Source organism: Mugil cephalus, chromosome 9 (assembly GCF_022458985.1).
Source record: "Mugil cephalus isolate CIBA_MC_2020 chromosome 9, CIBA_Mcephalus_1.1, whole genome shotgun sequence".
Classification (NCBI taxonomy): Eukaryota; Metazoa; Chordata; class Actinopteri; order Mugiliformes; family Mugilidae; genus Mugil; species Mugil cephalus.
Genome location: NC_061778.1, coordinates 8,261,685 through 8,333,097, shown reverse-complemented (window position 1 = coordinate 8,333,097; position 71,413 = coordinate 8,261,685). Strand labels below are relative to the sequence as shown.

The 71,413-nt window shown below is 42.0% G+C and overlaps 3 protein-coding genes across 15 annotated transcripts in view; 2 read left to right on the top strand and 1 right to left on the bottom strand.

The window, feature by feature from the left end:
* Nucleotides 1-14,734, top strand: part of hnf1ba (HNF1 homeobox Ba) — a 15,496-nt gene extending 762 nt beyond the window's left edge. The window contains exons 1-10 of one of the 2 annotated variants that reach the window (XM_047595217.1): nucleotides 1-151; nucleotides 1,832-2,031; nucleotides 2,238-2,505; nucleotides 2,586-2,821; nucleotides 7,264-7,412; nucleotides 8,562-8,688; nucleotides 8,777-8,959; nucleotides 10,073-10,191; nucleotides 10,477-10,521; nucleotides 12,592-14,734. The exon at nucleotides 1-151 is cut by the window's left edge and continues 762 nt beyond it. In XM_047595217.1, the coding sequence (XP_047451173.1) occupies nucleotides 1-151; nucleotides 1,832-2,031; nucleotides 2,238-2,505; nucleotides 2,586-2,821; nucleotides 7,264-7,412; nucleotides 8,562-8,688; nucleotides 8,777-8,959; nucleotides 10,073-10,191; nucleotides 10,477-10,521; nucleotides 12,592-12,612 (1,499 nt within the window). In that variant the 3' untranslated portion in view covers nucleotides 12,613-14,734. The remainder of the gene's footprint in view (nucleotides 152-1,831; nucleotides 2,032-2,237; nucleotides 2,506-2,585; nucleotides 2,822-7,263; nucleotides 7,413-8,561; nucleotides 8,689-8,776; nucleotides 8,960-10,072; nucleotides 10,192-10,476; nucleotides 10,522-12,591) is intronic. The other variant, XM_047595218.1, reaches the window with a different exon arrangement.
* A 7,526-nt stretch (nucleotides 14,735-22,260) lies between these two features.
* synrg (synergin, gamma) lies at nucleotides 22,261-60,962 on the top strand. 11 transcript variants are annotated; one of them, XM_047593637.1, is made up of 23 exons: nucleotides 22,261-22,372; nucleotides 28,334-28,374; nucleotides 29,389-29,525; nucleotides 29,857-29,984; nucleotides 30,399-30,504; nucleotides 30,609-30,720; nucleotides 31,511-31,936; nucleotides 33,363-33,641; nucleotides 34,846-34,923; nucleotides 35,051-35,247; nucleotides 36,732-37,007; nucleotides 37,092-37,231; nucleotides 39,501-39,625; nucleotides 40,054-40,116; nucleotides 42,180-43,139; nucleotides 47,552-48,019; nucleotides 49,256-49,419; nucleotides 49,568-49,621; nucleotides 50,382-50,478; nucleotides 51,495-51,643; nucleotides 53,301-53,411; nucleotides 53,512-53,550; nucleotides 59,915-60,962. In XM_047593637.1, exons 1-23 carry the CDS (start codon nucleotides 22,338-22,340, stop codon nucleotides 60,044-60,046), a joined length of 4,317 nt encoding a protein of 1,438 aa, XP_047449593.1. In that variant the 5' UTR covers nucleotides 22,261-22,337; the 3' UTR covers nucleotides 60,047-60,962. The 11 variants fall into 11 exon arrangements, with proteins under 11 accessions (XP_047449593.1, XP_047449591.1, XP_047449590.1 ...); XM_047593635.1 differs by having other exon boundaries at nucleotides 34,843-34,923; XM_047593634.1 differs by having other exon boundaries at nucleotides 22,262-22,372; nucleotides 49,250-49,419.
* An 8,040-nt stretch (nucleotides 60,963-69,002) lies between these two features.
* Nucleotides 69,003-71,413, bottom strand: part of dusp14 (dual specificity phosphatase 14) — a 7,834-nt gene continuing 5,423 nt past the window's right edge. For both annotated transcript variants that reach the window (XM_047595189.1, XM_047595190.1), the window contains exon 2: nucleotides 69,003-70,534. In XM_047595189.1, coding sequence (XP_047451145.1) covers nucleotides 69,775-70,413 — 639 coding nt within the window. In that variant the 5' untranslated portion in view covers nucleotides 70,414-70,534 and the 3' untranslated portion in view covers nucleotides 69,003-69,774. The remainder of the gene's footprint in view (nucleotides 70,535-71,413) is intronic.

The following is a 71,413-nucleotide window of genomic DNA, read 5'->3' as shown; positions in this document are numbered from 1 at the left end:
TCACCAACGGCCACAGCAAGGGAAAGCTGTCCGGGGACGAGGGCTCCGAGGACGGGGACGACTACGACACCCCGCCGATACTCAAGGAGCTCCAGTCGCTCAACACGGAGGAGGCCGCCGAGCAAAGGGCGGAGGTGGAGCGCATGTTGGCGTGAGTTTCCCTGGCAGATTTTTTTTTTGACGCGTTAAAAGGTTTTCTTTTTAATTTTAGATTAAATTAATTCATGGCGACGTGACTAGAAACTGAAAACAAGCGCTCGCGTCATAAAAAAAAAAAAAAAAGAGAAGAGAAGAGAAGAGAAGAAGAAGTTAATAATATCACCCATATCTGCGCTTAGTCTATACTTTTTTTAAAAAAAATATCAGGCCTAAAATTATTTAAAATGACAATGACTTAAAAAAAAGAAAAAAAAATACTTTCTATATGTACAATTTTAAAATAACCCGCCACTTTCTCATTCTGGTTACTAATTATCTAAATTGATTATTATTTCTTTCTTTGTAAAATGTCAGCTGAACGTATATTTATTTGTTATTTTATTATTTTATCTCAACGATAAATTATTCCTGTTATTATTATCATTATTATTGTTATTGTTATAAATAGAAAAACGTATAGCTATAACCCCATTACCAGACCATTAATTTCCCATTATCTCCACTCAAACTTTTTTCTTTTTTTTTCTGTAAAACTAATATTTGAGTCTCTGTCGTCGCCCAACAGGACCGGAAGAATATCAAAACTAACCCACGTGTAGTTAAGTTATTATTAATTTTATTCTATAAATCATCAACTGAAAGATACACAGTGGCGTGTGATTAGAGTGAATGGAGATCTGGTTATTCATTGTCAAAAGTTATAAACTAACATCTCCCACTTAACCCGCAGACTTAGCTGTAGGCCTCCACATTCTCCAAAACAAACAGACGTGTGTAGATTTGCTATAATTACCGATGTCCGTGTGTCTGCTAATCTCTGATTGCAGGGTAAGTCTCCGTTTTTACCTCCGATTGTTTTTTATTTAACGCTGTTGCATGCTACTGCTGGGGGAAAAAAATGGTAGGCTATATTATAAATTACATGTTCAAGAATAATCAAGTGTCTATATATGGAGCCCGTACGGATACAAATAGATGCAATATCCTAAAATTAGATAAATTAGTTCAGAGTGATAATTACTAATTTAATATATGACCTATATTTACCAACTGTCAGAAAGAAAAAAAAACATTTTTAAAACAGTGAATATTGTTTTTTCCACATTTTAATTTTCTTATTTAGTTGTTTTGTAAGAGTTTTTTCTAATTTTAAAATGTGCCACATACATTTATACATATCTTTTATTTCTGCCAAGTTGCGTCAGCCTCTAGTGAATTTTTTTTTTTGTTGTTGTTTTTACACGTTTTAATTTTGGATTTTTACCTGTTTAAAATTTACACAAACCTAGTCTGACTCTTTCTCAGCATTAACACCGAGCCCTAGTTTCTCAACTCACCCCTGAATCCACTTGAACTAACCTTTGGAAATATTTACAGCCCATTGAAAGAGCTACAATGATAAACGGCTTGTCTGTGAAGGGGTTCATTATCAACCCTTTAAACTCCAGGTCTTATTGCAACTGTGTTTTTGATGATTTATAAATTTTATATAATAGAACAACTTTTAATATTGATGTCTGTGAATCTTCCACAAAGCGTTTCTTCGTGTATTTATATTAATTTAATTTATTCCAAACATAAAGTCTGATAATTTTCTTTTTGCTTCCTTCTGAAAGCTGCACGTAGTTGAGCGTTGAAATGAGCCGTGTTTTTTTGTTTTATCTGAACCCAGAGAGGACCCATGGCGTGCTGCCCGCATGATCAAAGGTTACATGCAGCAGCACAACATCCCCCAACGGGAGGTGGTGGACATCACAGGGCTGAACCAGTCTCACCTCTCCCAGCACCTCAACAAAGGCACGCCCATGAAAACGCAGAAGCGAGCGGCTCTGTACACCTGGTATGTCAGGAAACAGCGGGAAATTCTCCGACGTAAGTTAATATTTGAGTTTCTCACAGCTCGGCCCCGGCCTGTAATGTGTATAGTTGGCAGCAGCACGCTGCTTTATTTGGGTTTCAGCTCTGTACGGATATTTCCCATGCAATAACTAATGCGCAAAAAAATAAAAGCGTATCTACTTCGCAGTACGTGTATTTTGAAAATGCTTTTGCTGAATGTTTCTCTTCTTATTTTGCAGAGTTCAACCAGGCGTCGCATGGTCCCGGTGGCACCATGTCAGACAAAGGCAACCAGGATCCGGCCTTTTTCTTTCCGGAGTTCAACCCGTCCGCCCAGGGCATGGGTCAGCCCGGCGAGGAGGTCGGCAACGAGCCCACCTGTAAGAAAATGAGACGCAACCGCTTCAAATGGGGGCCTGCGTCCCAGCAGATCCTGTACCAGGCGTACGAGCGTCAGAAGAACCCCAGCAAGGAGGAGAGGGAAGCTTTGGTGGAGGAGTGCAACAGGTGGGTAAACGTGCCGTCTTCTCGTGCCTGGCTGTGACACTTCAGCCCGAACGATATTAACTCCCGAATGTTTCCTGCAGGGCTGAGTGTCTTCAGAGAGGCGTCTCCCCCTCCAAAGCTCAGGGCCTCGGCTCTAATCTGGTCACAGAAGTGCGAGTCTATAACTGGTTCGCCAACCGGCGCAAAGAGGAAGCCTTCAGGCAGAAGTTGGCCATGGACGCCATCACCGCGCCGACCCACGGCATCAACCCTCTGCTGTCGCACAGCTCCCCGCATCACCCCCAGACCAGCGCTTCGCCTCCCAGTAAGATGCCAGGTGGTGTTGCTTTGCATGCAGTTCGGCGTCACGGAAAAAATACGTGTTCGTTGTGTTGATTCTTATTTTTTTGCATTCGCGAGAGGGAAAGGGTGCATGATTTAGTTTCCTTTGGAGTGAAACTGATGCCAGGAAAGGTCAGAGGCACGGTTGATGTGATCAGAGAGGCAGAGAAAGAGAGGACAAGTGATCAATGAGCGTGAGTGAGTGAGCTGAGCAAATGCCATTGTTATTCTGATCTTTGAAAACACACTGAGAACAATCCGCATTGTACCTGCAATCTCCACTCCAAAGTCAGCATGGAGAGGCATGACACAAAGGGCAGCGGTCCTGTGACGGGCCAGGGTCAGGCCAGGGTCAGGGAAGGGGGACAGACACATCCCAGATCGCCTCGGCCGAAAACGCCGTCGTTTCCACATTTCCTCCTCCCATGCGGGTTGCTAATGACCGAGAGTTGCCAAAACACGGGGATGTGGCGTTATTGCTCTGACCATTTCACCCCGACCTGGTGTTTGCATTCGAAGTAATTAGCATTGTCTGAGTGTACCTGGCGTATACAACATAAAAACAAAGCCGATAGGCCTCACAGAGCATTATCCGCCGTGCCATCACTCACCCGCCATAAAACTGTGATTTGAGAGACTCGCTCATTGCCCATTGTTGTCCTCTCGTGTTCGAACACGAGGCCAGCCTTGAAGGGAAAACAAACTGTTTGCCTTGACTTGCTCTTTTACCTTTGGATAAACTGGTCCCACTTGTGGATTGTCTGTTTGCGTTGGTTTTTTTTTTTTTTTTTTTGTTGTTGTTGCTCAGAACACCTGACCAGGCACTGACCCCAGGTTGCACAGGTAGCGGGGTCGGGAGTAAGGTTGTGTAGCGGCAGAGAGGGTCGAACTGGTGCTCCTCCAAAAAGAAAAACCCTCAGCTGGCTGCTTACAAGGTGTCCTGCTGGCATCCTGCCGACGGCATCAGCTGTTTTTCAGTGTCAGCCCCTGACCTGACAATAATATCCCAGCGGGGCGTCTCATTGCGTTGCTAGGGCACGGCCTGTATTATGCATGCTTAATGGACAATTAAAATCCTTTGCTGCTACATCTCCCAGGCCTTTGATAAGGGGCTCCTCAGACCTCTACTCTCTATACTCTGCCTCAGCGGGAGGTCCCATTGTCCGTGGTGTATTAGAAGACTGCAGTGACTGTAACCTAGGTTCATTTATCTCTGCTGGGGCTGAAGGAGGACTGAGTTTAAAGTCCCCCCTCCTCCTCCTCCTCACCTTTATGGGCATTAGTATAGTTGCTGAGGCTGGGCTCAGACTCGGAGCAGCAGGAGCTGTCCACTCGGGTATTGGCTCTTTTCTGGCCAGACAGGACTGATGACCCCTTCTTCGCCCACAGAGAAAGCTAGTACCCCCCCCCTCCCCCTCCTCCACCTCCACCTCCTCCTCCTCCTCCTCCTCCTCAAGCCGCCGCCGCCACACCTTCAGTCATATGAAGGAGGTCACCACTGGGTCATTTCAAAGGAACTCCTCTTATTCTGGGAGTTTTTATTGATTCTGTTTTGGTTCGTTGATCAGTCACAGCTGGATAGACAGTCAAACAGTGCGACGTGCAGTTCTGGTGGCGGACATTCTTACTTTGAGGAAATTAAAACGATCTTATGGGCAGATAACGAATGCGTTTTGGTAGCTGTGATCTTCTCTGCAGTATTTACCTATGGTTCATCCACTGATCATATTAACCGAGCTAATCCAGGTTCACCAGTACATTTGTATATTTCCTAAATCAACGTTGGATTTCCTGAAAGACCAAACATGGTCGAGAATTGCATTTTAATTTTAGTCCACTCCATGTTTTTTCACTCTATAGTAACTTTAAATATATATATACATATATTATAGAAAAGTTTACATAAACCAGCTCTTTGATTTTGACAAGGAGGAGATTTATGTTATATTTCAGCTGTTTTTATAATTCAGTTCTACTAAAAATATGTTTGCCCTGTTAAGTTTTCACATTGTCATAGAGGACTAATACAAATTTGTCCATTTAAGGTTCATATAAAGTAGAAAGTAGCTTCACAATGAGTTATTGGAGCTGCACGTTTATATGCATGTCAGTTATAGGAAACTTTTCTACCCAATAGAATATATCTTTTTATACTTGTGTAGGACTTTGAATGCAGGGCTTTTACTCGAAATGGAGCTTCGTGGCTTCGCTGTTAATTTGGCAGCCGAAACCACCATAAAACTGAGTCACTGCTGCGTAAGCGATCGGCGTCGTTCTGCTCGTTACCAAACCAGCAGAGTCAGAAGTTCCAGATCAGATACAGTCGTGCGCGGGGGGGGGACTCTCCGTGGGCTGCGTCGCTTTCTGTCACCTCGGGCTAGCTTGAAACAGGGACGTGCTCACAGCGAGGATGCCCTCGCTCTGCACTTTCCAGCGCTGCGTCCTCCCAGAGAGCTACAAAGAGGACACTGGATACGTCCTGCAGAGACCCAGGAGGTCTGTCATATGCAGCGGCACTACAATGAGCACAGCCTGGGGTTGGGGAGGCTGGCTTTGATATTACATGGGTCACACAGGGAGCTAGAGCCTTTTAAACCTGCTGAAGATCCTTGCTACCACTCCCCTTCCGAAGTTCTCGCCCTCCCCCTGCCCTCAAAGAGCAGCTTCTTTCTGTGACTGTATCTTGTCAAAGACTAATTTTTGTTTTTTAACATAATCTTCAAGTCAAAATCCGCCCACGATCCTAAAGTCTGATGCAAGCGTCTTTCCAGAAACAAAGGCTCCTTAGATGGTGGAAGTCCTCCTCACTCAGACTGAGGTTCCCTGCAGCTAGAATTACTGCCGAACCCCGACGAAACAAAACTGGCCTGAATAGCATCCTTTTCTCCCTCCGACACTTAAAGAGGTTGCTCAGCTCCGAGATAACTGACTTTTTATGAGTCCTCTTCTATTGTGTGGCAATGGGGGTCATGAGTCCAATGGAGTGCTTTATTGTTCCACGGAGGTGTTTACAAGGCACGGCCGAGTGTTGTGGGGTTGATAGTATGTTGCGGTAGACAATATGAAGTCTGTTGGCTTTACAAAATGGAGGACGGGCACTTTAGAAGGTGAAATATGGCACTGTGGCTTTCTGGTATCTGCATTTTAAGTATCTGTGTTCGAAGCTCAACGTTTGTGCAGACTGCAGGAACATTAAGGTTTTATCTTAATAAAAGGAATTTATTACTGTAGTTTTAGAGACGTCAGAGACCTAATTTTGCCCATTTTCTCTGAGCAAACACGCCATTACTAAGATTATCGTGTTGATTTTCTCATACAGCCAAGCTAAAACATTTCGATGTGTACATCCTGTTTCATTTTCCAGCGGTGACAAGAAATCAATGCCCCTCCTCGTTGCTCACCTTCAGTGTCAGCGCCTCTCCCCGTTTTTTATCTCGGCGCTTCCTGTCCCGTCTGGCCGACTTGTGACTCGGGCCGTCACACCTGGGTCAGGGACACGGGATGGTCGGGGAAGATGTGAGATGTGAGCGCAAACAAACAGAGCCCGTGTCTTCGCTGTCACCGAGGGAGGGACGCTCCCCGCGTCCGTGTGAGGCTGAGGCCGCGGGATAAGAATGTGTTTGACATTGCTTGTAATTGTGTAATGTTTGCTCTGTTGGTATCAGAGGGGGCCTGCATCAGCAAACAGGCATTTTGATTGTCGGTTGTGGAGAGGGGTGACGCATTCCTCTGGGCCTCCAGGTGAGAGACAGCGAGTGGTCTAGACGTGGGATTAAGTGATGGCACTAAATTATTTTCATTGGCCTTTAAGTCGAACGTTGAGGTGCTTTCCACTTCGCAGCGTTTTATTTATGTAGGCATACGAGCTGGAGCTAGTTGTACATTTCTAGTACAAATCTGTGAAGCAGAACTTCCATCTCCCATTATTCATGTCACAGTACTTCAGCTGTAGCCACTGGTCCTGGGAAACACCAATCTCTACAAATATATGATTTAAAAATTTGTCACACGGTCCATTTTTTTGTGCCGGATGAGTCCTCTCAGCAGGACTTTTACTTACATTTTAGTTTTTTTATGATTATTTAAAAGGATCTGAAAGCTTCCTCCAACCCCTGGTGAAGTTTCCCACTGACGTAATTAGGAACAACATGGGTAGCATTTGTGTGCTGATCGCAGACTCTGATGGGAGTTTTTCTGCGGTGAGTGCGTGTACACAGTGAATGGCCTTGGCTGAGCTGCACAGATAGCAGCAGTGGACGGGTCAGTGTGTTTGTTTGCTCTGTCCTCCCCTGTCTGAGTCAAAGAGCAGGTGATCCTGGTTGGTTGGAGTGACAGAACGAGGCCTGCTCCTGTACCTCTGCTGCATGTTCCTGTGGTAGTTCGCAGCCAAGGTGGAGTCAAACTAACCCGCCGCCTCTCTCCGCTTCTCTTTTTCAGTGCGTTACAGCCAAGGTGAAGTCACCTCCTCCTCGGCCATCAGTCACCACAGTAGCAACGCGATGGCAACCAGCCAGTCGGTGCTTCAGCAGGTGTCTCCGGCAGGACTGGACCACAGCCACAGTCTGCTGTCACCTGACGCCAAGATGGTGAGTGAACACACCTGGGCCCCGGTGGCCTCAGATTAGATAAGGCCCGGCCTGCATAAACGTACAGAGCAGGTTTCCTGAACCTCCTCTCCCACCAAGCCGCTCGCAGGAGCCAACAATTAGCACATTGTGCTGCTCTGTTTGGAAGGTGGAGCCGGGGTGGCAGGGCCACGGCTCCTCTAGCAGGCAGCCTTCAACCAAAGAAGTGCGCCGGGCATGTTCGTCGCTCAGCCAATAAACCTGACAAAGAAACATTCTGTTCTTATTGATTAAATGCCTCGCGAAGGGGAGCCGCAGTCTGTCCTGCCAGAGAGATGACGCCAACATTTGATTATGCCCGATGCTTTTTTTCCTCTCTCTCTCTCTCTCTGTTCTCCCCTCTGCCCTAGGCCAATATTTGATCAGTGACCAGGAAACCTGTGCACGTTGCGATGCAAGAAAAGCACTTTTCTTGATGCGCGATGCGTAATATACCATCAAACATCCACATAATTTAGATTCTCATGGCGAACTGCATCCGAGTATGACCTGAAGTTGTACACCTCAACGTTCAAACTGCGCTCCAACTTCCCTGTTTGTTCACTTCTGTCTTTTGGCAGGAAGTGAAATGAGGGCAGGCAGTGTGCAGCAGGTCAGAGCCGTCAGTTTGCTCTATGCAGATGTGAGTCTGGCCAGTCTCTCCTCTGTGGGCAGCTGGCAGTATTCAAATAGACACAGCCCCAACAAGGGAGGAGGAGGAGTGGGGGGGGTGGCGGTCAAGAAGGGTATTACTGTAAAAGCCGACATGGTGTTTAAATGATTTGTATAAACCAACAAGCAGGTCCAAACATCTGTGAACGTCGCCGTGACATTAGTATGATTTTTTTTTCTTCACGTTTTCTTTTTAGCCTTATCAGTATTTGCTTGCTATGAATGAGCAGAGTGTTGCGCAAGAGTAGTGTCGTACAAAAGAATCTGAACTAAGTCAACATCGATGTCTGTTGTTTGTGTAGCAGCCAACATCTGTTTCACTTTGAACACGAATTTATGTGAATTTACATAGCAGGCACCGAAGCTCTCACAACACTGAGTGTCGGCTAAGAACAAATACTACAGCCATAAAACCAATGACCGTATTTATTTTTATTTTTTTTCCTCATCTCTTCACAGATTTCAGGTTCAGGTGGAGGACTTCCTCCAGTCAGCACGCTGACAAACATCCACAGTTCCCATCACAGCCATCAGCAGACACAGAACCTCATCATGCCTCTGTCCGGAGTCATGGCCATCGCACAGAGTAAGTCCCTCCGGCGTCCCCACACGTGGACCCACGTTTCCATTTCCTCCACATCTCACGGCTAACCCACCCACCCTCCTCTCGCCAGGTTTAAACACGTCGCAGTCTCAGACGGTGCCGGTGATCAACAGCGTGGCGGGCAGCCTCGCGGCGCTGCAGCCGGTGCAGTTTTCCCAGCAGCTCCACAGCCCTCACCAGCAGAGCCTGATGCAGCAGTCGCCCAGCCACATGAGCCAGCAGCCGTTCATGGCTACTGTCACGCACTCGCACAGTCAGTAACACATTCCTGCTGTCTTCTACTTAGCGCAGTAACCTGTAGTATGTGAAGAAAAGAAAAATGGCTGGTGTCCCTTAAACTAATGGTGCACTGAAAAGGGGAAAAAAAAAGTAGAAATCATGCAACAAAATGTTTTTTCTGCATGATTTTTCCATTTTCCTTCAGCCTGTGTTATATATTTTAAATCAGTTGTAGCAGTGGTTTCCAACCTTAATGGATGTATTTGTTTTTCAAAGAGTGATGTTTTATTCTTCAGCATTTTAATTTAAATACTTTTTTGACACTAAAAAAGAAAGCAAAAACAAAAATAACTTTGTGTCCAAGAAATATAGATGTACTCTCCTTGCAGGATACTGACGCTTCAACTTCTGGATCAACTTTTGTATCAGGCAAGTTTTTTTTTGCTCAAATCCAGCTGGAAAAACATAAAATCTTCCTTATTGTGATCTATTAGGTTGGATGTTTTTGTCCCAGAATTACATCTTTTGGTGTCACGCATGTCCTTGACAGCTGACGGACAAATTTCCCACATTATCGTCTCATATTCAAAGTGACAGTGAACGTTCCCATAACTAATATTACCCTCACTTATTTATGAACAGTGAATACACGGAAATAGTTTCAAGCTAATAAATCTGTGGCATCACTTTACTTTGTCGATACTAAAATATTTATCTAATTTAAAATGTTTTTACTTTATACTGTTTTCCTCTGAGCTGACGAGCTCTTAATCGTCTAAACTACAGGTTATCAACAGGGGGTCCATGGCCCCTAGGGGGTACGCGGAGGTACTGCAGGGGAGGGGTCACAAAACTTTTGGTTGATTAGACTTTTTTTTTAATATATTTGTTTTTAATTTTCCCACACAAATTTAAATTTCTTTAAATACACATTAATATGAATCCACCATAGTTTAATTTAATATTGAATACAGTATGATAATAATAATAATAATGTATATTTATAAGTAGCACTAGGCCGAGTTTAATATAGAACACATATAGTAGGTGGGGGGGTCCCTACTTAATCTCTCCATCAGTTTGAGTGTCTGACCTGAGAAGTGTTGAAGGCCCCTGATCTAAACCTGTTGTTTTTTCCTTTTCACAGTGTATTCTCACAAGCAGGAGCCCCCGCAATATTCCCACCCGTCGCGTTTCCCCTCGGCCATGGTGGTCACAGACGCCAACAGCATCAGCACCCTCAGCTCCATGTCCTCGGGCAAGACGGTGAGTGTCTGACCCCGCATCACAGCACGAGCACACAGTTAGACTCACCAGCTGACCTCCGCCCGCCTGCCGTTTCTAGATTTTAACCCGTGTAATTGTGTGGAGTATTTGCATGAGAATCAGCAGTAAATTTATTTTTTGTGTTTTTTGTTTATACGCAACAATCGCCTTTACCCACTTGTGGCTGAGAGTTAAGAGCACCACCGAATCGCACACTAACAGCAGGAGCTAGAGGGAGGAAGTGTCATGATTGTGTGCTGACCTGTTTGATTCCTGTCACATTAGGACGCTCCTGTAAACAAGATGGTGCAACTTGGGGGTCTCTCCTGGGTAAATACAATTTTATCCGTTCAGTCACGCAGCTGTAAATGAGTGAAATCACCCAAATCTTACACAAAGCTAATCCTTTACGTCAGCTGTGCACGCTGAGGCTTTTAGTTTTTTTTTTTTGGAAGGTTGAGGTGGGGGGGGACTCATGATGTTCAGACACTTTCATTTGACTCCAGACTAACAGATGAGACTGATGCACTGATAGCGCACTCCTCCGAATTCCTATTTCCTTCTCAAACAGCTGTCTAATCAATCACACGTTCCCTCATCCCGAACGCCTTTCCGATTAACGCTCCTCCTTCTCTTCGCTTTCCTCTCCCTGGTGAGAGTTACGTCAGGAAATGAGATCCGTTAATCAAAGTTCTCCTGCTACTACAGCTACTACTACTACTACTTCCCTCCATGCTACAGTGAGGCTGGAGATGAGATGGGCTGAGAAGATGAGGAGGGGGCGGACAGAGTTTTTTTTTTTCTTTTTTCAAAGTAATTACACCTCTTCCTCTTTCCTACTTCTCCCTGCTCTCAGTGATCGCTCTAGCCTGAAATGTTGTCCGCGGTGCTTTCACACGCTCAATTTCCCACGCTGAGGCAGCGCGCTCGCACCGTGGGCTGATGGGATGAAAGCTCAGGGCGTTGTGGGTCTTTACGTAGCGACGTAGTGACACGAAACTGTCCGACAGGGTTCGGTCGGTGGATTGAAATCTAATCCTGAGTAGCTGGGCTGACTTCTCTTAGATTTTTAACTAATTCAAATACTTAATTCACAGTAACAAGACGCAAACTAATGAATGATGAAGCTTAATCTAATTATATTGTGTATATACTAGAGTCAAATCTAAAACCCACTTATATTACACATTATTTAACAAAAATGTGCTTTTTTCTTTTTTGATAATGTATAATTAGCTTTTTTTTTAGATTAGATTTCAACTAATTAAATGACAAACGGCTGTAGTTCATTTTTGTTAAAGCATGTCCTCTTAATGAACTTGGATTCAAATCAGTGAGTTTCTCCCCTGTTGCATTTTACAAACCCTCTTATTTAATCAGCAATTAGCTCGAAAGCTCTCCCAGGTATTTTCTTATCAGGACTTTATTTGGACGGGGCAGCCTTCTTCTCATGACACGAACCGGCGTGCTCAGGCTTTACAACGCTCAGTGTTTACAGAGAAACCCTCCATTATACCTGAGCCTGTTTAAGGCTCACCTCGGCTCAGAGCCCGCGGTCTAATGACTCAGGTCTGGGCTGTGGGTCAGCGTTATCAGGTGAGGCTGTTTGCTGGCCGCTGGGTCGCGGCAGGGTCAGCTGCCTCCACCCCTCAGCAGAGAGGCAGGAGAAAAATAAATTACACAAACAATCAAAAAAAAAAAAAAAAAAAAAAGCGTTTGAATGGAAACAAGGCTTTTCAGAGTCAGGGGAAGAGGGATGGGGAATGTATTTGGTCAGGTGTGGCACATGAAGGAGGAGGGGTTAGGAGAGGGGTGCAAATCATTTAGTTCATTAAGGTTTTTTCCTGAAAATCGAAATTTAGGCAACTTTTATAACAAATAATGATGAGTAAGGAGTTGCTAGTTTGCTCCGGTTTAGCTGCGTTGTTCGCTTACAGATGTGATTTGTATTTAAGTTGTACGACAAAAAAAGAGAAAAATAGTAGTTTTTATTAGTAAAGTTTAGTAAAAAATGCCCAAAACTCACATGACTAAGGTCTCGTGTTTGACCAAAACAGAGCTAACAGCTGGACTTCTTTAACTGATTCTCTTACATTTCTGATCATGTTTGTATTAACATGTATTAACATACTGGTTGTATTGTTCTGCTAATTCTACTTCAATTCATCCTTCAATGCTTCATATTTTATTGATATATATAAAGTGTCTGTGACTTCTATATTTTCCAGTATAGTCTCAAGAGGCATGTGCTAAATGTGCATGAATTCATAATTTTCTATTATTAGGATGATCTCAGTTTTGACGGCTGTACTTTTTCACAGCTTCAGGAAGACTGGTCAGACTGTATTCATCGCTCCGTGCGGCGCTTTGCCTGACATTTCCCTCTCCTCTCCTTTCCAGTGTCCCCTTCAAGCCTGGTGAGAGCGTCCACCTGACTTCCTTGGTGCCCGGCAACCAGAGCACATTTTTCCACCCTCTCGCCGCCGTAACCATGACAACCCTCGATAACCCGCAAACGGCGTGCTGGATGACGAGTCGGTCAACAAACACGTAGGGGTGACGGCAGCGACGGTGGGCGACGCGGGTGGAAACCAGAAACGGGGACGGGGGGGGGGGGGGGGGGGAGAGAAAAAAAGAAAAAGAAAAAAAAAAAGAAAAAACAACAACAACAACCCCCGAGAGCGAGGAGCGAGGAGGCTGGATTCCCCTCTGTGGCACACACAAATGATCAACAAGGATGTATGATTTTAACACAATCTTTGAAAACAGTATTCAGTCTTTCATGCCCCCTCCCTCCCTCCCCAACCCCCCCAGCCCCCCCACACTCTCCCACCTTTTTATTATTTGTTTTTAAAAAAAAAACTTTGTACAGTCATCCTCTGTTGCGACGCTGCAAAGGAACAAAAACCCGAAGCACCAGAAAACGCTCATGAACTGAACATGGACCTGAACGAAGGCTCTGGATGTAAACTGTGATTTAAGGTGGAGACGCGAAGACGCAGAGACAGAGACAGGGACCTGCCCGGGGCTGAAAGGGGCGTCGCCTTGCACATGAGCAGACTGTGTGACAATCACAATAACCTTTTATCGATTTACCGTGCGTGCATTCGACATTCTCACTGAGCTTTTTTTTTTTGTTTGTTTGTTGTTGTTGTCGTTTGTTTGTTTTAAAAGGAGTCTTCCATGTTATTCTTTCACACTCAGTTTACTGTAGTAGCATTAGTGCCGGTGATGGAGGCCTGTTCATCATTTCGAGTTGTTCACTGTGTATACTGTGATTGTAATGACAATCGTTGAAAAGGACTATGCAATGCGTCTCTGTAGGTGTATGCAATGCTTTGTATAGCTGGATTTCTGCACAAAACTCCACACGTTTGAGGCTGGAAATGAATATGCACTATTAGCCAACAGCTATTCTACACTGTTGATAAAGCTGCCTGTAAAATAACACAAAAAAGCAGATGGATGTATGCGTGACAAATATGCCAAAGGATAGGAGTTTGCAGGAGTGCAGCTGTCTCACAAGCTGCCCTGCCATAGATAGAAACCTGGTTTTGCCTTACTTTCGTAGGAGGGGATAGAACTGAGTCACGCGGCCCTTCCCCTCAATGGAAACCTCTGACCGTTGTTTGCACACAGGTTCAGGTGAATTTCAGGAATGGGACTCACCCTCCCTTTATCTCCCCTTACTTCCTGCCGCAGTGTGAAATAGGACAAATATTGTTAATAACTCCTTAAATCATAAATCGCGGCGCACGGATCCCCCGCGCCCTCCTGGGTAGAGTGAAAATATTGACAAGTATTCAGAAACAAAACAAGACGGCCTTGTTGTGACAAGCGGCGGCTCTAATCATAGAGGAATCCAGAAAGGGCCGGGAAATGTCGGGCGGAGGAGCAGCCGCTGTGGGAACGGACGCTGACAGTATTAAGGTGCGTTCGGACAGAAGCTGAAGCGATATTTGTACAAATTTGAAACACGTGGAAAAATCTTCCCCTTGGAAAATGCTTCTGTCCGAACACACGTAGTAGCTCAGTAGCTGGACGACGGCGGGACCAAATTTAGCATCGAGGAGTTTTCCCTTCACCGCAACTGCACGTGATTTCGTAGGAGTAATTTTCCCATCACAGCCGGCTTTGTGTGGCAGATCCAGTCTCCTGTTCAATATTAGGTCATTACATTTTTTGTTATGATGATGTTGTTGGTTTGTGACTGTTATAGGCATATCTACTGCCATCTGATCAGAGGGCACTCATACTTGTGTGACAGGACGTGATTCTCCCCCCCACCCCTCCTAATGTATTATTTTTGTATAAAATTGAAATCAATCGTAAATCATTATTTATACTTTCTGAGAAAAAAATATTGGTATTTCAAGTAAAAGTTCTTTTTTTTTTTCCAAAATGAATACATGGTCGTGGTTATTTTTATGCATTTTGATAGAAAGAGCTCTTTTTTTTATATACTGTATATTTCATATATGTAAATAATATGTCTTAATCTGCAGAAAACACCTTTAAAATAAATGTAGTGGAGTAAACCATACCATATTTCCTCCTGGATGGCAGTGTAGTAAAAGTTTAATGCATAGCGTAAAGTTTAAAATGTGCATTTGACCGAGGTTGTTCAGCGTATACTATGATCGGTTTATAACCTAGATGAAGATGTTGTAGCGTTGGCGTGTGATAAGAACTTGGCCACTTTGAAGTTCATAGATCTAAAGTGCACCTTTCATTTTATGCAACGGGTTCACTGAACCTGGCGTGTTCATGGCCCAATCCAATAAGAGCACCATACGGACATTTTTTTAATTCCATAAAAAAATGAGCGTATCAGGTTAGGATCAGTGTCCTAGGATTAATGTGAGTGCATTTGTCATCATGTAGTATTATCATGTAGTTCCTCTTTACCAGGACACGAGCTACAGTTAAATCTGTGTTAATTTATACTATTTCAATATTGACCTCAACATATTGTGACCACCTTTTGACCATGATGTCAGTTCACTCTTCTTTTAGCTCCGTGTTTGGTCTCCACCAGCAGTGCAAGGAAAATTGTAGCTATTTAGCCGCTAAACATATTCATATTCATTGGCTAATTGCTAAATGTATCAGTTATATCTCAGCAACAGGTGGGAGCGATGGATGTGAAACTGAATGCCTAAAATAAATGAAAATCTATAAAACTTAATAGAGCTGAGATCAACCTTAAAGTCAGATAATAAGTCTTGTAGCCTGATGTTAGCCTGATTTAAGCCTGTTAGCTTGACAAAGCTTCCATTTAAATGTTGATTTTAGACACTTAAACCTTTTTCCGTCTTTAATGACAACAAAGAAAGCAACAACAAACTCAAGAAATAAGCCAAAAATGAAAGCTAAAATCACTACTTTGCTCGAGCTGATCTTGTAAGTCCCTTTAAAGCTCCTAAGGTTGTGATTTATATGACAAACTATCCCCGTGATGACCTGCAGGCCTCCGCCGTGGCGCCCCGCTGGGGAGAGCCTTGTAATCCACTGATGTTGCTCTATTTGGTTTTCAATAAGGCCTTTGATTCTGAGACCCGGGAAACCTCGAAAGATCTGACCGTGGCCCCTTTTAATCTTTTCTCTAAAAGGAGCTGAAATAATGGGGGGATCATTTGCATCTGTTAGAGTTTGAAATACAACACTAAACTCAGCATTAGGCTCTGAATGCAAACTCCAGTCATCTGCAAGGTCCCGAATAATTGTTGGAAATGGACTTTTCTATCTGCAGTTTACATTTAGCCATACATTAGTGCTGATAGTATTTGAGTGTTTTGTTATTTGAGGAATCATAAATGTAGGTCATCATTTATTTAATGATGATTAATTAATGAGTTAATGGGTCGATATCTCTGGAATATGCATTAAATATAAATTGGTCAGACAGTAACCTGCTGAATGAATAATTTAGACCTTAAAATGTGAAAAACTACACTGCCGGAGGTCATGACATGATATTAGTGCCAGTGACATTTGCACAGGTAGCTACAGTATCAGTAATAGTAGCCATGTTTATGAGTTTATTGCTGCAAGTTCTGCAGGACGTGTCACAATGTTCTTAATACTGATACTGGAAGTGGCTTTTAGACTTGGTCAGGTTGAGCGAGGTGTTTGATAAACTTGATTTCTGGAGGTGACTCATAGCCTCTCTGTTCACTGAAGTCTGGTTGAAACAATCTTCAGTTAAAGCAGAAAGTTTTTGATTGATTAAAAGACGTTTCGGGATTTAATCAAGCACTAAACTGGTTGGAAACATCTTGAAAACATCTTAAATACGTGAATGGCGGAAGCAGAATTAGCCGTTTGTCTTATAGCGTCCTGTATTGTTCGTATTTTAAATCCAAATACCTGTATTTACTCAAGGTAAGGTGCCTTCATTGAACATAATAAACAAGGTGTAATGATTCAGTCTGAAAGGTTAATAATGATAAAATATAAGATTAAGGTCACACCTTGTTTACTGAAGACAGATACAGCTCCGTTAGAGGGTATAACTACTGACCGAGAGATACATCGTGGCCGAGGACTCGAGAGGTCAACAGGAGAAGCGAGCTGACACACGGGGAACACGGGAGCGGGACAAAGAGACAGAAAGTGGAAGCTGCAGGGTGAATGTGGCCGTGTGTTTAGCAGTGCCAGAAGAAAGGACACTACATCAACTCCAGCTGAGGCCCAAAGGGTTAATGGATAAGGCTACCCAGCGGGGGTCAAGGGTCAGGAGGCCGCTCTCTGCCAGGGCTAATTGGTCACTGCGACCAGAGTTTACGGCAACTTTTCTTTGGAGAAAATACATACACATGCATGGAGCTGCTCTGACAGGAGTCCTCCATCAAAAGGCCAGATCAAGAAGGCCTCTGTTGTGCCCCTGCACAGTCATGGAGATCAGCCAGTGGCAATCAGTCGCCTTCACCGTACATCGACACCAGTACCACCTACAGTGACAGCTAGGCTGGACTCATGAAGAGGTGGCTGGCTTTTGATCTCCGGATCATTTTTATTTATCAGCTGTCTTAGTCCATTAATATTCATTTCATTATTCTGAGGTTTTATTTATTTATCAGAGATCACATACTCTAGCAGGGAGTAAAAGAGTTTTAAGTATCATAGAGGAACTGATGATATTATTTTAGCATTAATTTATGAATTACTGACATTAATAGTATGAGTGTATTATTGTGACATGAAGTCTTTTCCCAGAAACCTCCAATTGACTCTACATCTCCACCAATTTATGTCATCAATTTGTCTTTTTACATGTCAAAAATCAGAATAAATAAACTTCAGTGGTCAGAGGAGAAATAAACAATGCAGTGGCAGAGACTTTATGAACAACACGACTAAAAGTTTATCTTTAAACTTGACAAAAGGAGATTTACCCAAACATGTAAATAAATCAGGCCAGAAATAGAAATGGTGTTCAGATAAAAGTAAAATGTACTTAACGTATCACAAGTATTTGCTATGTAGAAGCACTCCTTTCACATTTAGTGACAATATAATGAATGAACGGATATTTGGTCTTAGTATGTCACAGGTTAGATATCTCTCAGTCATCCAGATCACAGTACATGTAAAAACAAAGATAAACACAAAGCCGTCATCCAAGAATGGAAGAAGCTACTTGGACGAGTGGTGCAGCATCTTCAGAATAACTCAAACAAGGCCAGTTTCCTTTGATTTGTCTAAATCTGACTAAATTGTTCCTTAATGACCTTGTTCAATAGTAAAAGGTTTAGAAAACAAATCAAGAAAATATGTTGATGGCTGATTATTTCTGAGAAACCACCATAAACATGACTATCAGGGCCGTGCATTGTGTCTGAAAATTCCCCTCTCTTTGCATCTGAGTCTGAAAATCTTCCTGCTTTAGAGGAATCCTGACAGATTGATGTTGTCATGCTGATGCTGTCACTGGCTTGACGCTGGACGGGTTAATGATTTATGGGGACTAGCGGGATGCCCGGAATGGGACCCGAGTTAATGTTCACCTTTCTGGCCGGACCTCCTCTCTGGGGGGGCTGCCCACATCCAGACCAGATCCAGCCGTCGAGGGGACTGACTGACTGACTGACTGACTGACTCCGCCGGCCTCCAGCTAAACCCAGAACGCACAGCAGGGAGGGAGGCCACGCACCCAGAGGAGAGGAGGAGACCGCAGACTGATGAGGCCTAATCGTCGCTTTAATGGAGCTCAATAGAAGAAATGAGAGCGGCTGAAAATAAACCAAACAGCTGTTATGAGCTCACATAAACAAAAACTTGATTACTGTGAGTAATCAGACGTTTGTGCAGAATAATGCACGTGCATTTACGGTATAGTTTGCAGTTTCTGTGTGCTAACCTACTCACTGATTTAAGATGTCAGAGGGAAGAGATGTTGGAGACACCTTGTTGTAAAAGTCATAGATGTTTACATTTTAATTAGTTTTAACAAGGTTTGTCATCATCATCAAAGCAGGACATGCTGTCTCTATGTACACTACTTCCTACCGCAAGATAATGACTCAAAACTTTGGTCTGTACATTCATTTCAGAGTAAGTAAGAAATATTGGAGTGTTGCTAAATCTTTTGACTGGTAGTGTATATGTCCTAAAACATGACATGAACATGAATGTTCTCCTTCTTCTGACAAACTAAGGTAACGAGTGGAAGTCCTCGAAAGCAGGTCTCACTATTTGCAAGTTTCATGTTTTACTTACTATTACCCATTTAGGTTTTAAGCAGCTTAAACATCTAAATATATGTGTTAACTTTCAGGAATTTAATATAATTCTGGCGCAGAGATTTTGAGTGTTTTCGACCTCAGTATGCCTGGAGAACTTCAATATAGGTATTTAGTGTTTATTCAGACTTTTGTGCTGCATCTGGAAGGTGCATCTTGTCTGTATTAAATAATATTTTATATATATATAGCACTTATTGTCTTTGTTTTTTAAACTTACATCTAAAATTTAGTAATGGACAAATCTGAAACCTGTTATTATGTTATCAGATTTTATATTTTTATATAATATTTTTATATTTATTAAAAGGAGAGCAAAATAAAACACAACCTTCAGCATGTAGACTGTATTTTAATAATCCAATCTAAACTATGATCTATAAAACGCCTAAACTCAAGGTCAGATCTACATCTCCCATGAGCATGTTTATAATCGCAGACTGAAATCACATGAAGGGTTCATGACCTGAGGAAGCTACGTCCCTTTTTTTTGTGAGACTTGATCACAACAGAACATATTCCGCCCACTAAACTTAATTCCTCATCAGATTCTTTAGAGGCTCCTCTCAGCTGTTTCTCTCTCTCTGAAGCCTAAATGCTTGCATCTCTCCTCTGTCATGCATATGGACTCTGAATCGTTGCTGCCGAATGGATCTGGGTTATAGGAAAAGCAGAGCGCGGACCAGGTGATGGATAGCAGCGGGGCTTGTCATCCGCGGCTCTCATTAAGCTGTAAATCTTTCACAACAACACCCGCTAAGACAATGCCACGGAGGCTTGTCCTTGTTGCCCCACCTCGTCATCGGTGGAACAATGAGACTGAAGCACTTTGTCAGGACGCACAAAGGCCTCAGTGCTGCGAGCGGCCAGTAAAAATGTTGGACAAGACATCGGCGCATGGATGCAGGTGTTGAGGTGAAAGCAGTGTCAATTACAGAACACGGTGTTAATGATGCTAATTAGAGAGAGTCATCTAATCACACGTTTAAGGCTTAATGGAGAAATACACAAAGCAAGAGGTGACAGAGGCACTGCTTTATAAATGATTCATTAATGAACTAACATAAACACCATTTTAGTACGAATATTGTTGCACTGTCTTGGCATCGTTCATATCTGTTGCCGTGGAAGAAATTGAACTAAAACAAACTTGAATGTAACGCAGAAATCTGAGGGTTTGAAATGAAATCTAAATATACAACGGGAAAATATGCATTTGATTTGTCACTTAATGTCAGAATCACATATTTTTAAAATTTCAAACAATGTTTTAGATATCTGCAATTTATAAATGATTTTAAAAACTATGCTATTACTTGCTGGTTGTAGTCTCTCATCAGTTCCTGTTCCTGTAGGATCTTTTCATTTATCAGAGTTCAGCGGACAGATAAGAGGCGGGAGGACACCTCACTTAATTTCAGTGTGAGCGAACGTGCCGGTGTAAGTTACTCCGATCAAAGTCTTAGAGTTAATGCTGTTTATCCCTTCGTGAATAGGTTTAGATCAGACACCAGTGCCCTCACTCACTATCTGCAGCCACAAAATTCAGGATCCAAGGTTCTCAAGTGCCAACCGTGTAAAACTATACCTGTACTATCACCCCCAGTCCAAACCAGCAGAATGTGTCAAAGGGCAGATAGAAGTGGGCCCAAGGAGAAGTAGTGGAGTCCTGCCGACGCACTGTAAGGCCCCCACAGGCTTCAGGGAGTTTATAGTTGTCATTGTTACGTCGCTTGTTTTTTTCGCGGGGCCCCAAACATTTGCTTAGTTTGTCTGTCCTGATAGTGTCTCCCTTGGTGCTGGGGCCGCACTCAGCTCGTTTGACCGCCATTTGACTCGGGAAATATAATCACTAGTAGCTTTCATGAACGTGAAGCTTAAGGTGAGGGAACTGTGCTTTAAGTTTTGACAGTGCAAAACAATGCGCTTTACTAAACCGGATCATAAAATCTGAGATCCTCCTTAATCTGGTCTAATCTGGTCGAGGAAATTGCCTCCATTGTGACCAGCGTTGTATATAGTATATAGAGTATATAAAGTTATCATCCTGAGGGCAGAGAACTCACTCTGACGTGACTTAGTTAAGTTAGGTTTGTCTTAACTCTGTTGTGGTACTTTACATTCAATTCCACGTTTTTATGAAGTAGAGAAAAATGACACTAAATTTTCAGAAAGAGTACATGATTTATTGCGTTATTGTTCGAAAAATTACTTTAGAGTTACTTTTATGGTGGAGGTTTATGTCATTGTTTTGACATCGAGCTGAATAAAGCTGCAGCAAAGTTAAACACTGACATCTGCTGGTAGAAAACATCTGTTGCAGAGCAAGACGTCATAGTTGTGAATTTGATGCACTATTATTTGACTGCTCTCAGGTTGGCTTCCCTCCTCTGGTTGTGTATAAAAAATATATTTTATTTTCTTACAAGAATAGTCAAACTGAACTGTGGCTCTTGAATATGTTTTGTTTTAAAGAAAGAGGCGTTGATTGAGAGGCGACAGAAAAAAATGTGACTGATGTTTTCGTACAGTGTGCACATGAGAATAAAAAGACATTTATCATCCCAATATCCTATTTTTTCCTACATAATAATAAGAGATTCATCATTACAACTATGCACCTTTTGCAGTTGTTTAGATGAATCTCTTTATTTGTTGGATGTGGATAGCCAAAAAAAGTACTTTTATATGCAAAATGCAAGTCTCTCTTATATTTTACAAATGGAATAAGCTTTTTTAAACAGCCAACTCTTTCTTATATTAGTTTAAACTGAAGTTTATTTAGTCACGTCAAAGTTTATTTCAAACGTTTGTGGGTATTATAATGTCTGAAGACATCTAAAAGCAACCTCAGTTTAAATAAAGTGAAGTGCTTCATAAGCAGAACAAATACAAATAAATCAACAGTCCCCATTAAAATGAGCAGAAATATGCAATAAAACATCGAATAAAAAACAACAACGGTAAAACTGTGTTTACCTTGCATCCTGAACTTTATTACTCCTACTGTTTACTTTATAAAAATGTCCCTAATTTATTGTCATAAATGTGTTTTATATCACAGAATGCTATCTAAATTTCATTATACTGTTGCCAAACCCCTCAATAAAATCACATATAATATATTCTCGATATTGTATTTCGACATTGCCTTGACATGTCCACCCAGGCCTAATTGTCTGAAGGTGCATGATGAAAAAAAATTTATTACTTTTCTCTTTTTTTCTCATAGGTGGCCTAACACTCTGCGGTAGCCTGAAAAGCTAAACTCAGGGCAATGTTTTCACAGTTTATCGTGCTCGGGCAGAGTTTCCTGACAGGCCGAACTCAGGGCACCACTCTCCTACTTCCTCATTCGTCGCTAGTGACGTCATCACCCAACTGGTGACCGCTGTTATCAAGATGGCGCTGCGGCCAGGATCCGGAGGAGGCAGCAGGTATTTTAGCCTTTCGAAATCAATTTCTGTTGTGGCAAAAATACAGTTTCTTCGTGAAACATGCACTCGCGGCGGACACATTCACACGTAGCTCCCGGAAGCGCGTCAAGCTCCGCCACGGAGGCTGGTTTTTGTTGTGGAGGAAGAAGTGATGAGATGAGATGGCTGGTTGTCAGGTGTCTCTGCTAACGGTGGCTAGCTGCTACTGCCTCCACCTGTCCCTGCTCAAAAACTGATCTAAAAACCTGTAATAGTAACGAATTTCACATGTTATATCTTATGTAGCATTTATTAAATCTGTTGTTTACGGTGTCTCATTATGTAAGGCGGCATTTGTCTGAGAAATGTACCTAACTCTTGTAGCATTGGTGGGTAAATAGCTCGCAGCTGCTGTGTGTAGCTAAAGGCCTGTGAATGACTAATTGTGTCTCTATGTGGCACAATATTATTACCTTTGTGTGTCTTTTATGTTTTCTGTCATCGAGATGTTTAGCAGCGTGATGTGCCAAAAGGCTGTTAAATTATTTAAGATTGTTTTTCCTCAAACGCACCATCACCTATCAGAGGCTATATTATGTTTCCTCTCTGCTTTATATTCACTAAATAATTCTTCGCTGTGCAACCATCATAATCAGCCCTGTCAGACGCAGTGGTAAATGTTCAGATGCATCAGACGTATCTTTATTAAAAGCAGTGACATGATGGTCTGCAGAGGAGATGAAAAGGCCAGCCTCATGATTCTTTCATGAGACCAGCTCCAGCAGCTTGAATAATAAATATGCCCCGGCTACAAGGATCTGGACTGGCCAGGTGATCCTGATCACACAGGTGAAACCAAAGCCCTCAGTACTGTAACTGAGCGTGGGCGGTAGGAAATAGTAAAACTCTGCCAGCAATACTTTTGCACTGCAGCTGATCATCTTTAGGCGACACTGATTAGATTAAGCGTTTAATTGATTAATTGGATTGTTGTTGTTTGGTATTTAAGATACTTAAGATGTTTTTCCAGGCCAGTGGAACCTTATAATGTTGACCAGGAAATGTATTGTTTTCATATTGCCATTGTGTTAGATTAGGTTGTACTTTAACTTAAGACCAGTGACACTATCTCTGTTAAAACATATGTCTCATTGCGTCTTTTTGTTATGTCTCGTAATTACTTTGAGATGTATGAATATGCGATCCAAAGTCTCTCCTCTCTTTTTAAGTTTAGGATGGTTCGAGTGCAGCTAGTACAACAACAAACTAAAATGTGCCTGTGTGTCAGTGTGGAAAAGCCAGGAGGTGGAGCAGTAGTGCAGCTTACAAATCCCACCTGACAGTCACAGCCAACCTTTCAGGTGTTTGGATTGTTTTTGAGTAGATGTGTCAGTATGATGAAAATCTAATGGTTACAGGGCTGGAGATGTGACAGAGATGCACTAAATCCATTTTCTTTGGTGATGGTAGCTTTGTGTGGATTCTCTGTTTTCTGCGGGTCATGTGATTGTACCATGTTTCAGACATTTGACCTCGTGAATGTCAGATGATGTCCTGCTGTAATAACGCTACATCATTATAAGAGTGGTCTGGTTTTTATAAGCGAGTTTACAAGCTAGATTTGTTACTAGAAATCTAATCTTTTGTAAAGCTGAGACTATCACTAATATATTTATTACAGTCCTCTATATCACTGCCCAGTTTTCACTTGACAGGTCTCATGTTCACTGGTGACTTACATCGTTGTTTAGGTTGTTTTGCTTTGGTCTTTTTGAATGTGGTTTACTAGTAAGTGCTTGAATCTATAAAGAGGTTCTCACCTTTGTTGTCAGTTTCGGGGGTGACTTTGATTACTTGGAATCAAATATTTTATTTTATGATGCGAATTCAATTGTATTTAATCTCCCTGATTGTTGTGGGGTTTTTTTTAAATTGTTATTTTTATTATATTAATGACAGAATTTGTCCCAAAGTGCTGCCTTCAAATTGCTTATTTTCTTCAGCTAAAAGTCCAGACAAAAGCTCTGTCCCAGTTTTGTCTCTTTTTGTTTGATTAAGCCATTAAGCTGCAGATAATAGTGGCAATTTATCCCTACATGACGTCTTTTTGACCAAAATCTATAACTGACAAATGCAGAAAATAATTTAATTTGAGTAACAGTAAATCAATCTTAAATGTACTAATCATTTCAGTTTAACACGTCTTATTAAACCCGACTTCTACAATAGCGTGTTCGGTGACAGTCAATACTTCCTCTTTTAGGAATGAATATAAGTCCGTTGTATGTTCCTCTGTAGCAGCAATTTCAGAATAAACCAAAAAAGATTTTAGCCTCAGTGATGATGACACTGGGTGAAATCCTGGCTTCTGTCTCCCAGCGCTCAAAAACACTCGACTCGAAGAGCCGGTGGATGATTACAGGCCTTTCACAAGGCGCTGGCTTGCCTGGTGTCTGCAGCTGCTATCGCTGCTTATCTCCTTTTGTGCTAATCTGCTTGGCCATGACCTGTTATTTGCTGCTGGATGGTAGGCAGCAGCGGCAGCAGCGCTCCTATAAAAGCTTTTTAAGCTGCAAATCTTACAGGGAGCAGATGTGAGACTCTCAAGTCAAGCATCATCTCTGACGCCAACACAGTTGTATTACATCAGGGGGGGTTAGCCTCAGCTAGAGAGCTTTAGATTACTCGCATGTTTCCTTTCATTGCTTTGTTTTCTGCCATCTATTATCAGAAATCTTTATTTATTCAACACGAACAGTGCTCATAAGGTCACATTAATATGATTTATTTGTGACACATTTTGGCAAATGACTAGTCTTTATCAGCAAAGCGTGAATGGAAAGGCAGACAAACAGCAGTGACCAAATCATAATAGCTGTCCATCAAACTGTTATTACTGCACTCCTCTATATATTCTCTATATATAGTATTTAACATTTTTTTTGAGGCTGGGTTAACGATCTGTAAAAGCAGCATTGCCATAAAGTCCCTATTATATATTTAAAACAGTTGCATATTTACACGTTCAGGAAGCATGAAAAGCTTGTGTCCACTATGAATGTATAGTCGCTTTCAGTTTTCTTCTCTACCATCTGCAGAGGAATTAAGCTGCCAAATGCTAAATTACATTCACCCACTGGAATATGAGGATTGGCTGCATTTTCAGTTTTTTGTGTTGTTGGCTTTGACAGAAGGAGCAAATGAAGATGATGGAGTCTGTAATGAGCATTCTCGCTTTTATTGTGTTTGTCCACTAATCAATGAACTGATTCTTGAAAACTAGGGCTGTCAAAGTTAACACGATAATAACATTACTTCAACACCCTCTGCCCGACACGTTGTTTGGAAAGTCGGAAAGCGATGCAGCAGTAATAAAGTAAACGTAGTGGATGGCAAGAAGGAACAAGCCTTTCTCGCTCTTCTGAATGTAAAGTTCGGCTTTAAATCCCCAAGAGATAATTGTTTGAACTAATAACTAATTAAGTTTCAATTAATTTACATAACTGTCAGTGTGAATTGAGTTACAGCCCATGTAGGTCAGGTCTCAAATGTCACTTCATGACCGAGCACACTGCTGATGCAGAGAGCCGTCCTCCCTCCCACCAAAGGCAGACCACACCGGATAGTTTGCAACAGAGACGCACGTTTGATAACTTTGAGGTTATTCTGGGGAACAGTATTTGTCATTATAGTGGATTGTTGCAACAATGTCCCTATTGTAATAACAAAAAGACAACTCTTAAAAAAATATCACTTTGATATACATTTATATATTTGTACCAAAACAATATTTTTTGTCTGTTTTTCCTGGCGTTGTTGTAGAAAGACTGTAGTACATATCCCAGACCTATGCATGGCGCTGTTTCTGCTACAGAACTCAGCCAGAAGAAGAAGAGGCGGAGCATAAGCATCAACCCTGCGTTTCGGATACAAACATACAGTCCAATTATAGTTATTCGATACCACTGATTCCCTTTCCGATCCAATACCGGGTAAAATTTAGACTGGTACCAGGGATCCTCATACTTTATGTGAATACATCCTAATGTGTCTGGTAAACCTTAAAAAAGTAGCGTATTTCTAATCATAGCTTCGTTAGGAATCGAATATGTCAATTATTTATTTTTAACTTGGAAGTATATTGAGGTAGTGGCCTCATTTACTATATAGCCAAGATAATACAACAACTCAATAGTTTAGTTACTTTCCACTTTGTTTCTAGATTATCTCAAATGACTGAAGCATCGAAAGTATCGATACTTTGATCTGAGAAGCGATTTTAGAGCATAAAGATCTTGTATCAGAAGTATCGGAGTCCGGATTACATACTCATTTTTATTTCATCGTAGTGGGAAGTAACAGTGTGCATTGCCAGGCAGAATTATGCAGTTCCACCCAAAAATCATATTCGTGTGGATGTGGTCTAAATGTTTGATTACTCTGTGAATAATCTTGTGTTAATTATAGATGTTCATGTGACTAATCCTGATCTAATATTTTAATCGATTGCCAGTCCCAATGAAAGCATATTCATGCAGCCATTGTGTAGACAAACTCGAGCTAAACTCATTAATTTGTCAGACGAAGTTGATCATTTCATTTGCAAATATTTTAACTGTCTGTCAGTGAGCTCCCTACCTCCCTTCTGTTAGCACAGTTGTCTTGGTACTAAAGTTGTCAGTGTTATAATGTCGCTCACTGGCATTAGCGATGATCAGATTTAGCTGGAAACCATCGGGAGCAGAGGCCCGACTGGCTCCGTCTTCTGTTTGTCTCTGCATCGTCAGTTCCAGCCTGAAGAACCGAGTTGCAATACGCTGTTTGACAAATAGCTGAAGGCCCGTGTGGTTTGGCTGAGATGAGGGGGAGACTTGGCCGACTTGGGCAGACTTCCACTGATTATTTCTTAAAGGCATGTTTTCACAGCACAGACCCAGTGACCGAATCCAAGTCGCCTGTGGAAACAAAACTACCACATGTCTGTCTAGGATTTATTTTCAGTTCGTTTGTCACAAATGTTGCCGCTGTTTGTTAAAATGTTAAAGGGCCGGCGTTCAGCAGGGCGAATAAGTCTCAACCGCTGTAAGTTTTTAGTTCTGGGAATGTTTTTCTGTGGCTCGTAAACAAACATATTCCTTTGTCTTATAACAGTATAATTCTCTTACGGGAAACGTGGATCCTGGCATTTATTTGGATTTTAGATTTTTCATATCAACTTTGACGACAAAATGGTTACTTGTTGCCTAATGTGCCCATTGATGGACACCATGATATATTCCAGTAGGTCATAATGTTATGGCTAATCAGTATTTGCAGAGTAACTGCAGCCTGATACAGAAAAAATGTTGTTTCACCTAATAATGAAGTGTTCTCTGGAGGATAACACAACTCCTGATGGAAAACAAGACTTTTATTTTTTTCTTTGTTCACTTGTGTCTCTAAACATTTTCTAAAGTGAAGAAGAGAAGCTGAATTTGTACTTAAAGAAGCTCTAAACTAAGCTGGAAGCTAGGCCAACTCCCCCGCCCTCAAATTGTTTTTGCGAAGTTGTTCTGGATTCACTCCATTATGCAGAAAAATTGTGCTCGGCCAATCAAATCGTCTGGATGGTGACGGGCAAAGAAGCCGTGGAGTTGGATTTGTTTTTAACAGAATGAGTCTAATTGGTTGCAAACAAACATTATTTGTAGTCAAGTAGAGCTACACATCTATTTGAACTGTTTTTACTTCTTTACATTTAAAAGCCCTGTTATACAACAACTAAATAACAGTCTGGAACTATTTCAGGAGACTTTACGAGCTCAGTTGCCCTTGTTTCCAGCTTCATTTTGGATATTTAATGTAGGTAAAGCAGTGAAATAGTGATGGCTTCATTATTCTCATCTGCGTCAGACAAGAACCTCTTTCAGTGTCTTTCATCATGAGTTCCTTTAGCCCCGGTTTGAATCTAATAATCTGTGTTTTTCTTCTTTATTCCTTTAGTTTTATGTATCCTGTCGGAGGGGGCCTGGGACCGCCACAAGGTGAGTCATCCTGCAGTCAACATTTCCAGTCTATTTCTCCAGACTTTTCTTTAAATATATTTAACCGCGTTCCGTGTTTTTTTAGAAGCTAGATGACGAATAAATGCATTTTCATTTAAATGTGATCAGCAACATAGAAAATTGCTCCTTGAAGCAGACAGTCTTAAAATAAAAACTGTATTCCCAAGTTCACTATTTAAAAGTTCACTATTTTTGTCACAGTGTGCGCTTCGGCTGTTCAAACAGGTTAGGTGCTGTCATTAAAATTTAATAGCAGACGTCTACATTTTCCGATTTGCTTCTCATTAGTCTTTCCTGTTAACAACCGGTCCCTGACGTATCCGTCCACCCGTCATTAGACACACCGCTGCTCATACATACCTTTGTTAGCCGTGCACAGCGAACCTCAGGTGCACTATCATTTAGCTGCGCAGGCTCGCTGTATTTAGGCTGTTGACTTTGCAGTAACACTCCTGATAAACCATCCCATCCCTGCACCACTGGGACAGGTGTCTCTTAAGGGTCATTACATGCTCCCGTTAGCAATGTCATTTTAGTTGGACAAATTAGAATGTGAGCTACCCTCCGTAAACACACTATTTATTTGGCCCAGTTGAGCCCTAACACGGTGAATCGTCTGGGGGATCCACTAGGAGCTGGCTGCTCAGCTCTGGTTGTCAGCATACACAGCATCTGTGAAAATAAACACACTCTTTTCCATTTTTTCCCCCCTTCTTTTTATTTTTTTTTTTTTTGTTGCTCCAAGCTGTCACAGTAGTCACCAGATAAACAGATTTGGCTGTTGTGGAGCCTGTGTCTTTTTCCAGCTGTCCAGGAAATTGATTTGCTATATTGAATCCTGTCCAGACCATGGAGGCTTTTTCTTTGCAACTCTAGACTTAAACGAACTGTTCCTCAGTGTAATTTGAACCAGACTCACTCATGCTTTAAATAACAATTGCACGTATGACTCTTAATGTCTACAGTACCTCATTATAGTGTTTGTTTGTGCAGGTATGGTGCCCATGCAGCAACAGCAGCAGCAGCAGCAGCCGGGCTTCCCTATGGTTCCAGTCATGCAGCCCAACATGCAAGGCATGATGGGAATGAACTTCGGAGGACAGATGCCCCCGGGTGCTATTCCTATGCAGGTGAGTTTCTGCGCTGGATTGTGTTTTTAAGTGTTGAAATTAATAGTTCCCCGAGGGTTTTTTGGCATTTACATTTATAGTCTTTTTAATAGACTTCCTAATGTGGCTTCCATTGATGAATACATAATAGTGAAACACTGCTGTATTGATTTACCCAGTTTCCTCCAAGCGAGTTTAGAGCCTTTGTTAACTCGTAGCAGTTTTACAAGTCAGCCTGCTCTCTGATCATTGTGACTTTTCCTCTTGTTAGTGCGTTTAGCATCAAGTGAAACCAGCGTTACAATAGAAATGCTGACCAGATCGATGTTCTTTTGATCTGTGGTTTTTACAGGGCGGGATGGCGATTGGGATGCAGACCCCTGGGATGCAGTTCTTGGGTCAACCTCAGTTCATGGGTATGAGACCAGCTGGACCACAGTACACTGCTGACATGCAGAAACAAATGGCCGAGGAGCACCAGTAAGTAATTATCATCATTGTTCTCTCTTGCTTGTGAGCATCCTGTATGTGTAAGAATAAATGCTCACATCTGCATTTGTCTACCCGCTGCTCTTTTCATTTGGTACACATGTGTCATATGGGATCATGCTGGTGGCATAGGGGTTTAAAAGACCCATTATCATGCAATAGTAGTGTTGGGAGTGTTGTCTAAAGTAAAAATGCAGAGAAATCCTCTGAAAATCCACATTTGATTCTAGATATCTGATTATTTTGTTCTCACAGTTTAATAATATAATCCTCTATAAATGTATAAAGATGAGTTTACTTTATTATACTTTAAATAGCATGTTTATTCCTCCTTCCAGCCCCCCAAAGAATACTGTGTATTTTATTAGCTCTTTATATAATGTCTGTACTGTTCGTCTACCTAAGAAAACGTCTGGAGCAGCAGCAGAAGATGCTGGAGGAGGACAGGAAAAGAAGACAGTTCGAGGAGCAGAAACAGAAGCTGAGGCTGCTCAGCAGCGTCAAACCCAAGGTGAGTCTCTTTTCACATATTGTTTATCTTACACTTGTCCTGGCTTGTCCACTGCTTGTCCTTGTAACCCTCTGGGCTCTGATACTCTCCCGTGTTGCATTCAGACAGGGGAGAAGAGCCGTGACGACGCCTTAGAGGCAATCAAAGGCAACCTGGACGGCTTCAGCAGAGACGCGAAGATGCACCCCACTCCATCATCACAGACTAAGAAGCCAGGTACTTCTACCCTTTAATCCCTGTCATTTTTCCTGTGGTGTTTCTTCATGGCTCTGCTGAAACGCCTGCGTCTGAGAGTAATAAGTGGATTAGAGGCAGGTCAGCGTGATGACTGCCAAGCTGGCAGTCAAGCAAGTCGAAATTGGGATTTTCTGTTTGTGTATGTCATGTGTCACTCCCTCGGACTGTAACTCGGATTGCATTACATTTCATTATGACATTATTTTTCCAGCCTCTCTCTCTTCATTTGTTCACTTCTCAATTATTGTCACTTATTAGTAGTGCGTTTATTTTTTATAGTGTCTGTTTGTGAACTTCAGCATTAATTTTACTGTTGTAGACTTGTAGATTTATCTTCACACACTCCTGTGCATTTCAAAGAATTGTAGGCATGCGTCTAGCAAACTAATATATTAGTACCGATTCTCCTTTTAACTCTGTGAAACCTTATTTTGAAGTTGTGTTAATTTGCAGCTTCACAGTGCAGGTTTCAGATGATCAGATTTTGACTTATCTTAAATTGTTTGGTTTAGATAATTATATAAACTGTGTTCAATCATTTTTGAACCATTAATCATCGTATTAACTTTGCACAGATGTTGCATTTTTCTAAATTTGATAATCAGCACTACATTTAAAAAGCATTTTAGTGACTCTGAAAAATAGATGCAGTTCTGCAATTCCCTGTCTTGCACAGAGTAGTGCAATGTGCAGCCCTTGATTCATTTTCCATTGTGGTGTGCGTGTGTGTACGTGTTGTGCCATCATCATTATTTCTTCATTTTTGCAGACTCATCGCCATCACACCCGTCTGTCACTACTCACTCCCTCCCCCAAGCTATGTCCGAGGACATTGACGAGTTTAGCGACTTTCAAGGGCCTGTAGACGGCCCCGCCTCCTTTCCTCCGCCTTCCTCCTCCTCCTCCTCCTCCACCACTTCCTCCACCTTCGGCCTCTCCTCACAGGCCCCCGTCCAGCCTTCATCCTCTGCCCCCAAGACAGGTTTCCCCGAGGACGATGACGACTTTAGTGACTTTGTTCAGGGACCTGTTAACGTTTTTCCCTCTTCTGACATCCACCCCCCATCTCAAGCCCAAGTCCAACCGCCATTCCCTCCCTCACAACCCCACCCTCAGTCCCTCCCCACCTCTGTGTCCTTTCCCGCTGCCACCCAACACTCTGCTATCAGCACCAGCTCCCAATCTACACTTCAAGGTAACTCTTCCTTTGCTTCGTTGACACCTCCCCTCACATCCCCCATAATTTACACTCAACTATTTCCACTTAGTCCTTGTAGCGCTGCTTTTATTGCTTGTTTATTGTTTTTACTGCTACCTCCGGATGTCGAGTTGGTCTTGGCCTGCGTTAAAGCGTGAGAGCATGTAGCCAGCACACCAGATGGCCTCATTATCCAAACCTTAAAAGCTACCCGACACAACAGACTAAGCATACAAAGATGCACACTGAATAAGAAACCCAATTTGTTTCATCACCAGTAGGTTTTTCAACCACATTGCAGCCGATTCCAGCGCAAAATGAATCCGTTTATTGTTTGTGCCCTGGAAAAGGACCGTCACTGTCATGTGTCATTTTCTGTGTAATCTCTGGGATGAGCAGATGCTCTGTGACAGCTCTCAGTCTGGAGACCAAATGACAGGACAGAGAGATCACCTTCTGTCCAGAGAAATGTACCCGCTAGCCCTCCATCCAGCATCATCCCCGGTCCTCTGAGACATTCATGACCTAGTTGTTTAGCATCTGGAGTAAGCTGATTAGATGGCTGATGGATGGCTTACCATTCATAGCAGAGACTAGCGGCCTAAGGAGTTTGTCTCGCAGCTTGTTTGTTCTTGCGCGGCAGAATTGAATTTGGAGGTTGCGTAAGAAATTTGATATAGTTAATTGGACCTGTGTGCTGCCGGCCAAAACGTAACTCGCGTATCGTGCAAAAGGACAAATGCTGGAATGGGGATATTAGGGCTGGAAGGAGTTTGACAAAGGGTTTAAAACGTTGTATTAACGCAATATTTACCTTTAGTTGTCTGTTTACTGAGGCTACAAGTGTAAATTATTCTGGTTGCTTCAGATTTTTATAAAATTATGCTAAATAAGATTTTATACTGGGCTGCTTAGAGAGAGCACTAAAGGAAGAGGGGCATTTATTCATACCAGAAGATTAAATGAGCTTAAATGAGCCTTGTGGTGAACAGAAGTTAGGTTTCCATTCAGCTTTTCTAATCATAGATTTGTGTATCCGTGCCCTCAACAACCATCTTATAGGCATGTTGTTGTTATTATTATTATTATTATATTTATAGTGAATTGCATTGTCTGCATTCATTTTTTTTTTGTTGTTGTGTTTTTATATTGATATACAGCTTCGTAGCACTATTAGAGGTCTAAACATTTACTGGCAACATTTGGTAGCTACAACTATCAATCATATTGTACACAACATTTTTCAATACTGACATAAACCTTCTTAAGACTTTAAGGTATTACACATTATTTCAAATTGAATTTACTAAAGTCCAGAGCCTGAAAACTTAAAATGTATAACTGTCCAAAAAAGCAAAAAAGTAAAGTCTGGACTGTAGCCGGTGTCTGTTAAAGAAGCTTGTTCCTCATTCACTCCCTCTAGGCCCGTCCCTGGAAGAGAAGCTGTTCTCCTCGTGCGATCTTACAGCTGATAAGACGGCCCAGGTTAGCTTTAGGTCCAGGCAGAGTTTGGCTGAAATGACTCCCCGAGTTAAAGTTTCAGCCCAGTTTCAGTCCAGCACTAAAGCGAGGAACTGGGCTGCCGCCCCTGAGGACTTGAGTTCTGTGTTCACCAAAGAAAAGCTTCCTGAGGCTCCGGTGTCTGCACCCAGTCACCCTCCATCAGCTACTGGCTCTTCTCCTCAGACCAGTAGCGACAGTGGTGAGAGACGTGCCTGTTCATTGGACTTCATAGCTTCTTCTTCTTCTTCCTCTTCTTCTCTTGCTTTGTTGCAGCATTAACACACAATCAAGGAGAAGCTTTTCTTTCTGCCCTGGAGAAACGTTTTCAGTCTTTCTAACCCCGACAAAAATAATTCTCTACTTCTAGCAGCAACTTAATCTCTTCTATCACTTTGGGTTATAATTGGTTTGTACCAGATTCTGGACGGTGTTGTATGGGCAATTGTTGCCTGGGTGGTTTTCACTGAAATCAAGTTTACATTTTCTTCAATGCCGACTTTGTTAGGGAGCGACGGCGTCTTTGTGCCTACTCCCTAGTCCCTGCCTTTATTTCTATCCGCTTCTGCCTCTGTCTTGTTAGGGGGGGTTTTCTCTGCCGGTACTCTCTGCACACATTGTGGAAATGGACTGTGTCTGTCAAGGTCCTTGGGTAATACCTGCTGACTAAATAAGCTGCCGTCTGTTCCCTCACTGTGTAACACCCTCTCAGAGAACGACCTCTGCCGCATGCTGACTGCTTTGGTTTAACAGGGATGCGCATGGATTGGCAGGTGCCACTGGGGCCCAACATAATCCAAGGCTGATTGTGCATGCTACTCTGCCGCTCCTTTGTGCTGTTATTTGTTTGTCTGTGTCCACGTCGCCTGTGCCATCAGGGGAAATGTAGTGGCTCATCACGGAGACCAGGGAGATTTGTAATAAGATTCATCCATTCATGCCCAAGACTGATGGGCTGATGGGAGTATTATGCTCAAAGTGACTGTCTTAGTAAACTCACGCCTGTTAGACACTAAAATGACTCATGCTATTTTACTGAGATGTTAAAAGTTTATTTTCAGAAACAAATAATTTAGGTCAGTGTCCTCAGTTAAATTAGGTCGTTTTTTTTTTTGTTTTTTTTTTTCTTCCCGGTCTCCTCTCTCCCTTCTCCTTGAAGCTGTGAATGACACACAGACTGATTTATAGATGTCTGATGTGGCAGGACGTTTGTGATTCAGTGCAGGGGAGCGTTACATCTGCACCGAGCCCTCCAGACATCAGGTGTATGATTTTGTTGAGTTCGTTACAAGCTGGGCTCAGCTGCCAAGAGACTTGGCAAAATCGTACGCCTGGACGAGACTTGTGCTGTAACGGCTAACTCTGTGTGTACGTGTGCGCGTGTTTTTTTGTGTGTCTGACAGCAGGTGTTGGTGTGTACCCACAACAAGAGCACATTCAGTCCATGCTGCCAGCCTGGATTTACAACGACACCCTTGTCCCAGGTAAACATTTACCCACGACAACAACCGGCATCATTTTTCAGATGAAAATATTTGACATTGCTGTGTATTTTATGGAAAGGAGCGACACTGGTATGTGGACATAACGTTTGTGTTTTCCTTCCTCTAGAAATGTTCAAGAAGGTTCTTGAATTCACCATGACTCCGGCAGGGATAGACACAGCCAAGCTCTACCCAATATTAATGTCGTCAGGCCTTCCCAGGGAAGCATTGGGCCAGATCTGGGCGTCAGCCAACCGCACAACACCTGGCATGCTAACCAAGGAGGAGCTTTACACTGTACTTGCACTAATTGGAGTAGCGCAGGTAAACACTGGCATCAAAACAAATTATCTACTTAGAACGACTTTGCTAATCATCCCCAGTGGCTTCTACTGAGGCTTGCCATACACTCCATACTGAAATTAGACAGGCTTAGCAGGAAACAGGGGGGAAAGGAGCGGCGCTGCAAATCAGCCCAAGGCTTGTGAAGCATTGTAAGCCCGATACAAGTCCCCATCAGCCGAGATTGGCAGGAGGCTTCTTATCATCCGCAGCCCGGGCCTGTCACCACCACCACCACCACCACCCCTGGGAGGATGCAAATCAGCAAACAGCTCACGAAAACATTGGCTCCCGTCGCTTCTTTCATACAAGAAATAATAAGATGCTTTTTGGTGATGTTAATCTTAAAGAGCCGTAAAACGCCAACTTAACAAGGGGCAGCGCTGGTAAAATCTGTTCAAAAGGAACTTGACTGTGATGAATGGTTTATATGTAAACATTGGATTTCATTTGTAGTCCTGTGAATACACGATGGCAACAAAACTAGGTTTGTAGTGACCAGCGTTCTCTGACGCCTTTCCCAAATAACAGATAAATCAAATTACCATTATACCAGAATAAAACTAAAAATAGATGCCTCTTGTGGTTTGGCCACAGACTACAGCCAACAACCAGTTAGCACGGGGACCTGCCTGAAAGGAAATAACTCTTTATACCAGCAGGTGACTGTGGTTGGTTGTCATCAATGGAAAAGGGGACGTATAATGTCGTACAGAACTAAATCATACTGATCAGTTTGTTCATTTTAGGTGATCATTTAATCAATTAAAATATTGGTAAAACAATGTGTAAAAAAAAAAACCCTCTGTGTAACCTTTGAACTTTAAGTTTACTTTTACTCTTCTATTGTTTGCTGTTTTCTCTAAGATGATTAGCCAGAAATTCAATGGATGATCCAAAATATTGAAACTGTTGAAATGTTGTTGACGGTTATCTGATTAGTGCCAATGATGCGGGACACGCGGTGAAACCGACAGCCCAACATTGGAAAACATCCGACTGTCGCCCCGATGCACCGCTGCCTTTAAAGAATAGGCTGTTGTTACTCTGTATTCTCTCATTGTCAACTCGCCCTGTGAAAAGACCCGAGCTGACAATGTGTTGTTCTCTTTTTTCTGCACTCCTTCACCTCGTCTGCGTCTCTTAGCCTCAAGCTAATTTCTTTCTGCCAAAATATTCAATCTTGGAAAATGACAGAGTCTACACACAGCTTCATTTAAAAAAAAAAAAAAAAAAAGCTAATAAATGATTTAAGCACGTAGTCACTGCTGGTTCTGTTCATAGAAAGAACAGTTGCTGCGGTTTGTTTCATTACATTTGTTGAGGACCATTTCCAGCAGCAGGACATGTAATTTTTTTTAACGACTGAGCTCAGTGGAATTGAGTTTCATCAAGATTAAGACATACTTGTTAGTAGCATTGGTGGATTTGTTGTCAACCTCACTGGTTTGTCTCTTTTATTTCAGAGTGGCCTCCCAGCTATGAATGTGGAAATCCTTGCTCAGTTTCCTTCTCCACCTGTGCCCAACCTACCAGCCCTGGCTATGGCCATGGCCCCCGTCATGCCCCAGCACCAGCAGCCCATGATGACCCAGCCCCCTGTCTCCATGGCCATGCCGACGCCAGCACCATCAGTCATGGCCATGACGCCGGCGCCGGCAGCAGCAGCAGCAGCAGCAGCGGCAGCAACAACTCAACCGCCCACGAACACAAGTTTCATCGCCAGTTTCCCTCCTGCACAGGTAACACAGCCAAGCTTTCAGTTCTCTGTATTCCCTCAACTCACTATATTACACGTCTTACTCACTAACATAATGTTCACATAGACGGCAAAAGCGGATGACGACGACTTTCAGGACTTCCAGGAGGCTCCGAAGCCGGGAGCAGGAGACCAGGCTTTCGCTGACTTCCAGGGGGAGTCGGGGGGAAGTTTCCCCACCGCGATTGCACCTCAGCACCAAAACAGGTAGATAGTCTTTCAGCTTAATTATTGTTCTAATTCTGCCTTATATATTCATGATTATGTTCAGTGTTTCGATGGTTCTGTCTCCTTTTTTGATATAAAGTGCTATAAATATTTGTAGTGACGGGTGGCTTCCGGCCCCGGGTGGTTATTTATATCTGACTTACTCTGCATAATATTTGCGTCTGTCACTGTCCGTCTTACAGTCAGACACACTGTTGTAATATCTTGTAATAACCTCCTTGGAATAGCAATGAGTTTGGGTCATTGCCTAATGAATTCATTTCAGAAGACGGCAGACAAGCTCATTTCTTTATATTACTTTCCAAGCCCTTATAGAGAGATGGCGCTCTCACTGAAAGGAAGCTGAAAGGCAATTATCCACTGAAAGACAAAGAGAAAAGCAGGACCAGAGTATCTTACATCTAAGTGGCATAGGCGTTTTATAATTCTGTTCTATTTCTCCCCTGAAAACATACACCCCTGACTGTTTCTGCAGTGTAACAAGAATTCCCTACGGGGAGAGATTGTCTAATTAAATGAGAGGCTGAGAAGCTCATATTGAGCTGGCAGGCTGAGCAGGCAGCCACAGCTTACTGTCAGATGTCCTGAAGAAAAAAAAGAGGCTGTGAGGAAACTAATATTCACTATAAGTTTTAACTATTTCACCTCAAATCTTGATGCTTTTAGTGTGGCAGATGAATGTGTTTTACGGGTATATTATTAAATGATGTTAGTGTCTTGTTTCACATGCTTTTGACATATAGTTAATCAGCTTTAAGGACTAAATAAACAGTTTAGAAATACATTTATTTATTTGTATTTTAGATGAGCAGATCGATGAAGTACATACAGCAAGTGTCGACACTTAAAATGGGGAAATAACTAAGTGCTAACATTCCTCACTAAAGACAAGTTTCTACAAAAACTAAAGTGTGGATTAAGTGTCTGCCTGTTTCTTGGCTGGGGACGACTAACTTCCTGGGGATTTTTCTAAGATTAGGCTGGAAATAAAATGAGCTTTAAGCTCTTTCTGGAAATGACATACTTGTAGCACCATCTAGGTGCATCACTACGAGTCAGACTATATATCAGACCTTGTTAGAGATCAATGTAAAGTCAATAAGCCTTGAACATATTTTACAAAATGTTAATATAATAGTGCATCCAGTATGCAGACTTCACAATCTGCAGGAATTCAGTCAGGAAAGAATAATGAGAGGCTGCACCGCTGGATATATCGAGATAGAACTTATTGAGAGGTTTAGTTTCAGCCTTGGTTCAGCCTGTGTGTAATGCATGTGGGTGGCACAGTGGTTTGGGTCTAATCGTGAGTCACAAATCCAGATGCTGGCATATGAACTTATTTGGCATAATACCTAGCGACAGTACGTACACTTAACTCTAGAGGTTAATACGCAAATCTGCAGCTCGGCCGTCAGATTTTTTTTCGAGATGCGTAACCATAGCAACATGACGGCATTAGCAGCTGTCATTACAGCAGGATGGGTCGATGCAGCCTGAGCTTAGTTGTAGTGTCTGATGGTGCAACGAGTGGCTACAGGAGTCTTCAGTGGGGACCTGGTGACATTACTCCTATAAAAGGTTGTTTTGTTTTAACACTTTAAAACTGGTCTTTTCATTTAAGCAAGTGAAGAGGTGGTTTTCTCAAAATGGCACCTCCTTTAAAACTTTAAATTCTTCTCATTGCAAGTACAAAAAGTAGCATAAAAATCACATAGGATTAGAAACGCTGCAGCAGAGCTGTTTTTTATTTCAGCAGCAGAACGTTAAGAATGAGAAAAACAATCTCAAACTGTGAGAAGCTGCAGGAATAATTTCATCTCAGTGAAATGCGATGCGTTTCAGTGTGTGTGTGTGTGTAAGTAAGATAAATATATAACTAAGTCAGCTCGTATATTAATAAACATGTTATATTTTTGCTTTCTTGGCAGAAGCCTCCTGGACTAGAGTTTACAGTGATTGCTTTTAATCCGCTCTTAACCTGGAAGACGTCCAGTATGATTCCTTGGATCCTCCTGTCACACTTAATTTAAACTGCGTTAAATAAACAAACACAAAGTGTCCATTTAGTGAGCTTTAATTGTGCTGGAGGCTGATTTTCTCTTTTTTTACTATGAAACAGAGAGTGTGGTTTTAGTCAGACTAAAGGTATGCTAAAAGCATAAAAAAATTTTTGTCCCAGGGTAAATGTTCGGGCTTATGAGGATTAAACTACTACATTGAAGGTCACTCTTTTGTGTCCCTGCAGCACGCCCGCCATGCTGACTCCAGTGTCTGGTTCCTCCTCCGCCTCTGTCACATCCTCTGATAAGTACGCTGTGTTCAAGCAGCTGTCTGTGGATCCACCTGCAGAGCCTACACCCCCTGCCTCAGGTACCTTCCACACCACCACCACCACGAAACAGTCCAGCTGTGTGCACCCTGGGACTAAAACACGAAGGCAGTTTGAAAATATTCCCTTCAGATGTTTGTACACAAGGACACACTTTTGTCTCCTTTAAGCATCAACTAGCTGAGGATAATCTAAAATGTCTTATCACTTGTTTTACATTTTGATACTGAACTGTGAAATAACCCTTCAGATCAAAAATATTAAATTATCTCAAATGAGGGCAGCGTCACTTTAATAAAAATGTTTTCAACTATTTATTACTGCCTATCTTTGTGTTCTGGCCCTTTGAAAGGACACAATGTTTGTTTGCCAGAGCAGACGGCATTAAGGCAGCGTTTGGAAACTTGTGAAGTGTGTTGTATTTTCCTGTTCATACTTTACCTAATCTTCTTTATTTGTCCTGATCCAGAGATTGGAGACAAATACAGTGTGTTCAGACAGCTTGAGCAGCCTGCTGACAAGAAACCAGTCGGTAAGAAACCTTTCTTTCCACCATATACCGCTAAAAACACACTTATCTACATGTTAGCAAAATCGTATTACGTAGTTCTGGTTCATCTCAAGTCAAAACCCTCCTGACCTCTTTGCTAAATAACGGAGAGGACACGGCGAGCTCCGAGCTGGCCCCTCTCTAAATCCTCTCCTATAAACAAGTTATTCTGAGTTCAGTTTAACTCACTGACGAAGCAGCGTGTGCTTTATTTGCCAGAATCCCACTAATTAAACATCGTATTATAACTTGGGTGAAGCTGTCGGGTCACTACAATGCCGCTGTTCCATGTTTACGCTGTATCGTGTTATGCAAGCCTGCAGTGTTGATACCAGTGTGTTTCCCATCCCTGTTTCATTAGAACAGTTTCCGATGGGGACAGCTCTTACAACTCCAGTAAGTCATGCTTTGCAGTGACCTTTCTTTGGCATTGTCAGGCTCCGTCTCCTTAATGAGCCCATTAGTTATCTCTCTTCCGCCGTACACCAGCGGTGTGAACAGATTATCTATTTCAGTCCATGCATATATTATACCTCAGTGGGTGAGCAACTGCTGGAACTCAAGAAAGTACTCTTGAGTTGTTTTTTCTGTGTGGTTTATATGCAAGTATGTGAGTTTTCATAGCATACTGTAAATTTGCTGCAATAAATACCCATCTTAACTTGTACAACTGTTACTATTGAATTTTCAGACTTAACTTGAGGTGAGATCGATCTTAGTGCATCTTTGGGATACATATTTGGGATATATAGCCTCCTGGATGAGTTAGTGAAACACATTCAGGAAAACTCAAGTACAGGTTGTTGAACCTGTTTTAGCTTTGTTCTAAATAGTATATAAACAAAAACAAGACCAAGACAAGCTCAAGCGCAATTTCATGGCCAAATTAGGCTACCGATAACATTTGCATTTGGGATGAGTAGCCTCATGTTCTATAGCAACGTTTTTTCTGGCCAAAGCCCCCGAAAACTGATGGAGAGATTAAATAGGGACCCCCTACCTACTACATGTGTTCTATGTTAAACTCAGCCCAGTGCTATTTATAAATATACAGTATTATTTGCTGAAGTTATTTGAAGTTATTCACATAATACACAGGTTCAAATATTATTATCTATTATTAAATAGTAAATTGGCGGTAACGCCTTCTGCCTCCATTTATCCGTTTACTATAATATTTGGATTTGAGTTAATGTGTATTTAAAGAAATTTAAATTTGTGGAGGAGAATTTAAAAAAAAAATCAAAAAAATGTCTGGTCATTCAAAGATTTTGCGACCCCACTGCAGTACCTCCACGGACCCCTAGGGGTCGCGGACCCCCTGTTGAAGACCTATGTTGTATAGATTTACCAGGACCACTGTAGCTCAAGGGTGCACTGTTCCTAACTCATGGAGGAACGAGACCAGCTATACTGTGTAAATGTTGTACATATCAAACGCCTCTTATCTGCATAAATTATACTTTAATAATTAACAGGAACGTTGGAGGAAAATATGGATAAGTTTAGTTTTTTCTTACCTTATGTACATCAGAATTTACTGTGGATAATATTCACTATAACATCAGGTGTTTGTCCAGACGACAACTCCATCCAAAATGCAGTTACCATAAGCTTCTGTCAAGTAAATAACACAAATCTTGCTTAAAGATAAGATTGGACGCTTCAAAAAACAGACACCAGTTTACCACCATCACATCAGTGGGAGACGTTTCCAAATGGACTGTCAAGCACATAGAAACAAAATGACTTGTTAAGATGGACATTTTTGCTGAATGACTTTTACGTTTCATTGCATGGTAGTGCGGTGTCTTTAAATGACGGCTTTTTGTGCGATCATGTGTGGCGTTATCTGGAGCCTCTGCAGCCCCGCAGTTCATCAGAAGAGTGGACGCTTACGATGAGCGCTCACATTTAATCCACTTGCTTCTTCACTTTGTAGGATTGTGACTTAACTGAAACATGGCTGTGAAGGTTGAGAATCCCGTTACGTCCCTCTGCGGTGTGTTTTACTGAACTTGAGTTCTTCTCTTTTTGGTCTGCAGGGGAAGGATTTGCAGATTTCAAGTCTGTCAGCGCTGATGATGGCTTCACAGACTTTAAAACCGCCGACAGCGTCTCTCCACTAGACCCCTCCGACCAGGCCAAGATCTTTCCACCTTCCTTCCCCTCTGCTTTCCCAACCTCTCAGTCTCTGCAGCAACTTCCTCAGCAGCAACAGCCGGCGGTGTCACTTTCTCAGCCCAAAAATCCTCTCAACATGGCCGACCTGGACCTTTTCTCTTCTATGGCTCCCTCCGTCCCCGCCCCCGCCGAGACCAAGCCCAGCACGTTCCCCTCTGTGTCCGTGCCCCCCTCTCTAGTGCTCCTTCCAGGCGGAGCCAAACCTCCAGGGGGAGCGGCCGACGATTTCGGTGACTTTGCCCTCTTCGGCTCCTCCTCCGACGCCGCCCAAGCTTCGGCGGCGGGAGGAGCTGCGGCCGCGCCTCAAGATGACTTCGCAGACTTCATGGCGTTCGGCAGTTCGGGTGGCGAGCCCAAAGCCGAGAGCAGCTCCGGGGTCCAGGCCGAGACCTCCGCTCAGCAGCGGCCTCAGCAGAGCTCGGACAAGTACGACGTGTTCAAACAGCTGTCTCTGGAGGGGGGCCTGGCCTACGACGACGCAAAGGAGAGCGGCGGAGGCTCCTTTTCCTCTCTCAAGAGCGACACGGACGACTTTGCCGACTTCCAGTCCTCGAAGTTCTGCACGGCGCTCGGGGCTTCGGAAAAGACTCTGGTGGACAAGGTGACCGCCTTCAAACAGGCCAAGGAAGACTCTGCCTCCGTCAAGTCCCTGGACCTCCCGTCCATCGGCGGGAGCAGCGTGGGAAAGGACGACTCGGAGGACGCGCTGTCAGTGCAGCTGGACATGAAGCTGTCGGACATGGGCGGAGACCTGAAGCACGTGATGTCAGACAGCTCTCTGGATTTGCCGGGTCTCTCGTCCCACCAGCCTCCTGCTACAGGTGAGGAACTAGTGCGTTTGCTCTGGTGAAGCTCAGTCACACACAGTATTGATTCCAGGGCTAGACAGCCTCTCCTCCTCAGTGGCCACCGAACAAGGGGTCAAAGGGCAAGTAATGCAGCCCTCACTGAATTGAATATGCTTAAATACTGAAGACTTAAAAATACAAGAACAACATATCAGTTAAGACGCATCACATCTTTAATTCCACATTTCATCATTCATCTCAGAATACTTTATTTATTCATGTATTTATTTATTTATTTATTTATTTAAATGCTTAGATTCCTCCTCCTCTCTCTTTTATTTCCACATTCCCTTTCCCGTCCTGTGTATATTGTTATCGTGTGGCAGAAATGTCCCGGCCCGTATCTCTATTTACAAACGACGAGTGCTTGTTTCTGATGTGCTGGCAGTCGTAGCCCGTAGACGAGGTCCCCCGACAAGATGCGCGTGTGACTCGGATAACGGTTGTTTGTTGCACACTTCCCCTTTCAGTTTACCTTTCATGTGTGCGTGCGCGAGTTGTCGGCGTGTCGAGCAGTTTTGCTGAATGCAGATGAGAATAGGACGGTGTTACGATGATGAGACACTCGTTCATTCGAGTCGCAAGCTTTCACATAACGGGCTGCAGTTTACCAAAGGCATTATCTGGAAACCATTGTTTACTCTTTTTTTTTACCTGTTGTGTACTGAACGTGTACGACGTAATATCATTTTGATTAGCTGGGAATAGGAGATTTTGCATGCAAAAGATTTTTGGTTAATTTTAACAGAAATAGGCTTATTATTATTATTATAGCTGGACGCATTTCAGAGCTGAGTGCTTGAATGTGAGTGCATGCTGTTTGCCAGTTATTATATTACCCTGCAATATTTTCAGCCTGGCCGTGCAGTATTACTTGGATTGAATGACCCTCTACTTACGAGATGTCTTGAGTGTCAGCTCGTTCCTCCCCCTACCTCACGTCCCTCAAAGGGCAGTTAAAGGTTGCCCTAAAATGTGTTGTTTGATGGTTTAATAAAAGAAAATCAAAACTTGATAATCAGGTCAATTTCAGCCCTCCCTCTCCTCCTCCTCCTCCTCCTCTTCCTCCTCTTCTCCACCGGTGATCACTTATTCATCAAGCATCTCACCTTTCACGGCTCATGTTTCGTGGCAGATCATTCTTTGCTGTAACACAAGAAGTAGTTGTTGTCTGAGGAAGGCTTTGCAAATCCGTGACGTTTGCTTACCATGTTTTTGAAAGCTCAGACGTTTTTCCTTCGTCCGACCACCATCAGTTAATTATCAACATTTATACCATATCATTTCATCCATGCAAGTGATGATTCTTTCCTTTACGAGAGGAAATTATAAATGTAAACATCCTCATTGCCTTATTTCAGTATGTATGTGCAGCAGGTCAGATTTTGGCCCCTCTGTACAATACAAACCATGGAGCTGCAGTGAAACAGGCTGCCCACATTACCATCGATACATTCCTGAGACGCTTTTATGCTACTGTAACAGTGGTTTCCATTTCACTCTTATACTTATATCTACTGTTCTTGGAGAGCTCTGGGACTAACCTGTTGTTAAAAGTGTAGCAGGCCGAGCATTTGAGCACCTCATGCTTTGCACTGTGTTTCTGGAAATGTATGTAAACTTAAAGAGACAGTATTTCTTTTGTGAGATTCCTTTTGAGCCACAAAAGGAATTGTTTTTTTTTTTTCTTCTTTTCTTATTCTTTCTTTTACCGTTATCCGTGAAACAGCAGCATGAATTTATCACCTGTGGCTCTACGGTCTGGCTCTCTGAGAACATAATGAAGTTAGTATTACCCTTCCTGCCTTGCTTTTTGCTGCAGTGTGCCTGCCTTTTCAATTTGTGAAATTGACAAGAACATAATACAAAATAACCCTTTTATGCATAACAATATTGCAAGTTGTTTTTATCCGAGGAGAAATGTATACATACAGATTTAATAGTGTATTTTTATTACAGGAATCTTATTTTGAGACTAGAAAGACTCCTCGACCTTGTTGTGATTTGCCAACGGTGTAAATTAAACGTTAGCCTACAGTATTTAGTAAGCTTCCAAGTATTTTAGGTTGATCCAAACATCGATGTCTTTGGGTAAATAACGACACGAGCTATTCTTTGAGGGATCGCGTGCATTAGCCTGCTTCGACAAACAATCACTGTAGCGAGAGAAAAAGGATACTGTCTCTTTAAATCTGTTCCTGCATCTGTGATTGGATGTAATTAGGGCCCTTTTTTTCTGGGGATGTTAGGTGTAAGGATGGCCCTCTTTGTTTTCTGTAACCCTTTGAGCGCTTGAACAAGATCACGTTTACAAGCATCACAAACTCTTCCCCGTATTTATTTATTATGTTTTTATCATAATTGACTAATTGTGTAAAGATGGCAGCCTCCTCTCTTCTCCTAAAGTGTAGTTTTTAACCCCTCTTTTACCAATTTTGGGATGCTCTGCCAATCTCTTCCCCTCAGGTCCTCAAAGGGTTATTGCTTCCTGCCTTGTTCTTTGAATTATCTTTTGGCTTTCCAAATGTTCTGTATTCAAATCTTTTCCAAACAAAAAACAGACCTGTTGCTTTACGTCCTAACACTAAAACAAGAGTTTGTCATCTCCCCAGATTTACTGATTCTAGTCTGTGAATGTGCCTTTTCATTCTGGTTTCTGCTTCTACTAGAATATCTTTGTTTTTTACCTTCTCGCTGTTTGTTTTCTTCCTTTTCTCCTGACTCTGCATGCCCTTGTATTCAAAAATGACTGAAATCTAATTTTACAAGTGTTAGTTTGACAAACCTCTTGTAATGATAGACCTCTTTCACAGTACTTTGTGACCTTTTCTCTCTTTCTCTCTACTCATGTTGTCGTAATAAATATTACTGTTGGTATTGCTGAAACGCGTCTTATTTTCTCTTTTCCTTTTCCTGAGAGGCGTGACGTGGTCTAATGACACGAGGCTTACAGCGCTAGATCCTTGTCAATTTCACAAATTGCTTTTTTTGTATCTAAGGGGTTCCTTCGTTAAAAAAATAAGAAGGTTCAATTATGTGGATTTATGTGTGTGTGAGTGTTGTGAGGGTGACGTGAATGCGAAAGCGTTGTAGAATGTGTGGAAGCCGTAAAATTTGTCGGTATTAGTCATAAAGAAAGCGATCAAGATGCGGCGTAAGAAACAGCAGATGTAGTGACAGGAAGGATCTTCTTTTATTGTTGTTACAGCGTCTGCCCAGAGACAAAACCCTTTAGCTTCAGCGTTTAGTCTAAAGACATCAGCTCTGATTATCAGAGAGGAACATTGTCCCGGAGCCAAAGAGGAGGAATTGTCCACTGAAATAAAATGCATGATTCACTTGAGACATGAAAGCATTTATTTAACAGAAGAGTAAGAGGGAGGATGTATTACTTCAGAGCAGTAGGTTGGTATTACTGTCAGTATCACAAATAAGCTAAAATCCAATGTATGCGTGTTCCAGCGCATCGTTGAATTTTTCTCCGTGAAGTGCAAAATATATGTGGACGTCTAAATCGATCCCGTCCACATATAAAGTGATTCTCTCGTCTCTAAAGTCTTTGTAGCTGCCGGTCAGACGTTAGTGGACGTTCCAGGTTATGGTTGCCTAGGTAACCCCATTGTATATCTGCCGTATGTCTTTCCTAGTGAAAGAAGCAGAGCATGTAAATATCACTAGCGTATGGACGGCTCTCTACTTATAAAGAAGTCACATATAAAACTACGCATGACGCTCCAAGCACGATAGCACAACAAGTTTAGTAAGAGTTTGGGTCGAGATTAGTTCAACTTCACTTAGGCCGAGGTTTTTTTTTTACGTCTGTCATCTCTATCTCTACAACTCGCTGCATTTCATTGTCGCCGCATTCCTGCGTTTAGGCCCCTGACACAGCACAGGTTACAGTGTTATAGTAAAGCTACACCATCAATTCACCCAGATTAACAAAAATGTTATTTAAAGGTAGTTTTGGTTTTATGTGCAGAGGTAGTGAGATATTTGTTGCCTCCATCCCGGGGAATTTCATTTGTGTCGCTCACACGATTGAAATATAAGAATAATTTCTGGCTCCAATAAAAAAAAAAAAAAATTCTGCGGTATCATTTACTTGATTTAAAGTAGTTTCAGATATATTGTTTTAATCTCCATGAAAGCAAATACTCGAAGCCAGTTACCAGAGGCAGCTGAGAAAACGTTTTAAGTGTGGGTGAAATGACACTTAACATCCAACTACCAAGAGAAGGGACATCACTTGAGCTGTAGATAAGTGACAGTAACAATCCGACAGAAATCTCTGTCGTCCATTCTGCCTCATTAATCCTCCTCCTATCATGACAGCATCTGTGCTATTCCTAGGTACCACTGGTATGTCTGTGTTGTCATTACAGAAGGAGACGACATGAAATTTGACCCCTTTGGGACGTCGGGCCTCAGCACCTTGACCAGCTATGACTGGTCAGAGGAAAGTCTGCCCGGTGAGGTCAGAAAGCCTCAAGGCTCTTTAGTCCCGACACAGAAGAAGGACCTGACCTTTGGCAGCACTGAAAACATCACAAGCAGTTCCACAACAAAGATCACCACCTCCTTCCCGGCGGACGACGGCTCGTCTGCAGACGACAAGTTTGAAGCCTTCGCTGACTTTGGGTCCGGCGAGCAGGGCGGCGGCGGCGGCGATGACGACGACGACTTTGGAGACTTTGCGAGTACCGTGTCGGAAAAATCCGAGGCGGGCTCAGAGGGGGACAAGCCTAAGTTTGGGAAGTCCGACTTCCTGAAAGCCAGCGCCCAGGCCAAAGTCAAGTCCAGCGAGGAGATGATCAAGAACGAGCTGGCAACCTTTGACTTGTCTGTTCAAGGTGAGTCGTCATGTTGATCCACAAACAGTTCATCAGATTAAAAGTGAAACAATTAGTCAATAAATCCATTAATTACTATTGATTATTAAAATGTGGAGCAACTAACTCCTTATTTGTAGCACTAAAACAGCTGATTATGAGTATAAAAATATTTAAAGTGCAATTTGTATTAAACAGAGAAGCTAGTAGTTAATGAGGACAACTTACTTTAGAACTTTTCTGTACATCGACTATTTTACTTAGGCTTAGTTTTAGAACTGAATTTTAAATCTGGATTTGGACTAACCTTTGTACGTTCTTAGTAAAAACTCTCCTGAGAAACTAAAAGCTCTTAACCCTGCAACGGCATTAACACCACTCTCGTTTAGCCTCTTATCCCACCCCCACGCTCTGGGCCCCATCATATCTGTAATAAAGCTGTCAGACATTAGATGGTAGTGTTGCGATGACAGCCCTGCTCTAATGGCACTGACTGGTGAGATGGATTAACAGAGGCCAACAAATCCATGAGCAGAAATTAACCGTATCCACTTAAAGGCTGTTCATTTTTTAAGCCGCTGTTTGCTGGTGTTATGCTCCACAAATAATTTATTACAGTTTCCTGCGATGTGATAAAAGCCAATTTTACCCTCATAGATTCATCTCCCTGTGCCGGATGTAATTTGTGTGACGACGAGGGCTTCACTAACTCCTCTTCGCTCTGTGGAAACTGTAATCTGATCAGGGTTGAGCGCTGTGGGGTGGTGGTGGTGGTGGTGGTGTGTCGTTGTGGGGAGGATGACGCACATCTTTGTGGGTGGTGGAGGAGTTGGTTGGGGAGGGTGGGGGGGGGTTAGATTACTTTTGTGTGGATGACCGTGAGACACACTAACTGCCAGCCCCACAGGAATAGTCTGGGTTTAGCATGTGTTTGTGCCCAGTGTTTGTTGTGATTCCTCGCCAGGATTTGTCCGTCTGTGAGCCGCCATGAATAATTCATACCTGCATATTCGTGCCCCTGTTTTGTATGTAATTATTGTTTGTCACAAATTAAGTATTTACTCATGCCTTCGTTGTCTGGGAGGAATTAGTTGCAACAGAGCAGAGGTGTAATGATGGCAAACAAACAGGTGCATAACTCAAAAATGAGTCATCACCATTAGAAAATATATATATATAAAACAAAGTTTATATATGTGTTTGGAGTTCTCTCTTTCTGTATTCACATTCCTCTTCTCCCTCCTGTCTAAGCTTCAGGATCCCACAAACGCAGTCACAGTCTGGGGGAGAAGGAGATCGGGCGTTCCCCGCCGTCTCCGGCGCCAGAGCAGCCCTTCAGAGACCGGTCCAACACCCTGAGCGAGAAGCCTGCCTTGCCTGTCATCAGGGACAAGTACAAGGACCTGACTGGGGAGGTGGAGGTGAGGAGGGCCGGCACGTGTTAGCACTGTTTAATTAACCATCAGATTTCAGTACAAAGCTACGAAATCCAATAAATGCTCCTCTGTTCTTTTCTGTTTTGCCTTTGTGTTTGCTTGAGATAATTTTGTTTTTCTGTTGTTGTTGCAGGAGAGCGAGCGCTACGCCTATGAGTGGCAGAGGTGTCTGGAAAGTGCTCTGGAGGTTTGTATTTGTTTGTGTCCCGTGCCCGACCTCCTTCTGTGGCGCGGCTCATTTGTGAGACTGACTGTGGTAATGCAGTAGAATAATTAAGATAACAAAGAACAAGGACTTTTCTTATTGTGGATGTTTTGGGACAAATTAACCCAGCAAATAAAAGTTTGGTATTTTCACGTTTTTACAGTGCAGTAATATTGTTTTTGTTTTTTTAATATGAAAACAAACTTTTCAGAAGGTGAGACAGTCGGTACGTTTGCATGCACATGAAAAAAAAGAATTACTGCCTTAATCCGACTTTAACTGGACAACTTAAGCGCATGTTAACACGTTACTCAGACTAATATCGGAGTTCTCCTTATTCGATTTGAAGACATGCATGTAATGCCACCTAAGGGATAGTGTGTATCTTATCTGCACCATAAATAGCGCCCACATTACATACGAGATTAAAAAAAGCTGTACTATTCTCCATCTGGTTGTTGGAACCTTGAAAAGACACATATCGCATATAGTATAAGGGAGGAGGACATGTTCCTGTCAGTTATTCAATTTTCTCCGTTTCATGTAAATTGGGACAAGGACTGTATTCACAAAGCATACCTCGATTAGTGTGACGGCAGGTTACTCATTAAAAAAACCTTTCTGACACACTCCTTGGTAGAGGTTATAACTGTGTGGTGGTGCTGTTGTACTCTAATGATGATTGTGATGAGGAAAAACAGTATGCATGACATAACGCCGGCTTCTGTCTCCCCACATTAAGGTCATCACCAAAGCCAACAACACCCTGAACAGCATCAGCAGCTCTACCGTTTGCACCGAGGTCATCCAGTCTGCTCAGGGCATGGAGTACCTGCTGGGTGAGGAGCCACAAACACTCATGCATGCACACACTGCAAGAAAATATGACATTTAGCAAACTGCGCAGAAAGAGCTTTAAATTTGTGAGTAAACAAAACAAAAAAAACAACAGCAGTGTACAAGAAAGTACAGATTTACCACATGCATTGTGTTGTGCAGTGTATTGGTTCCCTTTAAAAAGCTTGGATGGCACCGACACGTAACAAGAAAAAAACAGAAAGAATAGTTTATTTGATTCTCCTGGTGACGAATAAAAAAGAAAACAAGGCAGGGGTGAAAAAATTCAAGCTGCAGCTGCATAGGTCAAAAATAAGTTTAGAAATCAAACACCAAAGAAAAATCTCTATTGATCTGCTCAAAATAGAGATAATGTCTCAAGCGTAGGACAGTCCACTTCCACAGTATCGACTGTGATACTCCTTCCTTCCTTCCTTCCTTCCTTCCTTCATTCCTTCCTTCCTTCAATTTTTCCTTTTTCTATCCCTTTTTTCCTTCCTTTCTTCTTCTTCTGTTCCTTCCTTCTGTGCTTCTCTTCCATTTATTTCTTCCTTCCTTTCTTTCCCTCCTTTTTATTCTTCTACTTTTTCTTGTGTTGCTTCCTCTTACTCTCCTGCTTTCCTTATTATTCCCCTATTTTTCATCAGCTTCTCCTCATTCTTCTTCCTCTCCTATTCATCTTTTCCTCTTATTAATCTCCTCTTATTGTTATCTTCTTCTTCTTCATTCATAAGATAATACTTGATAAATCACGTCCCGTGCTTTGAAACGTTGGCCCCTGTACGTGCTGTAAAGTAGGACCTTGTTAAAGCATCTTGTGTGCGTGGTCTCACAGCCTGTGAAGGACGAGATTAGGACGAGCTCTGGTGCGATGGCTTATCTGTGCCTGGTGTGACAAGGTCCTCCTGTCTTATTGTGTTCCTTTTAACGAGCTGGACTGGACACGGTGTACCTCTTGAAAATGAGCAACAAAGCATGTTTTTGTGACGTGTCTGTGGTGGTGTGTTTTGTCTGGCAGGTGTGGTGGAGGTGTATCGTGTCACCAGGCGAGTGGAGCTGGGCATCAAGGCGACAGCAGTGTGTTCTGAGAAGCTGCAGCAGCTGCTGAAGGACATCAGCCGCGTGTGGAACAACCTCATGGGCTTCATGTCGCTGGCCAAGCTCGCTGTAAGATCCTTCCTTCCTTCCATTTCCCTTTTCCTTCTTCTTACTCTTCCTTCCTTTCCATGTTTCCTTCTTCTATCCCCTCCTTCTTCCATTTCCTTCCTTCATTCCTCCTTCCTTTCCTTCCTTATTTTTATTATTCTTCTACCTTTTATTCTGTTCCTTATTCTTTCTCTCCTGCTTTATTATTCCCTGTATGTTTCCTTCCTTTCCTCCTTCTTCCATTCAATTTTTCCTTCTTCTGTCCCTTCCTTCCTTCCTTCCTTCCTTCCTTCCTTCCTTCCTTCCTTCATTCATTCATTCATTCATTCATTCATTCATTCCTTCCTTCCTTCATTCATTCTTCCTTTTCCCTCTTCTGTCCTTTCCTTTCTTCCTTCTTTTTTTCTTCTTCTACCTTTCCTTCTGTTCCTTACTCTTAGTCTCCTGCTTTATTATTTCATGTATTTTTCCTTCCTTCCTTCCTTCCTTCCTTCCTTCCTTCCTTCCTTCCTTCATTCATTCATTCATTCCTTCATTCCTTCCTTCCTTCCTTCGTTCTTCCTTTTCCCTCTTCTGTCCTTTCCTTTCTTCCTTCTTTTTTTCTTCTTCTACCTTTCCTTCTGTTCCTTACTCTTAGTCTCCTGCTTTATTATTTCATGTATTTTTCCTTCCTTCCTTCCTTCCTTCCTTCCTTCCTTCCTTCCTCCCTACATTCCTTCCTCCCTAGTAAGTCAGAGGACAGGACAGATGCTTTATTTTATTGTATTTATCAATAAAAACAATTACAAAGATACAGGAATATCAATACAGCCATAAAGGGGCACCACTTACAGTGCATAAAGGTGGCATTTTGTCCATCTTACAGCATTTTGATTTCTTAGACTGTATGATCAGACCAGTGACTCAGTCCAGGTGGGTCAGTTCTCAGCTATCTTTCTGAAATGGTCTTCTTAGCCGCAAGAGATCCTAAACAGCTATATGTCATCTTTACCTATTACACCATCTGGTATCAGTCCTAGATATATATATTTACCAGGGATCATTAGCAATATTGCAGCCAAAGATTTCCCCCATGGTTCTCAAAACCCAATCCCAAAATTACCAAAGCACAAAGCTGCTTTTACTGCCTCCTGTTATCAAGTGGAAGCAGAAAAAAACTGAAAGATAGATAACAAAGGATTGAAGGCCGATTCACAATGCCACTAACACAATGAAGTGTTAGTGATTCCTGTATTGTCAGTGCATTAGGCTAAAATCAATGATTCATTGATTTTGATGTGATGCAGCTGGAGTCTTTTGGTAGGCCGGGCTAAGATCAACAGGGAGGACAAGGACCGGATGGATTTATTTCCTGAGCTGTCTGCTAGTGTCTGTAAAATCAAGACAAAGAAACAGCAGAGAGCAATATCATTTTTAAATCGTAAATGTTATAACTGACACCGTATCTCAAGGACAGAAAAAAATTGAAACATGCAGGTAGACATTTTCTTTTCTTAAAAGGAGAAAGATAAGACGCAGGTGTTTGTTTCCATTTCACATAGTCAAAGTTTGAAGTTGTTGCTTGTGAGATGTTTACTGTAAGCAGACTTGCTCTCACTGCTGTTATTATACGAGTAGAAATGACTACATTTTGCCCGGCGGCAGGAGGTAATACTTGTCTGTTTGTTTGTGTGCGCAGCCTGATGAAAGCTCCCTCGACTTCTCCTCTTGTATTCTGAGGCACGGCATCAAGAATGCCAAGGAGTTGGCTTGTGGAGTGTGTCTGCTGAACGTCGACGCTCGTAGCAAGGTTTGTGCGCACTCAGAATAACACACCTGGCATAAATGTTGCTGCTCATCCGCAGCGGATACACAAACTGACATTTCTTTGACTTTGAAACATTTTGCAGAACAAAGAAGAAAGCACTATCGGACGTCTGTTTAAACGAGTATGAGACAGTCAGCTGTCATCCAAATCTCATTCCACTCTTTCCCACTGGGGGCCTCGGGGGCCTATCCTCCTCTTACCAATGAACCCTGCAGGGGGCCAAAGTGACAGGATTCATTTCTCTCCACTGCTCCTCTCTTAGATATAAACAGCAGGTTTTTTCTGCTCAGCTACTATAAAATAAAAAGCTTCATCTATTATCTAAGCCCCTCCCCCTTAGTTACGGTTGCTATAGCTGTCAAGTTTTCTAATGCAGGTAACAACAATAATGGCCCTTGCCGTGGTCACCATAGTATTAATACCCAGGATCTGGTTTCAGCATGAGACAATGTGTCATGTTATTGATTATGTGCAGTCGCATGCCACTTCATTGGGAACACTAGTGAAACCTACTGAACCCTAATAGAACAGCCTTGAACTGGATCATGACGGTTATTATGTTGAGTTCCTTGTCAGTAAAGGTAATAATTCAGCTGTGTGATGATACTGGAGGATGTAGTTTGCGGTTGTTTATCCCAAAATGGGGTTGTCAAAATAATACGAACATGTGTCGATACAACACAATAGAGGGTAGGCATTGACGACACTGTCACCCGGGGCCGTGTTTTCAAAATGAAAACACAGCTGAATGAACAGCTTTCTTTGTTATTTAAAGCAAATGCTCAATACCATAACCTTCGAGAAGATAAGATTTAATGCAGGATGGTTAGGTTATATTAGAATGCATTCTGAATCGGCAATTTATGCTGCATAACCAGTGTAGACGCTTCAATAGTGGTGACGACATTCAATGACGTAGTTATCCTTCACTCTGCACGTTTGTTCAAAACCTTGTATCAGCTGACGTTTTACTTCAAACAGTGTTTTTCAAAAGGATTTTAATAGTTAAGAGTGTTGATATTCTTTTGGAGGACACTCTACTAATGTGCAAATGATAATATGCTTAAATATGTACCTTCTGCTATGAATATTGATGTTTACTTCTAGATAGCTGAAGTACAGCGTTGTATGAAAACTACATTTTTCTAAAATTAGGACCAGGACAGAGCTGCTGAGCCCCGTTAGTATTAAAAGTCGACAATCACACCTTTACTCCTGTAACTCCACAATCATTTCAGTTAGGTGGTAGCCTTGAACGTGATGCTCAATCAACACTGTCGGCAGTGAGCTCGTTAGTCAGGCATGCTTACAACAACTTCCTACTTTAGGTCAGATTTTAATCAGTTTCTTACTGTTTCAGAAAACCAACACTTTGAAAAGTGTTTCTCATGTAAGCTCCTCGTGATATAATGGAAATCGACGCTTGACAGGGCTAGTTATAGACTGTCAGTGTTTGGAGGAGGGGTTTAGTATCCCAGCTTTTATACTTAAGTATGACCAGAAAGTGTCGGAGAATAACAATACACAGCCTTGAAATAACAGAGCGAGAGCAGAGTTGTCACTTGGGCTCCTCGGGGTGGGTTTCTGCACTCTGGGATTTGTTCTTCAATCTCACACGGATCATTATTTTGTCTTGGAAGGGTTTCATTTCCCATTCTGTCACTTCCATCTGGAGGTAACTGCTCACCTCGCCACTTTCAGCTAACAACCATCACTGTTTCTAATAACTGTCCTGTGGCTGCTGTACACTCACTTCATTGCCTACATGGAAGTGGGTCACTAATGATATTCTCGGACCCTGCGGTTTAGAGGGCGGGACGGTGGTGTTGATTGTTCCTCGTGAACTCTCTGCTGCTCAGCCAGAGCCAGATGGATGGTCCAGGCCAGATATGGCTGACTGAGAGAGGCATCTAGGCTGCGAGCAGATGTGGCTTACGCATTACTCATAAGCAGGGAGTAAGGCGGATAATAAACCTGCACACACACACACAAAAACACACGCTCACCTCTCACTCTTGTGTGCACGGAGGCAGTCTGAAATTAATGCAGTTTTATTTTGTCTCTGTGCCACTAGCGTGAGATTAATAACCCATCTTTTAATTACATTTTTGGCAGAGCCACACTGGTAAGAACGCATAAAAGCCAAGCGGAGAATAGCATCCCCTCTGAGTATAATGACGTGAAAGAACAGCTTTGGCTGCAGCAGACAGCGCTGATTGTTGCATTGTCCTTCAGTGAAGAGGTACAGATTTGTTTTTCAGCCAAAGGTGCAGGAGGGGTGGAGATGTGGACGTGGCGTCAAAGAAATGTGAAAAATGCTTCACGCTTTGCATCTCTAAATCACCCTGTATATGTTTGTGTCCTGCTCGTTGGTTTAAAGTAGAACCCCCCCCCCCAGTATTTCTGTCATGTTCTTCAGGTCAGGAGACGGAGATGGGCGACTGCCAGCTGCTCCATCTCTTCTCAGTTTATTATCAGCAGCAGCAGTTTTTCTTTAAGAGACACTATTCAGCTAATGATGCTCCTCAATAAATGCTAATTACAGGGAGAAGCACTGGAAAGGACTTTAAGCTGAATAATTTATCATTTCTGGTTATTTCTATTAATGCAGGAGTCTGAAGTGCCTCAAGGATCTGGATTTATTATTAAAGACGTGTGTGTGTGTGTGTGTAGCTCTGACAGCCACTGAGACGAGCCTGAATCCAAACTTTGTCAGTTTGTTCTGTGTTTTTTTTTTTGTTATTTTTTATTTTTTCCACCATCTCAATATTTAATGATATAAATCTGCTGGGGGTTGCCCATCTCTGTCACAGTGTGCTTTTAATGTGGTTGAAGTTAGCAGAGTTCCTACACAGCTCAAGAGAGGCCTGAAAAGTTTGGGATCTGTCAGTGCGAATTTGAAGTTATGGATTAATCTGGTTTCCTCCACATTTCTGTGGAAGCTGAACATAGTGTAAGTGAAAGACAAAGTGTTTCCTCTGCAGTCGTTTGTCTGTCTGACAGACAAAGGCGGAAACTGCTGCTAGACTAGTTTGAAATGACAAAAAAATAATGTGTAGCTTCTGTCTGCCCTCAACAGTTAATAATGATTTAAATATTAATCATTTACTGCATTTGAAACAGAAGAAATATCATAATAAAAAACAGAATAGGGTGCAAACAATATTTTTAATAAAGATTAATCTGATTAATTATGAATTATTTCAAAGCCCAGGATCAGTGGTTCGACACTGAATGGCCCCAAATAACTAAATAAAGGATACATTTTATTTATTTTAGCTTCTCAATACCCACAAATTTAAGTTTTTGTTTACTGTAAAAAAAAAAAAAAAAGAAAGAAAATAGCAAATATTTAAATTCAAAGGCCAAACTGAAGCTGTAGCCTACGATTTCTTTTTAAGATACTCAATTCATAATTTCAGTATTTTATTTAATGAGAAAGATGAATTTTTAGTTGACTAATTGTTTCAGCTCAACATTGCGATGCTTAAAACGGATCTAGTGCGACATCTAAAGAGTCACAGACTGGGAATTTAATCGTGACTTCTTTTAGAGAAAAACATATCTTTTCATCGTTTGAGGCCCGGCTTGTTGTCGGAGCAGCTGATAACCGCCCAGCCCAGATAACGACCTACATTTTTAAAAGGCATTTGATGTATTTTCGACATAAAAACAGGATCCGCTGGACGGGTTTCACACAGGTTCACGAGTGAGGCGCCATCGCAGTAATAGCGGCTTGTCTGCTTCCACCTACAAACCAGATTCGTCTATTAACTTTAATAGCGGACAAACAGTGAGAAACGGCTCTGATCTCACACGGTGAGCATACTAAACACAGGCTGAAATCTTCAGTCAATATTTTAGATCAAAATCTCTTGAATTCAGAGATAGAATGGCTGTGTAGGAGCCCTGAGGGTTCAGACTTTCATGTTTGTGAATGTTTTTCTCCTCATTCTGAGCACACTTCGCTCCGGGCAATCTCATGAATACGCCTCACCTGTCTGGCTGCTCTTCTGCTTTCAGGCATTGACTAAAGACAGTGACAGGAGGTTCAGGGTAATTATACCTCATCTCTTTTTGACTCGTATGAAAGCATTAGCCGGTACAGAAAAGCAGTGTTTACAGTCAATGTAGATCTTTTTTTTTTTCCTTTTTATCCGAACAGATAGCGGGCTCAGTCTGAATGCTGAACATTTACATGCAGCTACAAAGGTCGGGTGAATTAGTAGAGTTTTTATCTCGGCAGCTCCGGCTTGAATGCCCGCATTGTCGTTTGCAGAGAAGAGTTGCCAGTGTCTCCCTGTCTGAATGGCTCTGTCTGGTTAACACAGGTGAAACTAGCCTACAGGTGAAAGCTATTGAAGGACGTACTTTGTAATGAAAGGAGGAGGAGGAGGAGGTATTACAGTGTGACCACCTTTTTTATTTTGCATCCTCCAACAGTTCCAGCATTGGGAGTCTTAAGTGCAGGGTTTGTGGAAACAAGTAAGCCAGGGCACAAAGAGCTCTGAAAGGAAATCGCTCTGCTCGTGAAATAAGAGCATGTAAGAAAAGGCGAAAGGTGGAAACGTGTCATTCAGGCCGCGCTAGAAATCCCTTCATCCAGCAGAGCATCTGTGCCGCAGATTGCATTCAGGGCAGGTGGAGTTGTGTTCGACTTTAATGGTGTACCGTGTTGTTTTTTTTGGTGTTTTTTTTATTTTTTATTTTTTGTGTGTGTGCAGTCATTGCTTTTTGCATGCATCTCCCCTCTGCTTCTGTGTGGGAGGCTATGATTCACTGCACATGACTCATTCCTTTCTGCGGCTTCAGCTCCATTTATTTCACCGGGGATGCAAACTCCTAAACTGCACATCACACACATTAGCATCTCCTGATTGCACGCTCGGCGCTACAGCTGTGCCCAGTGAAAACGTAAACCCCGCATCACAGCACTCGTGTGGAGATCAGATCGCCACATTTCATTTTCTGGACCGATGCGACTTGGCACAAAATCAGATCATATTATGAAGTAAATGTTTCGACTCTGGGGATTGTTAGAAGTGAATCAACGGTACATCAGCATGTTGTGTAGCCTTTTTTTTTATATATAAATTCAAATTTTAGACTCTTAATAGTCTAACTTTTAGATAAGGTCAGAGTAGATTATTAAGCCTTATTTTTTGTTGTTGTTTTTTTGTTTCACCTTGCAATTATTTTGTGGAATTATTTCAGATCACTGACTTCTTCTTCTTTTGTTTTGTTTTTGTTTTTTTGGCTCATACATTTATTCCTGCTGGCGAAACTTCCCCGTGTACCATAAACGCTGCAGACATGGCTTCATCTGATTAGACGCCTCAAAGCTAAACTTGCCTTCATGCCTTGATGCCTGACTGTCTTGACTTAACAGATAAATCAAAAGGCACAAAGAGATTCTTCAGTGTTCAGATTGAAACATCACTATCAGTATTCATGAGTCTTGCACAGTGACTTTTCACTGTCTGAGGACACACAGCGGGCTCACATTTATTCCACAGAAATATCCGGTGGCTGACGTTCTTCTCTAAGTTTGTATTTATCATAGCTCGCTGCTGTGGCTCCGACACTACGGATAGAAGTCTGTGTCCATTAGAAGTAGGATTTATAGGATTTGTGTTTTTCTGACTTTGTCCCACTAGGTGCAGCACGCCTGCAGACCACCTACATTAAAGCTGAACTGCTTTTAAAAAAAAAGACGTGAATCATACTATAAATTAACATTTATTGGTATTTCCAGTTGAATGTTACTGTGGCTCCTGGAGTCATTCAGAATCTGTGCCCTCCACCTTCGTCTTTTAAAGACCAGGAGTGGCATAAAACTGGGAAGTGGAAAAAAAATGTGCCTCTCCTGAACAACGCGATTCTTAAACAACTTGTTGATTCATTCATCATTGAGCGTCTTTGTTTTTTATGTTTATTTAATACGGTTGGCAACAGTTTGGCCGATTCCAGATGTTGAACTTGTGTTGTTGTTCAGTTTAGAGAAACATCTTCATCATTTTCATCGTTAACCCACATTTCTGTGTGGAGTTTGCGTGTTCTTCTTCATGTCCCTGTTTCTGCGTGGCTTCCTCCCACTGTCCAAATACATGATTGTTGATTCTAAAACAGCCCAGTCCCACCACCGTCCACCAGACGAGCAGTTACAGAAAATTAATAAATATGCACGAGTTGAAGTGTTGAAGTGGAACTTTTTGGACATTTTTTGGTTGTTGGTCTGTTTAGTCTGAACCTTATTAGAGATCTCCATCTGGAGATAATTGCAGTCTGATCTAATCACGTTTTATATTCATTTTTCTCCTCTGCTGTAGATTTCACAGCAGTTGTGAGGTTGTTTTTTTTATCACCGTAATCATAAGACACGTTACCTCCTTCGTGTCTCTGATTCCTCCTCTTTACGTGCACAGCGTCTGTAAGTTTCAGGTGTCTTAATTTATTTTTTTTTTTCACCCTTTCACCCCGAACAGGCGTTCAACTCGGAGACGGACAATTTCAAACTGCTGTACGGAGGCCACCAGTACCACGCCAGCTGTGCCAATTTCTGGATTAACTGTGTGGAGCCCAAACCCCCGGGCCTCATCCTGCCTGACCTGCTCTGAGCTGCCATGGTAACAGGGCACGGGCTAATTAACATCAAACAGTCGGAGCGTCCGGTCGCCTCAAACTGAGAGAAGGACGTTTAAAGTCACTGGATCCCTCTCTATTTATTTTTAAACCTGAAATCTCCCCGTCTGTGAACTCATGTGCACATCTTTTCTCTCAACATTTACAATTGATGCTGTCATTGTTACGCCTTTTGCTCGTCCATCGAGACGTAGGTCATATTTAAATCTATTACTAATGCTGCTAGATTTCTACTGATTGTCACTGCAGAATCAATATTATCAAATAGCCACTGATCAGTGAGTCATGTTTAAATTATTAGGTGTGCAATATCATTCATTAAATACACTGGCTGAGGACGCTGGTAAACATGCTGAGTTTTTAATGTCTTTTGCTGCTTTGCTTCGGTTTTGAATTTTTTTTTTCCCCCTGAATTTTATTAATGACTTCCTTTGTTCCCTTAATAATTCTACTTGAATTGTATTTGTGCGTCAGCTCTGTTTGATGAATCTCTGCGGTTGTCATGGTTTTAGTCTTTTTAAAAAATCTTTCATTGCTACTCTGCTAGACGGCAGGTGTCCCTCTTTTTATCCTTTGTCTTCAATTAACTACTTTGAATGTCTTTTGCACTGCTGGGGAGGGAAAACCTAAAAACCTCTTGGAGTATTTAAATAGTATTTTATATGTATTTCGGGGAGGGGGGGAAGTGCAAGTTTGGAACTTGAAGGGAACCATGTTAACGGTTGTGTTTTTTTTCTTTGTCTTGGTGCCGTGTGCAGAGTTGAATGTCTGGAAGAAATCGACTAAAATTACAGCAGCATTATCTGTATATTACAGTGACGTGCTGTGGCATTGTAATTACCACCAACTGTGATGTGAATGTCATGTAAATAAATGTGTGTGCATACAGTGCAGAGTGTCACAGGTCATTATATATTAGTCAAAGTCTTTTGAGGTTTAAAGCGAAAAAATAAAATAGAAATCAAAAATCTTTTTTGATGTTGGAGCGCTGTTGATCTCTGGCTGCTAAACCAAACATCTAATTATATCTGAGCAACTTAAACAAACCAGAGCAAACCTGCGAAAGCCTGAAAAATTAAGCTACTACAAAGCCACCTGATGACGTCTAGTAGTGCAACACTGTGCGTCTCTTTTGTTGCCCGTTAGCCTTGTGGTTTCTACATGCTAACAGTTGTGTAGCAGCATTGTCCGCACAACTTACAGCTGATATTACCACTTAAAAGCCAAACACATCTTCCTATGACATAACCACAAGGCCATAACTTCCATATGAAGGAAGCATAACACACAAAAAAAAAAAAAAATCACAAGAGACACACTGCAGCAACCTAACTAAGCCAAATTTTTATGGAAAAGATGAATTAATTATTTAACCAGTTTTTCAAAAATCAATTAAGACGTTTAGCTGCTTTTGGTGAAATTAGTGAGCAGCTGTTGCTATTGTAACTTAACAAAAACCTCTATTAATGATTAAAAGTATAATATTTAGATGTGATAATTCCGTATTTTATAGACAATATAGTGTTAATCAGTCAATCACCTTTTCATGTTCTGGTGATGACATTTTTTTTAGCTAACCTAGAGTTGGCTTTTATACTGATGACTTTATTTTCTTCTTAAAATATAAAGCTATTAATTTAACACACTTTTTACACACTATTTATTGTTTTTTTGTGCTTTTTAAACCGTATTAGCGTCCTGGACATATTCAGTGTGAACTTCTGTTCACGTTTGAGCATATTACCACCTTGAAATGAGATTTAATTTATGCCGCTTCCTGATCTTATTCTGCCTCATTTTCCCGCGATGACGCTTCTTCTTCCAAACGCATGAATGTTGCTGCACATTCCTCCCTCTGTCATTTCACTCAATAATGTACTTTCTCTCAGGCCAGAGAGGCCTCGTCTCCATCACTTTGGGACTGAATGGAATAAATTCTCCTCTGACAAACCTGCCGGGCCGTTGCCGGGCGGTTAAAGCTCAGCCAATCAAATGAGAAAGTCTGGGGGCTCCGTGAAACCAGTCTCATTATCCTCCTCACACTCTTCAGGTGTGTTCGCCAACATCCATTTTATCTCTCGCCTCCCCTCTAATTTATTTCCTGCAGAAAATGAATTCCTCTCCTTCTCACAGCGAACACCAGGATTACAGAAAATTACAAACGCTGAAATCAATTACTGAATAAGGCCGTGTAATTCAAAATGCAGCCCGTCTCTCCCCGTCTCTCCCCTTCTCTCCCCTTCCTCCCCCCTCGCCGTCATCTGCATGCCTGTTGTCTGCAGTGACTGACTGAAACCATCACTCTGGCAGAGACGTGAGACTGAACTGCTACTGGTTGGTGTTTCATGGCCACAGTCTTTTGTATTATTGATACAAACAGCTGTAACTTCAGCTAATTACCATCATCCCCATAAACAGATGTGCTTCCTCCTTTAATTTCTTCTCACAGCATCAAGCAGCTGTTTTAATGTTTAGAGGATTAGATCACGGTGACAGAAGAAGAGGAAGAAGAGCTTAGAAATGTTATTATCTGTCATTGATGTCTGCTTGAACACTAATTACATTGTATTTGAAGCCAATAAACAAATTTGTCACACATCACACAATGTACCTGCTATTAGATATTCAGTGGAATCACATCAAGCGAAACATTCATGTTTCTCAAATGAGAATGTTTTTCCTCTTGGATAGTAAACTAAATATATTTGTGCCAGTTGGTTAGACTTTATACAAGTTTTTTGTCTTTCACAGGCATTTTCGTACATTTTAAAAACTAGCTGATAATTGAAAAGTTGTAAATGTAAATGACTTATGACGTTACTTGCTGCCTAAAGCAAACCTAAGAGACTCCTAATGAACAAGATTAAAAATAAATGTTTGAAGGACAAGTTATCAAACCATAAACTGGATTATTATTATTTCTTAAAAAATAAAACCAGATACCGTCCTTGATATTTGGACCATTAAATTTATGTTTTATCTTCTAAGTTGACATCGACATGTAAGCCAGGCTAGTTTGTCTCCATTTTTTTTCTATTATGGTTAGATTTTAAGACTTGTGTTAAAACGATCAGTGAATTAATTTTAGAAGAATTTTCTATCAAACACATTAAAAAGTAGAGTGATTGTTACCTAAAATTCTAGGTACTGTCTTCTATGTTCGGACATAGAAAAGGTATCTAAGCTAGGCTAGTTAGCTTTTCACAGGATTATATGTTATTTTTACCATTTATTTTTTCCATATACAGTTGGTATAGTACACCGAATTTCTTCAAATTTGATAAAAAGTGATTTAAAATAGGTCAAGATAAGGTAATAATAATTAGCTTTAGCTAAAGTTAGTGGTGAAATTTTTCTAATATTTGGTCCAAATTTACATTAAAATGATAGATTACTATTAGGATTAGTAAAAACCTCTCATTATGAATCATTACAACTCCAAAGCTATTATGTGAAGGGATGAAGTTCAACAATTTATCAAGTACAATCTACTTAAAATAAGCTTTCAACAATAGCAAAAAATCTTATGGAAAATGTTGCAAGATACATGCTGGATTTATTTAAATGAGAATAGTGTTATTCTATAGACTCCTTCATGGCCACTGTGACAACACAACATTAGCTTGAAGCAAAATCGGTTGAGGCCAACACCGTCAATTTCAACCATGAAAATGTCGACTTGCTGTATTTTTTTGAGCCAAATTAGAAAAATCAAGAACACTCATTTGAAGTTTTATTGCACACCAGCCACTGCCAGTAGTAGACAACTTTGGTTTGGGTTTGGTGATTAAAAGAAGGGATTGGAGTGACACAACCAACAATGGGCACAATTTATAACAGGTAAGATTAATATGTAACGCATAATCAGGTTCAGCCTGGATAACGTTTTGGGTTAAGTTAATCTTTATTTAGGGGATTCTTGTTACATGTTAATGCTAATGCTAACCACTAGGTAAAGCAACGTTAGCTGCGTGTTTCAGGGGTGTCCAAGCAGAAGGTCAAGCTCCACAGTGGTTCCTCTTACTTCTTGTAATATCTTTGTTGGAGGGGCTTCATTTGATAAAGACAGACCAGACTTTGTCCTCTCTGTGTCGTCCTTTGGTCAAATCGTCCATCCAGTGAGTGAGAGCGTAGGGGTCGTGATTATAGTCCCATCAGTCAGAGTCAACTTTTTAGAATAACACAGTCTCGGGGAATGAGTGTTTTAGTATATTCTCTAAAATATGTGTTTCCCTCGTTCATTCATACCAAAACAGTCCTTTGAAATATGCTAACCACCGTTCACAAGCTATAATGTTTGAGATGTTTCGCATCCACTTAAGCCCCGCCCCTCAAAAAACATCACATTCTTTACAAACCGTGAAGGGGTCTGTAGAAATAAGAACAAAACGTCTGGACGGTTTGTTTTATTTGCTTCTGCTCAGATAAAAGCATTTTTTGTATTTATAACATACTGTAATGTTGTATTTACAGTTGCAGGATGATGCAACTAACATATTTTAAACCAGCCTTCACACTGGATGTTGTGGACAATAAAATTACATAATATAATTATCTCTTAATACTTATTCTCTCTGGTCGACCATTAGCTAAAAAGGCAAACATTTAAGCCGATTTATGATGCCTCAGATTTCCCAGGACACAAATATTAGGCACTGTAACTTTTGAGATTGTTAAGCGCAAATTAAATCCAGCTTTCGTGGCTCGTACTCCTCTGCCTCAGTGTCCCTCCTATCCATCAGTGTGGACATCTGAGGCTTTAAAGACGAGAGACAGATGAGTCACTGTTATGCCACAGAGACAACGCGCTCATTCAGCCGCTCGCTGAGGAAGAATCACTTGTTTCATGACTAACTAAAATTCTCCTACTGCGCTTCAGATGATCCTCTCTTCAACTACGACACTGTTATGATTTCTTTATACAATCCCACATTTTCATCACTGTTACACAAAGCACCAACAGCATTTAAATCTGCTCTCGGGGACTATTATTGAGGTTTTCAACAGCCGCTGGCACCAATAGAGGCATCACTCTCCATGTGTTTTGAGTGCAGCAAAAAAAAAAAAAAAAAATGCATACTATGAATCACACCCAGTAGCTAAAGCATATGTTGCTGTGTGGCTAAGTCAGTTTGTCAAATTATAACTATAACGAGGCCGGCGAGCCTGAAATTGAAGCAGCATGTTTTTATTAATGATGGCCGTGTGCGAATGGCCTTGTTAAAATGGAAATGTGGGATTTACAACTTACTGATACATGAGTGGCGCTGCAGCTCATGCTGATTATAGTGAATCATTAAAGGATAAATAATGTGGAGCCGTGGTTCAGGAACTCACCGCAGGAACAGCGAGTTCACAATTGCTTTGAAAAACTGCAAAACATTCACAGGATCAAAGACGCAATTTCGGAAATACTTATTCCTTCCAAGTGACAAATACCTGCAACCACACTGCGGCCACACATTTCAGTTTTTTCACACACGGCACTGTTATAATAATAAATAATTTCATTTTATTTTATATTTTTTGGTTATTAGAATAAAAAAAATCTTCTCATATGGAATAACAACATCATAAACAAGCTGTTTATAAAGATTTTTCATACTAGTAGCTCTTTGAGGTTGTATAACTAGTCAGAGGTTACACATCAGTCAGCCAGAACATTATGACCACTGACAGGAGAAGTAAATAACGTTGATCATCTTGGTCAATCTTGTGATATTTCAGTGTTCTGCTGGGAAACATTTGGACCTGGTATTCATTTGTGTGGATGTTACTTAGACATGTAGAACCCACCCAGACCAGACCAAGCACCCCCACCCTATAGCAATGATAATCCTTGATGGCAGCAGCAGCCATCCTGACACACACAAAAAAAAGCACACACGAAAATAGCACAAGGTGTTGACCTAAAAAACGCAGTCTTGCACTGATACCTCCAAACCTCTAGGTGTCACTGTGCTACACAATGAATGCTACAATGGTAGTATTTAAGGCAAAATGTTTGTCTTCTGGTCAGAAATTGATTGATTGATTGACGTTATTCAGTTAAACAAATCTTAATGTTCAAAGGTTTTTTTTTTTTTTTAAATAAAGTGAATTATAGCTAAAAAACAACACCAACACGTTAGCCAAACATTAGCTGCTTTCACTTTATCAGAAGTGAAGATTAAATTATATATATATCTTGTATACTTGAAGTTTCTGACTAAAACAAGCAGCTTAAATGCCACATTACGGATTTTCCACTGCTTTCCAACAATTTATAAACTAAACTTTAAATAATTGCACTCAAACAACAAATCATATCATTAAAAAATATGATATGAACACACAGCAGTTTGTTGCAGCTCACCAGCATCTGGTGCTGAGCTGCTGGCGTCTGGACGTCATCTCCAGAAACTTCATCAGCTCTCTTCGTTCTGCATGGTCTGCACCGCTGGAGCCTGACCTGCTCCGATGCTCAGGATGATGCAAATGGCTCTGCTTACTGCTTTAATGACAGATGATAATATCCTGCTGCTCATGAAGGATGTGTTTACTTTTAGCACTTGACTATACCCTGGAAACCCTGTGCATCTACTCACATTAACGCAACCAGGAGGCAGGAGGAGAGGGCGGACCTTAAAAAAAAAAAGATGCATTTTTATTCTGAGAGAAATAGTGTGCGCAGTGTATGATTTGGAGCCATCACTGGAACATCTCGGCGGTGGTCGGCCTGTCATCAGACGAGCCTCGTCTCTGTGGGTAATAGGAATTCACAGTGGAGACCACTCCAGAGGTCCCTCACTAGTGTGAGCACAAGACAAATAGCGCTCATCAATATCTGCCTGCTGCTCTGTAAGCACAGCAAATGAAAATGAATGACACAACGCTTCTTTGACATCTGAACACATCTCTTGGGGGTGGAAATGTTCTGTGAAGAATGAACATCAAGAGGCCTTCGGAGGAGGAAGCGCTGCAGCCTGCTCATGTGAAAACATCTCAGAGGCGTCGACAGTCGCAGTTAAAGTAAAATATTCGTCTGCTGTCAAGTAAATGTCCCGGTTTCAGTAAGAGCCTGAAAAACTGAATATATTTTATGTCAAATTTGACCATTTGTCTGTATTCAGGCATGAAATAACACATTTCTTCTTCTGTAGTTACTCCCCATGTTTTTTTTTTTATTCCTGTTTGTGAACTTTATCTCACTTAAGTGTATTAAAGCAGAAAATTATTTATTCCCTGATCTGTGCGGGCAGCTGATTAAATGGCCACATTCATCAGTGATTGTACTGTAAGTGGGAGAGTTAAATAATTAAATAATCACAAACTGATCAGTTTTCAACAGAAAATGTTACTATTTTTTCAGTGTTTTGAAGGCTTAACTGATTTAGTGGGCATGTCTAACATGTTGATTATATTTTAACACATTTATTTTTTTCACATGCAATTAAAGTACACACACTGGGTTACCATAAATTATTTATAAAGTGATTAATATGTGTTAAACTCTGGAAACTGTACGATTCGTTTCCCTTTTTCACTGCCTATCTACCAAACTGTCCATGTTTACTACCTCAGCAATTATATTTTATTCCAATGTTAGAATTTTTTAAATTCCCAGCACACACTTGTAGACTGACTGTCAGTGCTGTTATATTCTGGTATATTTTGTACATTCTTGTTATTGTTTTTTGTATGTATTTCTTACCTAATTTTGTGCTACTGTGTCAAGTAATTTCCCATACATAGGTCATATTTTATTATGATGTAATGGTTATTAAATCTACATTCATAGCTAATAAGATAAAGAGTACAGCCAAACTATTGGCAAATGTTGTTGAAGAAATGTAGCCAGCTAGCAAGGCAGCTAGCGCTTACTTGCAATTTTAATTAGTTTCACACTGTGGCAGCTACACAACCATAAGCTCAAATGCCGCAAATGTCATCACGGTTTTTCACATCATCCTTTAAGATTTATCAAAATCATATACGAAAATTTCGGACTTTGACGAACATACGGGAGGAAGCAGCACGCTCATTCTGTCATTCTGTCATTGGAACAACAGTGTTCGTGTTGATGTCCCTGACATGTGTCCTGGGACACCCGGATGTCCCAAGTCCACTCAAGTTTCCTCCAGATGCGTCCTCGATAAAATGGATGGTGCAAGATTACATCTGTGCCTTTGGACCGTACTTGATTAGATGTGCACTTTGAATTGAAACAGGTCTTGGACAAAGACGTTTCTCATAAACACCCAAGGCCTTTAAAGAAATTGTAGATGACATAAACTGCTGAACATCAGATTCATATAAAATTGTCCTATAGCCCTTTGTAGAAGGAAAAAAAAAACCTGAACCGCTTACTCGATAACTAGTGTTACCACTTAACAGCTTTCAATCAAAGCCAACCCGTGGAGTTTTTGACCTCTAGTAGAGCTATGAAGCAGCTTTTTATGGACAACTCCCTGTATGGTTTGTCTCCATTATACAGCACCACTCTGATCTACAGGTGCATGATTTAATTAAAATACTTCAAAGATTTGGAAATGTTGGCATTCAACACACAGAAAAAAGGCCTGTGAGAAGGACATACACTCGGAAAATGTTCTTAAATATTCAGCGGGAATCAATGTGTATTTGTTTGCTGAAAAAAGTTTTATTTTATATGATTATATTGGTGGCAACGTCTTTACGATGGAGACTGTTAATGATTTACTGTGTTTTTTTTTATATATAGCCCATAAGGAACTATTTTGAAATGTGGACATGCGGCAAAGTTTCTCTCTGCAGAAAAAGGTGGAAGAGGATTTTTTTTACGTCTGACATTATTATTTAGTTTACAGACAGAAATAAAATGTGTTCCCTGCTGATCTTTTTGCAACCTTACCGCGTATGGACACAAACACAGTGGGACAGAAAATAGCCTTCAAAGAGCTACAACTTCCCTTGAGGCAGCAGATATTTTTTTAATACAGCTTGAGTTAGCACTACAATAACATAGTGTGGTCACAGGACGGTCAACCCTGTGTTACACAGGAGCTTTCCTTAAACCTTCACTTTTAGCTTACATCGTCAAAAAGTTAGATAGAACAACATCTCTGAATGTTTAAAGTGCGCCTTGGACTTCTTCCTCACTTTCAGTACATTCCAGTGAAATTATTTGCCTATATATTGTTTTTCTGTACACTCATCGTTAATGCTACCATAAATTAAGAGCATGCTGCTGCCCTTCACACTAAGGTTACTGCAAAACTGGCACAAAAACCACCACATGACACCACGTCGGGAAAAGAACTTCAGTCACATCACTGTCAGCAGACGCCCTCACAGAGCGCTTGTCCTCACACTGGAGCTGAGAAGACAGACCAGGAGATAAGACGGCACCCGCTCCCACACTCAGAGTTTCATCTTGGTGTCTGATATCGCTGTGGTCCCATGGCGTCCTCTGGTCCGAAGGATTCTGGGCTTGAAGTGGCCCCTGCTCCCACTCAAAGACTAAATGGAGACGGTTTGGATGAACAGCAGCACCGTGGACGGCCAGTGTCCCGTTAAACTCCCTCCTTCCAAACGCACCAATGTTTGTTAAATAAGCTTCACACACACGTACACTCGGGTTTCTCTCTTCGCCTGTCCAGAACAGGCGTGAACCTGCAGTCCAGAAGGGCAAAAGGGTTTTCCTCTTGGAGCTGTCGCTGTGGACAGTTGGCACGACCTCGCCTCACAGGCCCCAGTATGGAGCGAGGCTCCTGCGGTCCCTCTCGTAAACGTCGGGTATGACCCCGTAGGGCGTCTGCACCATCTTAACAGAGTTTCTACCGAACAGCTTCCTCTCGTACTCGATGAGCTGGCGCCAGAAGCCGCCGTTGGGCCTGATGACGGGGCGGCGGGCTTTGACCCAGGCGTGGGCCTCGGCCAGAGACACGCGGTGATACTTCATGAGGTACGCCAGGCACAGGGAGGCCGAGCGGCTCACGCCGGCCGCGCAGTGCACCAGCACCGCCCCTCGTTTGCGCCCGACGCTGTGGATCTTATCGGCCACGCTGTCGAAGTACAGGGAGATGGGGGAGTGGGGCATGTCCGCCAGCGGCACCTTGACGTACTCCATGTGTGGCCAGTTGAAGTTGGGGAGCTCGATGGTGGCATTGACAACGCAGGTGATGCCTTTAGACAACAGCAGGCTGCGGTTGGACGCCACGTTCCCTCTGCTGAGGAAGAGGTTGGGGGTGATTTGCGCGATGCCCCCCAGCAGGCTGCCGCTCTCAGGCAGCAGCCTCGGCACGGTGGCGGGCACCATGGAGCTGCGGTGGTGGTGGTGGTGGTGGTGGTGGTGGAAGAAGCCTTGGCTGCGGGAACCCATCGCGGAGCAAACAAGTGGGCTTCAAGAAGGATGGAAAGTTTTTTTTTTTTTGTTTTTCAAAAAGGCAAAATCTTCAGGAGCTCAGAGTCATAGCAGAGCAGCGGGAGCAGCCAGACAGATCCTGAAACACAGAGATAAATTTAAATGAAACACATTTCTATTCGAGTGTAGGCTGACAAACACTCGACTTCAAGGATGAGTAACGTCACTGGTGTCTGCAAACGCTGCAGAACGAGAGCTAAAAGCCTCCGTTTGTACTGATGGTTGTTTCAAGGAAATGCGTTTTTATTTTTTTCTTACTTCTGAACAAAACCGTCAAAGAGTCACAAAACATTCTGCCGTGTGGCTGCGACCCGCCATCAAAAAGGCTTCTCAAGAATGCTCTCCCTCTTCTCCGTCTCAACATTCAGGTCGAACGGCCTCAGCGCCGCACACCGAGACGTGCCTCCCTCCGCCATGTGAGCGCAGATGCCCTGCAGGCAGACGTTCACCTCATCTCATGTTCATCCATCCACGGCCCCCCACACACAGATTACATCTCGCCTCTCTGGCTACCGCTGCCGTTAATGTCATTCCAGGATCGCGCCGAGCAGCAGGGTGGAGGGTGATCATATGTGCTCTATCAAAGTGCTTCTACTCTGATAACACACTTCATTTGAGAACGCAATTTGAAGTTAATCGCTCTAATTAAATTTTCTTTTTCCTAATAGGACGATCAGAATTATGTTCCTCGCTTTATTTTTACAAGCTGAAACACGGACTTGTTGATATACAGAAAATGATATGATGGAAACCCGAGTGGAACGTGCAGCCTATATAGTGCGTGATGGAAATATCCTGCTGCGTTAACGCTCGCGTTATCAGCGGAGAGCCCACAGCTCCCGGCTCTGCTTCACACGCTGCTGCACCTCATCGTGCGTCATCCACGCCTCGTGCACCAGTCTGAGCCGACAGGTCTTTTTCTCTCATTTTTAGCTACAGTCTAGTTAACAAGGCGCAC

Bases quoted from the DNA above. Each gene is read 5' to 3' on its own strand.
- synrg (XM_047593633.1), top strand. From the start codon at position 22,338: ATGGCGCTGCGGCCAGGATCCGGAGGAGGCAGCAG. The intron at 35,248-36,731 runs GTAAACACTGGC...CTTTTATTTCAG, and splicing joins CACTAATTGGAGTAGCGCAG to AGTGGCCTCCCAGCTATGAA. The intron at 50,479-51,494 runs GTGAGGAGCCAC...TTTGTCTGGCAG, and splicing joins GGGCATGGAGTACCTGCTGG to GTGTGGTGGAGGTGTATCGT.